Here is a 72,089-nt window from a genome sequence, read left to right as displayed (position 1 = left end):
GTGGGTCACGGTGGGTGGTGGGTCGCAGTGGGTCACGGTGGATGGTGGGTCACATGCTGTTGACTCTCGACCCACTGACCCACCCAGAAAACTTGACCCACTGACCCACCCAGAAAACTTGACCACTTGACCCACTGACCCACCGACCCACTGACCCACTCCATCTCTGACGTAAGACAGCAATACAAAAAGACAAAGTTCTGTGCGCTGGGCCCCAGGGTATGGCTTCGATGTATTTTGTTACGCAGAATCCAAATTTCGAAACCCCAAGACAATCAACCATGTCCATTTTTTTTAATGGGCGAAAAACTTCAGCATATTTTTGTGTGAATTTTGGCGCGTAAGACAGTACAAACGTTTTCGCCCATAAAACAAAATTAACATGGTCGATCGTTTTGGTGTTTCGAAATTTGGATTCTGTGTAACAAAATACGTCGAATCCATACCCTAGGGATCCGGTGCACGGAACTTTTATTTTTGTGTGTGCGGCTGTGAAATTTATAAAATATCATATCATACTCTTTCACGTGGTGAACAATTGAAAACACTATTTGTGCTGAAATAGTGCAAAAACGAACACACCTCTTCTATAAGACCAGCGATACTTATGCTTAGCATTATCATAATAATCATATATACTACGGTAATTCACGAGTCGCGCTGGCTCAGTGGTAGAGCGTTCACCTCTGGTGCATGGGGTCCCGGGTTCAAACCCTGCTCCGCCAAGTGAACCTTCTGGTGGACAAGCACCGTGTGCGTGGGTTTCCTCGGGATTCTCCCGTTTCCTCCCACTTTCTTCATTTCACCATTTTCATTCATTTCTCATCATCACCGTCTCCTTTAGTCTAGTCGGCATATTCGTGGAACGTAAAACTCAAAAATTTCATTTTTTTTTCGGTAGTTCATGATAAGAGGCAACAAGTGTCGATAATTTCAGTTCTTGATATATTAAGTCATGTGGTCGTGCCATGTTTTCCTTAAAAATAATTTTCTTCGTGAAAGTGCTGACTTAATAGTCTTCATCCCGGCGAAATTAAAATACCGCTAATTTTACAGTAATTATGTGACATCTTCAAATAGATAAAAGATAATTGAAATGTGGAACAAGAGCGCCCTAGACAATATCATTTTACATGAGAAACCGTTATCACGACTCACTTATCTGCTTTCGATTTCGTGTCGCCACGTTTGGCCTAATCTTCGTTTCGCCTAATCAATTATCTGACACTTTTATGACAGATAAATGATAAGATTTGTGTCCGCCATTTTAGGCGAAAAAAGAATCCTCGTTTGGCCTAATCCTCGTTATGCCTAAAATGGCGGACAATAAGAAAAAATCGTGGAAATTCAACTAGAGGGAAATTATATAAGAGAAAATTCCCTAGTATATAAAGAATTAAGAAATGCAAAATATATAGATTAATATTATATTAACTATTTTCGAGGAGCTAGGATTACTACCAAAACTCCTTTATGTATTTACTAGGACCATGGATATATACGAATATATATGAGTAGGTGAATAGCAAAACCCGTTAAATTCACATTTTAAAATTTGTGATAAATCGAGAAAAACTGTTTAAACACGTCATAATTGTAAAATGACATAGAAACTAGAGAACATTAAAAAATTAAGAATAATGTTAGTGTTGGTCTGTCGAAAACTATATAATCACACTAGTCTGTGAATTGCGTTATTGAAGAAAATAGTTTGGATTTAACAGGTTTTGCGTATGTAAATGGAATAACAGCTTTTGCATCTGGACGAGCGGCCATTTTTGTTGAGGTTTAAGATACAAAACCTATCAAAAAGAAAGGGAGTCAGAGTCAGAAATCAGTATTATCAACTATACATTGCACAAGATTGGCACAAATGAATATGGATACATAAATGCTACATTAATTTTGTTCTAAATTGAAAACAATGGATCCAAATGTGCAAAAAATTGAATTATGTAACCTCCTCTCCATCATCATCTACTAAATGGAAATCCATATCGTCGTCATCATCTGGTGCATCACCATTTTCTCGGTTTTCTATTCCTCAAAAACCTCTTTGTAAAAGGTAAGCTTTGAGCTGCTTTCAACCGTCAAACCCTTCGTAATTACAAGCGGAGTTAATTATACCTACCCGTACACATTTCTAAACTGAATGACTATATTTTGGAAGAGTTTGTAACCTTTTATGGACTAACATAGGGTGAATATTAATTTGCCAATTATCCCAATATATGAATTTGAAATATAGCAAAACAAAATGTGCAAATGTTGAGTTTGAGCAAAACAGTGGCACAAAGAGAATCAGAAATGGTAAATAAGTGGAAAATTTTCTTAACATGTTGTACCAGAAGCATGTTATAATTTTGAATGATAATTGACACGAGACATTTTAAGAAAGAGGTTCTGCTGAAGCTGAAGAGACCTTTTAGAGAAGAACCTAATCCAGCAATGTTCTGTTCAAAGTAAAGAGTTACCCTGAAATACAAAACAAACGACTTTTAACCATAGATAGTCCACTCATCTTGTCTTTTGGATACATTTCGTTTCCAATTTTTCATGTGTCTTGTACGTTTTCTAGACAATTTTGGTGTTATCTGATAACAAAATTATGATCATCGCTGCTTAGAGTATCGTTTTCTTTCGATTTTGCGTGCATTTGTCTAACAATTATTAAAGAAAAGCAAATAAGTACAGAAAAGATTCACGATCAGTTAGGTTAAGACGTATAGTGTCTCCATTTTCAGTCCAGGGTGCGCGGTGGCTCAGTAGTAGAGCGTTCACCTCCGGTGCTTGGGGTCCCTGGTTCGATCCCAGCTCGCGCCATGTGGACTTTGTGGTGGACAAAAACCGTGCTCGTGGGTTTTCTCGGGGTTCTCCCGTTTCCTCTCACGTTCTTCATTCCACCATTTCATTCATTTCTCATCATCACCGTCTCCTTTAGCCTAACCGGCATAAGCTTGGGACGTAAAACTAAAGATTTCATTTTCTTTTTTTTTTCAATTTTCAGTCCAAAAATAAAACAAATAATGAATGCACACACTTCAAATTCTGCCAAATAAAATTTCGAATGATTTACGAAGAGTTGCAATAAATATTCAGATTAATAAACTAATCCTATACAGTACGAAACCTAAAACTGTTTGAAATATGGAATTAACCGGGTTTGATTCTGCTTTTCTCATTAGGTTATTTGCAGGTTTGGGATTTAACAGTTTATGAAACTGAATATGGAAGAGGGATATAACTGGTTTTGCATCTGTATTTCTCAGTTCTTCACATAGTAGGGAATATATTTTTTCGAAAAATTTCCCTCCAGTTTTATCTCCACGACTTTTTTATAGTCCACCATTTTAGGCAAAACGAGGATTAGGTCAAACGAGTATCCTTATTTCGCCTAAAATGGCGGACATAAAGCTTATCTTTTATCTGTCATAAAAGTGTCAGGTTAGGCGAAACGAGGATTAGGCCAAACGATGCAAGATCTTTCGATTTCGAGTCATTTTGAAAATCGGCATTTATTTTCGCGTTTCTAAACAGCTGAAAACATAAAGCCGCTAGGTGACTTGTGATAACGGTACCTCATGTAAAATAATATTGTCTAGGGCGCTCTTGTTCCATATTTCAATTATCTTTTATCTATTTGAAGATATCACATAATTACTGTAAAATTAGCGGTATTTTAATTTCGCCGGGATGGAGACTCTTAATAATACTATATCTCAGTGGTAGAGCGTGGGATCCATGCTTTAATCCAAGCCAAGTAAGTTTGTGGTGGACAACATAGATTCTCTGGATTTTCTCAGGGTACTGCCGTTTCCTCTTACATTTCTATTCCACCAATTCTTCCATCATCATTTACTTGTCTTAGTCATCCATCATCATCACCATCATCAGGCCCGCAACCAGACACAGAAGTTTGGGGGGCCATGAATAAGATAAGGGGGGCAAGTTATTAAAAATTCTCTTACAAATATCTAAATTGTGATTTTAGTATTAATAATAGCATTTTTATTGAGGTCTGCAGGGGCCATGAAAAGTTTAGGGGTTCAGGCCCGCTGGCCCCCTTCTTGCTGCGGGCCTGATCCTCATCCCTTAGCCTAAAGGGCATGATCGTGAGACGTTAAACTAAAAGATTTCATTTAATTCCATTAGAATAATAACATGGTTTGCTTTATAGTAGACCAATAAAATTTCAAACCAGTTTTTGGGCCGAGGTGGCTCAGTGGTAGAGAGTTCACCTCTGGTGCATGGGGTCCTTTGCTCGACCCCAGCTAGCGCCATATGAAATTTGTGGCAGACAAACACCGTGTGGGGGGGGTTTCTCGGATTTCTTCCGTTTCCTCTCACTTTCTTCATTCCACTATTTCTTTCATTTCTCATCATCACCGTCTCCTCTAGCCTAACCGGCATAACTGTGGGACGTAAAACTTAAAAATTTTATTTCATTTCTTTTTCAAACCAATTTTCTAAAAGTAATGATTCTTGAAGCTCAAAATGAATCATACAAATGCAAATTTGATGTCACAAGTTTCAGTTGTGGTTATAACATATCGTTCATTTTTTTAAATCCTATACATGTATATAACACAAACTAATTTCTACTATGGGATAAGTAAGTATCTAATTGTGACATGTAAAAATGGCTGCCGGAATATCAAAGGGGCGTACACATAGACGGGCGCACTTTTTCCTTCCGAGTCTTACTTCAGTTGTTAGAATATACGGACGGGAAAATATCTTCTCTAGTTGCATTAGAGAAGCTTTATATTTGTTATTATAACTATAATATTCAGTTACTATTTTCTTTCAAACAATGAACAGTTATTATCCATCGAAAGTCAAAAACCTTTTTCAATACAAACTTTTACATCTATCATATTAAACACAAGTTATAGATATATTCAATAGGTAGTTGTATCGGAACACACACAGGAATGACGTTCCGGAAAATATTTGTGAGAAAATGTTGAAACCCAATATGAATCCATATAAATACTGATAAATTCTTAAGTTAAGTTCCGGTAAATATTTTTTTCAACTAAATTCCTCGATGTATACTACAAGGCACAGTTAAATAAGCTTACTATAATAAGGATGTTTCAAAACTACACTGACAACGTTTGGGAGGTGATTGTTGATACCAAAATAAGACAAAAATATAGACCAACCTAAGTGCACAAATGCTTCCTTTCGGAGTTATAGGTTGCCGAAAACATGAAAAAATGAACCTTAAAGGTCCATAGCTCCAATACTATGGGAGCAACCGTAGTAGGTTTGAGACTCTACTGAGGAATTAATATATGCGCTTTCCAAGAATACATGTTTCAGAATCCTGCGGTACTTCCACAACAATTTTTATAGAGGGAGTTTTGCTACGGGCATATAATTTGAAGCATTCGCCAACTACCTCTATAAAAATTGTTGTGGAAGTACCGCAGGATTCTGAAACATGGATATTTGGATAGGGTACGTACTAGTTCCTAAGTGAAGTCTTGGCCCGACTGCGGTAGGTCCCATAGTTTTGGAGCTATGGATTTTTAAAGTTCTTTTCTTCATGTTTTCGGCAGCCTATAACTCCGAAAGAAAGTATTTGTGTATCCAGGTTGGTCTATAGTTTTTGTCTTGTCTTGGTGTCAGGAATCACCTCCCAGACGTTGTTGGTGTTGTTTTGAAACACGCTGTATATATTACTATCCTTAGGCTAGCTAGATACTTCGCATCCCAGACCCTCATATTAGCTCGGCCTACGGCTTCACATCTCTCATACCTCTAGCATGTCTAATCTTATGAGATTTCGAGATATGACCATCTCATTATAACTATTGCAACCTCACTCTTTTTGTTTTCGCCTGCTTTCTTCCCTTTTAAAGAAAACATCTAGAAACGCTGAAACACATCTTTAATTATTATAAATTAACAGCCTAAATGACAATTTCATGTCTCTAGCCTTAAAGAATTTCGAGATATGATCATCTTATTTTAAAAATTGCAACTTTATTTTTCTTCTCTTGTAGGGGAAATATTTAAAAATGATGGTCATCCTGTTATAAGAACTGTAAGCCCATCCCTTTTCTTCCCACTTTTTTCCTTCTTGCGGAAACATAAAAAATACGGCGAAACACGTATCTAAGTGTATATATCAAACTTCATGTCTCTACCCTTCAGAGATATGCACAGTTTACTATAATAATACTTGCCACCCGTATTTCCTCACTTTCGCTACCGATTTTTTTTTTTTTTTAAATCCTTCCTTAGTGATACCTGACATCAGGAATCCTATACACAGTCGAAGTTTCAAGCTCCTAGTTTAAGCGGTTCGACCTGGGCATTGACTAGTCAATCAGTCACTCAGAACCTCTACTTTCACATATGGGCTAGAGAAGATGACCATATCTCTGGATCTCAGAAGCGTATAGATATGAATTTTTATAATATATGGAGTTCCCATTTAAAACAATTAGAAACATGATTCACCGTTTCTGGTATTTCCGCTAGAAAGCAAAAAAAGAGGTGCAAAGAAAAACACCCCATTTCCTTCCTTCACCGTAGAGTTTCCAAAAAATTACCTCCTTAGTGTTACCTTATATCACTAATCTTTTACACTGTCAACATTTGAAGTCGCCTAGCTTACGGTTTGGCCTGGATGTTCATTAGCCAGTTACTCAGAACAACTTCTTTTATATATAGAAATAAAGTATAACGTATGTTTTATCAATTGCGTATACTGACTTTTATTTACAGAATTAGCAATAAAAGTGTTATCACATTGTTAAAGCACATTTGCAATAAAATACTACAACAGTACATGGTACTTAACTTCAGGAACGTAATTTCCATTAAGGCCATAAGGTTAAGCCTATTTTATACATCAACTTCAAAACAATGTTCCTAATCATTCATATATTTTATTTTATTAATATAGATTTAATTTACATGGCGCCGTATCAATATGAGACAAGTAATGGTAGTTTTTAAAAGTATTGGGAACACAACAATGCCGTTTAACCTACCCCATCATAGCCTTTTCTTTATCGGATGAGAATGGACGGAACATACATAACTTCATCATTCTTCTTAGCACACTGAGAAAAAATGTATGTGGCGTACGTAAAATCGTATGTTACATTTGTAAATCTTGTAGAATTTTGGACATAACGTACAGCAAACATATAACTGAAAACGCATGTTTTATAATACTTTCTGTATAAGTGTTCCATCTATACGTACTTTCCGCATGAAACAATATAGGCGGCCAGGATCTCAAGTACAAATGGACGTATCTAACATATAGCTGACGAACGTTGCGGATCGAGGAGAAGGCCTCTAGATATAGAGGTTAGCTGCGAATATACTGAATAAGCAGTCGCGGACAGCCGACTAGGAGTGGTCCTCCAGCTTGGGGGTTTGGGTAGGGCTAACAACCTCATCCTGTAAAGAAAAAGCAATTGTTCAGAAATATTCACAAAAGCCTCGGACAAGGACTGATAACTTGGCACGACCTCAGCAAAAGAAAATGGACATGAGATTTGAAACATGGAATATTAGGAGTCTTTATAGGGCAGGCGCGTTAAAAATCCGCAACGAGTGAGTTAGAGAAATACAGGATGGACGTAGTAGGAGTTCAGGAAGTTAGGTGGGAAGGAAATGGATCTGTGAATTCCGGAAATTTTACGTTCTTTTACGGGGAAGGAAATAAAAATCACCAGTTAGGAACAGGGTTTTTCGTTCATAAACGTATATTACCAGCAACTAAACGGGTTGAATTTGTTACTGACAGACTTTATCTTATTACTCTTAAGGGACGGTGGTGTGATATTATTGTTTTAAATGTACATGCCCCAACTGAAGATAAGGATGACGATATAAAAGACAGTTTTTACGAAGAAGTGGAACGGATATTTGACCAACTCCCGCGATACCATATGAAAATTCTATTAGGGAATTTTAATGCTAGGGTGGGACGAGAGGATATTTTCAAACCGATTATAGGGAACGAAAGTCTGCATAAGGAAAGTAATGACAACGGTGTTAGACTTGTGAACTTTGCAACATCCAAAAACCAAATCGTGAAGAGTACAAAATTCCCACATCACTTGGACATCACCAGACGGGAAAACACATAATCAAATTGATTACGTTTTAGTAGATAGAAGAAGGCAATCTAGCATAATTGATGTCCGGTCGTTTAGAGGGGCTGATTGTGACACTGACCACTACCTGGTAGCAGCGATAATACGAGAGAGGTTATCGTTGAATAAAGGTAATATTCATTGTCCAAAAACGGGGAGATTCAATTTAAAGAAATTAGAAGAGAGCCAGGTAAGAGAGAAATACCAGATTGAAGTTTCTAATAGATTCTCGGCTTTAGAAGATTCGGAGTGCACTAGTGCTGAGGATACCTGGATTGAAATGAGAGATAGCATTAAAATTTCAGAAAAAAAAATGGGACACGCGGAAATAAGTAGGAACAAACCATGGTTCGACCAGGAATACATAAAACTAGCAGAGAAGAGAGAACAGACAAAATTACGCTGGCTACAAAATCCGAATGAAATAACTACACAAAATTTCGCAGATATCAGACGGGGAACTTCCAAAACTTTTAGAACAAAGAAACGCGATTTTCTGAAAGCTAAAATTAAGGAACTTGAAGATAATAGTAAAAATAAAAACATCTGGGACATGTATAAGGGAATCAACGAATTTAAGAAAAGCTATCAACCTCGTGCTTATACGAGTATATTAAAGAAATCTGACGGTACAGTTCTCACTGACACGGATAGCATCTTAAATAGATGGAAAGATTTCTTTGACGATTTGCTTAACACGCAACCAAAAACTAGTGTGCGTGGAGAAAAGAAGATACACACCGCAGAACCGTATACCAGAATCCAACCGAATAGAAGTAGAAACCGCTATAAAGAAATTAAAGAAACACAAATCTCCGGGTGTAGATGAAATTCCGGCTGAGTTAATTTTAGCTGGAGGCGAAAAGTTGAGGAACAAGATATACAAACTCATTCTCCTTACCTGGAACAAGGAATAATTGCCACAAGTGTGGAAAGAATCAATGATTGTTCCAATTCGCAAGAAAGGCGACAAAACTGACTGTAATAATTATCGAGGCATTTCTTTTCTGTCAACATCCTATAAAATCCTTTCAAATATTCTATTAGCAAGACTGACCCCATACGCATATGAAATTATTGGAGACTATCAGTGGGGATTTAGACAAAATCGATCAACTATCGACCAAATATTTACCATTCGCCAAATACTCGAAAAAAGTGGGAATACAATACCCCGGTACATCAACTATTTATTGATTTTAGAAAGGCGTACGACTCGGTTAGGAGTGAAATATTACAGAACGTTTTTACAGAACTTGGAATACCGAGAAAGCTAATTAGATTAATTAAGATATGTTTAAATGAATCCCAAAGTAAAGTCCGGGTAGGAAAATTTTTGTCCACGAGCTTTCACGTCGAAAATGGCCTGAAACAAGGAGATGCTTTGTCGCCATTATTATTTAACTTCGTTCTGGGATACGCTATAATGAAAATCAAAGACAGCAACAGGGCCTACAGTTGAACGGTATTCACCAGGTTATGGCATATGCTGATGACGTAATTTTAATAGGGGATGATAGGAGAACAATAGAAAGAAATGCAGAGATCTTATTAAACGCTTGCAGGGACATGGGTTTAGAAGTAAATGCAGAGAAAACTAAGTACATGGAAGTGCGTCGAAACCGGAAAACAGCAAATTATGGATGCGTTAACATATTAAATAATACTTTTGATAAAGTGGATAGTTTCAAATATCTAGAATCAATATTAACAGAGGAAAATCATATTCACGGAGAAATTAAATGTCGACTAAAACCAAGGAATTCGTGTTACTATTCGGTTCAAAATCTCATGTCGTCGCGAATTCTGTCGAGGATTTGAAGCTTAAAATATACAAAACGATAATCATGCCTGTTGTTCTGTATGGCTGCGAAACATGGTCACTTACTCTGAGGGAAGAACATAGACTGAAGGTATATGAGAACAAGATCCTGAGACGAATATTCAGACCCAAGAGGAACGGGAATGGGGAATGCGGAAACTTCATAACGAGGAACTACATAATGTATATGGTTTACCCAACATTTTTAGGGTCGTCAACCTAGGAATCTTAGGTGAGCGGGTTATGTAGCTAGAATAAAAGAAAGTAGAAACGCTTTCAAAGTCTTGACTGGAAGGCCAATCGGAAAACGATCATTAGGAAGACCTTGGGAGGACAACATTAAGATGGATCTCGCAGAGATAGGAATACAAAGTAGAAATTGGATGCAGTTAGCTAATAAGGGACATCACCCAATTGTCCGGCTCCGATTTCAATGAAATTTTTATTGCTGATAGAGGACATGTATTCATTGCTTGTGATGACAGAAATTTTTGCCATGGTGCATGTTTTCTATTTTTTAATAATTTTTAAAGGTTGTGATGTGGTTAATAGAGATTACTGCAGAAGTGCCTTACTACTCTTTGTAAACGGAGTGTTAATGAAAGAATAACCATGTAAATACGTATAGGACCTAGAGGTAAGTCGTATGGAAGGTATAACCTTGACGTCAGCCATCTTGAAATCCGCCATTTTGAATTAATGTCAAGTTTTTTAAATGGGAATAGGGTAATGTGATACATAATTTTGGGCTAGAATTTAATCAGGAAGACAATGGTGAAATTAGTTTTAAGATGCGCTCATTTGGTGAAAAGTTACAGGCATATTAATTGTACTTATTGCATATTAAGTTATATTTATACTTACTATGTGCGTAAGTTCCTTACCTCCGCTTCTAACCCGCGTATTGATGATAATAAGTGGATAAAGGTTTCAGTAATACATATTATGCCTAGAGGGAAGTGATACGATAAGGGTATCATTGACGGCAGCCATCTTGAAATCCGCCATTTTGAATTAAAGTGAAGTTTTGAAAACTGAATACCATAGCATGTGGCACCAAATTTAATAGTAAATTTTCCCCAAAAGCCAATGGTATGCTTATTTTTGTTCTATAGTTAACCAATATGAATTTGTGATTCTTCTAATGTGCACGAAACGTCCATTATTCAATCTTTCAAACCGGCAACACCCCTAATTTTCACCGCATGTTTTAAGATTCCAACTGGCACTTTGCAATTGTTTCCATGGCTCATGTTTTATAAATTTATTACAATTTTTTAAGAGTTACGATTTGTCAGTTCATGAATAATGTTGGGATAAGCATCCAGCAATCTTTCTGGAGTTCGTGTTACACCAATTTCTTAAAATTTCATTTGTATTTCTTTACATCACATAGGTCCATAGGTTCCTCATGTACTCTGGGTTAAAATAAATAATTACACTGCCTAGGAAATTAATAATTACATGGCAAGTCTTCAAAATTCAGAAAGATTGTTGAATGCTTATCCCAACACTATTCATGAACTGACAAATCGTAACTCTTAAAAAAAAATGTAATAAATTTAGAAAACATGAGCCATGGAAACAATTGCAAAGTGCCAGTTGGAATCTTAAAACATGCGGTGAAAATTAGGAGTGTTGCCAGTTTGAAAGATCGAATAATGAACGTTGCGTGCACATTAGAAGAGTCATAATTTCATACTGGTTAAATATAGAACAAAAATAAACATACCATTGGCTTTTGGGGAAAATTTGCTATTAAAATTTGGTGCCACATGCAATGGTTTTCAGTTTTCAAAACTTCACTTTAATTCAAAATGGCGGATTTCAAGATGGCTGCCGTCAATGATACCCTTATCGTATCACTTCCCTCTAGGCATAATATGTATTACCGAAACCTTTATCCACTTATTATCATTAATACGCGAGTTGGAAGCGGAGGTAAGGGACTTACGCACATAGTAAGTATAAACAATTAATATGTCTGTAACTTTTCACCAAATAAGCACATCTTAAAACTAACTTCACCATTGTCTTCCTGATTAAATTCTAGCCCAAAATTATGTATTATATTACCCTATTCCCATTTAAAAAACTTGACATTAATTCAAAATGGCGGATTTCAAGATGGCTGACGTCAAGGTCATACGTATCATACGACTTCCCCCTAGGCCCTATATGTATCTACATGGTTGTTCTTTCATTAACACTCCTTTCACAAAGGGTAGTAAGGGACTTCTGCAGTAGTCTCTATTAACCACATCACAACCTTTAAAAATTATTAAAAAATAGAAAACATGCACCATGGCAAAAATTTCTGTCATCACAAGTAATGAATACATGTCCTCTATCAGCAATAAAAATTTCATTGAAATCGGAGCCGGACAATTGGGTGATGTCCCTTGTAAGGATAGAAGTCAGTGGAGAGCTTTTGTGAACGCGGCATTGAACCTCCGGGTTCCATAGGCCATAGAGTTAGTTTTATATATATATATATATATATATATATATATATATATATATATATATATATATATATATATATATATATATATATATATATATATATATTTAATATCAGGAATACTGTTAGATATCAGACATCCTGCAACGGCATGATGTAACATCTAAGGGCAGTGATTATGTAGCATATGGATAACGTATGCTCCGTACTGATTTCTGTAGTAAGCAACAGGATTCCATATATTTGTTCAATGTACTGCTGTCCGGAGAACGGATTTTTCTCAGTGCAGAAGAAAATATTTAAAGCAATACAAATTCGAAACGAAGCTACGAAAGCAGACGAAGGTGATTGAGGGTGCCTTTCGAGAAGTTTTCCGAGACAAGAACGACAGGTAAAGTGTAGGGTTTAGGTGAGAAAGGGTTGGATATCATACATTTCAGCAATTTGTTGCACTTGCTCGTCAGAAATTAACAAAAAAAAAAAAAAAAAAAAAAAGTTGAGCGCTGCTAAGTGTAGAAATTCATAACTATTATGAAACTAGATTGTTATTGGTTATCAAGTGATTGATTACAATCACCTGCCGACAATACGAGACGATAGGAGCGATGCAGGTATCAATTAACGTTTGCATGTTAAGAATAAATGCTCCCTGGCATGTGATCAATGTTATTAGATGTAATTGCAGCGATCATGAAACAATCTATATATATAAAAGAGAACGCACAAAATCCTTTGTCCGCTCATCACGCTAATACGGCTGAACCGATTTCTTTCATTTTTGGGGGGTTGTTAGGATTTGGACCCTAGATGGTTTTTATCATATCACTTTAATTTTCAATTACCAGTGTCTTGAGATAATTGACCAATCAGGTGTCAATACGTACAAAAAATCCTTTGTCCGCTCATCACGCTAATACGGCTGAACCGATTTCTTTCATTTTTGGGGGGTTGTTAGGATGTGGACCCTAGATGGTTTTTATCATATCACTTTAATTTTCAATTACCAGTGTCTTGAGATAATTGACCATTCAGGTGTCCATACGTACAAATCCTTTGTTATTAGTTCATCATAGGTATAAAAATAAACGTATTTATATGCAACCCGCATGACCCTGTGACTCGGCGGGTTAACATAACTGACAGGCGCTATAAATCACTTGAAAGCGAAAAAGTAAAAATTATCTAAGTAACAAAGTTTATTGCGTTCCGGGATGACCGCAGCGAAGCGGGGCGGGTTGGGGTGACCGCAGCAAAGCGGGGCGGGTTAACATAAATGACAGGCGATATAATGTTAACATTAGTGCAATCTTCTATGGTTTTTATCATATCACTTGAAAGCGAAAAAGTAAAAATTATCTAAGTAACAAAGTTTATTGCGTTCCGGGGTGACCGCAGCGAAGCGGGGTGAACGCTGCTAGTCTATATATATAAAAGAGAACGTACAAATCCTTTGTCCGCTCATCACGCTAATACGGCTGAACCAATTTCTTTTATTTTTGGGGGGTTATTAGGATTTGGACCCTAGATGGTTTTTATCATATCACTTTAATTTTCAATTACCAGTGTCTTGAGATAATTGAACATTCAGGTGTCCATTACGTACAAATCCTTTGTTAGTTCATCATAGGTATAAAAATAAACGTATGTATATGCAACCCGCATGACCGTGTCACTCGGCGGGTTAACATACATGACAGGCGTTATAATGGTTTTTATCATATCACTTGAAAGCGAAAAAGTAAAAATTATCTAAGTAACAAAGTTTATTGCGTTCGGGGGTGACCGCAGCGAAGCGGGGCGGGTTAACATAAATGACAGGCGATATAATGTTAACATTTACTGCAATCTTCTATGGTTTTTATCATATCACTTGAAAGCGAAAAAGTAAAAATTATCTAAGTAACAAAGTTTATTGCGTTCCGGGGTGACCGCAGCGAAGCGGGGTGAACGCTGCTAGTAACATATAAATATGTTTCTTACTTTCATTTTTAAAGAGCTTTTATTTATCAAAACTCTTTTGTATATTTACCCTTTCTGTATGAGTATCCGTTGGTCCCTCCGAGTGATAAAGACTCTCAAGCAGCGTCATTTCAGATTTTGCTTGAAGGGGGGGGGGGGCAAGAGTACCACGGACATAAGATTTTTACGTTTTGTACTAGTATATTAATAGACAATCGATTAAAGTATATGTATTCCTCAAACTCTTGGGGGGAGGTAATTGTCCCCTCTTGCCCCCCCTTAAATGACGCCCCTGATTTCGGCTATGGTTAGGAATCGAGCTCACTGGCGGAGGTGGTATTCAATTCAGCAATGTTAGAAATCAACCATTTATAGTGTTAAGATTAATCAGTACAAAGGAAGAACGGTAATACATAGCGAGAAGTAGTTTCCTACAGTGAAGTGTACCAAGAAAACGTTTCTTCTGCATCTGTAATTCTCTATTAAATCAGTAAATGATAGAAATCCACAGTAACTTCCGACACCAATATTGATTTATATAGATCAAAAATGATAAGATATAACGGGAAGTTTTTATTTTTTTTGTATTGATTTAACATTTTAAAAATACATTGACCAGCCAAGACATTACGACCACCCGATACTTTTTGAATCAAGTCGTTGAGCTGACGTAAGACGCACGAGACACGAAAGAACTGCCTACCATATGGTAACAGGGATCTCACTCGATCAACCAGTGTGATGCTTGTGTGTAGAATAGGCAAGGACGACATTATATCAGAATTTGATATGGGCCAGATTATGATGACCAGACGGTTGGTAACGGACATCTCTAAAACAGGTGACTAGTTGGATGTTCGCGAGTTGTGTTGGTTAGTGTCTTTCAAAGGTGGGAAAAGGATGGTAAAACCAATACCTAAGGGCAATCACGCCTCATTAAAGATGTTGGACGTCGTATTCTGTCAAGGTTTGTAAAACAGGATAGGGCATAAACTGTGGCACAATTAACAGCAGATTTTAACAAATTTTAAGAGTGGACAAACCACGAGTGTATCTGTGCACACGGTTCATTGTACATTGTTAGATTTGGGCCTCTACAGCTGACATCCTACACGCGTACCAATTTTAACTTTACAGCATCATTGATAACGACCGGAATGAGAAAGTGCTCTTCGCCTTTGGATCGATGAGCAACGGCACAACGTTTCATGGTCCGATGAATCGGTACTACCCTCATCACATCGATGACTGGGTCAAAATATGTCGTCTTCCAGCGGAACAGCTGCTGGAATTGTTCACAGTAGGATTTCGTCAGTTCGGCGGTTGCTCAGTTATGACCTATACAACCTTCACATAGTCATCCATGAGACCATGGGAACTTGTGTCTATCGGTAGGTAATTGCTGGTCTCGTGCATTCATTCATGTAGGCCATATTTCCAGCTGGGAATGGCATCCTTCAGCAGAACAATGCTTCTTTTCACAAGGCAAACTTTGCGCTGCAGAGGCTCTAGGATCACAGTCGTCAATCTCAATTGCTGCAGTGGTCCCCAAAATCACCCGATCTTAACCCAATCGGACACTTTTGGGATGTCCTGGAACATCAGATCCAAGCTCAGCAACCACTTCTGTAGAATTTACAGGAATTAAGTGACTTTGGAGTGCAGACATGTTGTCCCATGCCTCCAGCAACCTTCCAAAGTCTCATTGCTTCCATGCCAAACCGCGTTGCTTTTGTCCTGCGAACCAAAGAGGAACATACCAGATATTAGGTAGGTGATCCATCTCCTCTCAAACCTCTGTATTCAAACCGGAAGTGACAGAAATCAATTACTAAAGATATACCACATTGACTTGATCACTAGTCTTTCGTTGCAAGCGCCGATATCGGATGACGGAATTCCACTCCCTTTCTCTCGCTTAGCAACAGCTTAGCCCTTATTGGCTCAACGCGTTGATGTGTGAGGGTGTGAGCTTTAGTTCGCATTTTTGCCACGGCTCAAGACATTTTGGTAGCACAATACCAGTTTTAACACTAATCGCTATAGAGTGGAAACAATGATAGATAGCGGGAAGCTGGTTTCTGCAATCAATTAAGCGTCCAAAGTATGTATTCCTTCTCCCCTCTAATCTCTCTACTTAAACCGGAAGTGGTTTGTCTACCACCATTTTTGGTCTCAGAAATTATCATGTCATGGGAACCAAACACCTTCACGTGGTGTACATGTGACACTGCTACTTGTTGTAACTTTTTTTTTTTTGAGAGAGAAAGAGAGAGAGATGTATCAATATTGGTTGCCGTGAAGAACAGTTTTACTTTTATTCAAACATTAGTCTAATAGTTGAAAATACGCTTTTTTGAAGTTAACAGAAAATTTATTTAGAATATCTCGGATGCCGTAGTGTCACTGTTAATAAACGGGTTATGGAAAGTATAAAACACAATTTCTATTACATGATTACAACAAAGATTATGTATTCGAAACCAATTAACGGCTTTATTGTTGGTATTTCATATCATTAAACGCGGAACACAACAACAGTAAACAACTTGTAGCACAGAATGAACTTGTGGGGTAAAAATCAGTTCAAGATAAAATCAGCTTCATTGTGTCGTACGGTGTTAACCCAAAGTATCAGGCAGAAAATAAAAAGAAGTTGATACCATTTCATTGTACTAGCTATCTGTTGTTTCCACGCGAATAAACCAATTGATACATAAATACCTGTAATATATCAACACCAACACGATTGACCTGTATTGTTGTTTCGTATACAAGCAAGGATAGGCGATAACGGTGAAGTCCGTAGTAGCTGCATATATTGCGTACGACGGGTTCCCTCAATTCATTCACCCCTCTTTAGCCACATGTCAATGACAGCAAAAGAGAGGGGAAAAAGATTTTTGTATTTTAGTTTACTCTGTAACTTTCCCCCTTATTCAGTTAACACCGCTCTCATGGGTTCTAGATATGGAATATTACATATTGTTGCTTACAATTACTTGACGGTAAAAAAAATAAAACGTTATAAGTAATAGCATTTGAAATGAGCAATACAACTAAAGAAATTTATTATGCTCTACATTCCCTCTTACTTCCAAATGGGAATAAACAAAATTATTTGTATCCTTCCGCTTTTCAGAAGATGAACTAGTTTCCGTTCCCTCTTACTTCCGAACGACGATAAACAAAATCATTTGTTTTGTTTTCACTATTCTAAAGTTGAACTACTCTCTGTTACCTCTTATTTTTAATTTGTGGTGGACAAACACCGTGTGCGTGGGTTTACTCGGGGTTCTCCCGTTTCCTCCCACTTTCTTCATTCCACCATTTTCATTCATTACTCATCACCGTCTCCTTTAGCCTAGCCGGCATAACCGTGGGACGTAAAACTCAAAAATTTTTCTTACTTTTAAACGGCAATAACCAAAACTATATGAAATAAAATGAAATTTTTGAGTTTTACGTCCCACGGTTATGCCGGCTAGGCTAATGGAGACGGTGATTATGAGAAATGAATGAAATGATGGAATGAAGAAAGTGGGAGGAAACGCGAGAACCCCGAGAAAACCCACGCACACGGTGTTTGTCCATCACAAAGTTCACTTGGCGGGAGCAGGGTTTGAACCTGGGACCCCATGCACCAGAGCTGAATAACCAAAACTATTTTTATCCTTCCGCTATTCAGAAAATGAACTACTCTCCGTCCCTTCTTACTTTCGAACGGCGGTAAACAACTGTTTCCTTACGGCTGTCCATGTCCAAATCCGAAATTTTGATGTTAGCGATAAATTATCAGTTATTGTAAGAGAATCATTATGTAGATCACCATTATGTGGAAAGAAGTGTTAAACATTGTATACAAGGTGATGCATATACAATTTCTACATTTGTGATTTGACAAACTGTTATACAATTAGCATGTACAACATACGTGCATTACATTCTATCATTCTTCGTGCTGAATGAATTTAAAAGAAAACCAAGACAACTTAAAAGAAATCATATGTAAATATTCATTGAAATTTGGGTTTACAATTTGTACATTATAAATTATTGATTTAAAGTTGATTACATCACATTATCGATCTCTCCGGCTCATGTACTGATGTCCAAAATATAAAGTCCAATCTTAGTTTTAATATATCTATTGTAACCGGATCTAAGGACTGTATCGAAAAGTAACTATCAACATGTATGATAAACAGGAATAAAAATGGAAGAAGATGTACACAAAAAAAGACAATTTGTTACACTACAATACTTGTTGAATACACAGAGAAAAAAGTATACATTTACAGTTCGTGTCTGATGAATAAACGAAGCTTTCGTTGAACACCACCCAATAGTTTCTGCACAGTATTGGCGGTGCATTTTCTCGTTGCGGCAGACCAATATTTTCTGAATTCAGCCATGTTCCTGACAGCTTTACCACCCTGTTTGACATTTTTCTTCATAAGTGCCCAATACCGTTCAATAGGTCGGAGCTGAGGGCAGTTTGGTGGGTTCACATGTTTTGCAACAAAATGCACTTTGTGTTTCATGTACCAGTTTAGCTTAGATTTAGCGTAGTGGGCCGTCGCCAAATCCGGCCAAAACAATGGGGGCACACTGTGCTTTTTATACAGAGGGAGCAATCGTTTTTGTAGACATTCCTTTTCATATATTTCGGCATTAATAGTTCCCTGTATATAGAAAATTCCAGATCGTAAGCCCCACGAACAAATTGCTTCCCACACGAGCACTTTTGGTCCAAATTTGTCCACGGAAACACATTTGACCGAGTCATCCACATCTTCATCTTTGACTTTTGTATAATATTGAAGGCCAGGAAGTGTTGTAAAGTCCTCCTTCACGTAAGTTTCATCGTCCATCAAAACACATTGTCCTTCCCTGCTCACAATTCGTGCCTACAATTTGCGAGCTCGTGATTGTGCTCTCAATTTCTGCTTAGATGATTGTTTGGCTATTTTTTGCTTTCTGTAGGTTTTCAAATTATTCCTAGTTTTAATTCTTTGAACCATTACGATCGTAGTACCTGCCTTTTTCGCTAAATCGCGAACAGATAATGATGGATTTTGTTTGACTAACCTCACCACTTTGTGGTCCAGTTTTGGGTTACGTGCACCCTTTTTTCGCCCCGATCTCAGCAAATCTGTAAAAGTAAAATAATTACCAAATTTTTCAATAATAGCTTTCACACTTGCATGATGCAGTTTCACTTGTTTTACTATCTGATTGTAGGTGAATTGTAGGTGACTCCTTTTTGGGAACACCATATGTGCACAATTTTGCACTTCACTTTCCTCAGAATTCGTCCCATAGTCTCTGCAACTCCTCACACGGAATTCAACACGCTACAACAGCTAAGTACAACTTGCCAACTAACCCGTAGACTGCGTGCACTCACTTTCAGCTGCCTGGCCCGTGCCTACCAGCGCCACCAATGTTGATAGTTACTTTTCGATACAGTCCTAGATTTGCCACTCCCGGTTTCAATATTAATGGCTGTAAAAGAAACGATATGAGCAGTAAAATACAGTTTTATTATAAGTACAATGTTTATCATTACAAGAAGTAATACCATCTCAGCTCTTTAACCCTCTACTGGAAAACAAAGTAGTAGAAATTTGCTACAACTTCCGCTCTCAATATTGATTCATATGGTACAAAAACAGTAATATATAGCATTATATATTTTGACATTAATTTCCTGTCCCAAGAATAGGTTCAATTTTGGTTCTTAAAGTTTTATTGGAACCGGAAATAATATAAATTTAATACTATTTCTAGTTCACAATTAATCCCCATAGAATAAAACTGGTAATAGATGTTGAGTTATGCGTATAAATATCGCTGTCAGTTTTTAAGTTAAATATTCATATAGCAAAGATAAGAGATAACGAGAAATTAATTTTTAATGCAGATTCATCGTTCGAAGTACAGATTCCATCTTTTACCTTATCAGATAAATCTGTCGCTTCTGGTTAGAATATTGGACCCTCATAGTTTGGAAGTTTACATTGTTTAACAATGTGAAACGAAATATACTTTTTTTTAAACCACATCTTGTGCATACTTATGTACGATCTTATTGAAAGAAAATAGTGGCCGTTTACTTCCCTGCTCAAAAAGCTCTGTATTTATATATACATAATGAATTTACTTTGCACAAAAATCTGTTTTTTCGAACCGAAGTGTTATTAAAATTTCCCATCTACTGTTGCGAGAATGTAGCTTTTAAGGGTGAAGTGGGTGCAAGAGTGGATGGACATAAATATCGGGAGCCCACCATGTTAATTATAGTCGGAGAGATGTTAGGAGGTTGCCATGCCAATTGGTCGAAGAAGGGGTACCATATCATTTATTGATCTCTGTTGTTATAAGCATCTCCTATTAGATCTATATTACAAATTAAAAACAAATCACATTGTATATTACCGGTAACTCTTTGTGGGCCTGAGAAGCTTCAACGCTATCTATTAACGACTGGCTGAACTACGTCCGATCTATGACTAACACGTAGTTACTGCGCTGCGTCGCCTTGTTTCTAACAGGGATATCAGGAGCTTTCTAGACCTAATGTCTATATACAAATATGATTTTAATTACACTGAGTATTGACTGAATTGCTACCCTCCCCCCACACAAATAAGTCTGTCAGCTGCCGAGCTGATTACTGGTATTATTGCAGAGTAAGAACACACTTGAGGTTGCATGTTGGCAGACAGCATATTTTATAATTGGAGGGGGGCAAGATTTATCCGCATTTCAATGGGGCGTAATTATGGGTACCTGAGCAATAGGCGCGACAACAACAGCAAGACAGCAGTACTTGCTGGATGCACCAGTTCCTGTGTAGTGAAGGTGTACAAGAAGTGAAAAGAAAGTGGGGTTACAGTCTTAAAGAGACGGAACTACAAGGGTGTACGGAAATTCAAAACGAGGGATGAGCATAGCGTCAAACATCTCGTGACAGCCAAACGAACCATCAATGTCCGGGAATTACGTGACCAATACAATGGTGAATGCACAACACCTATATCCCATGCAACTATACAGCGTACACTGACACACACGTGAAGTTCCACAGCAGACGACCCGCTCGTCACACACTCTTTACGACTCGTAACTGCCGACTTCATCGCGCTTGGGCACAAGAATACGCTAATTGGACCGTAGGTGATTGGAAAAGGATGTGTTGATACGATAAATCGCGGTTTGCGCTACTTATCTCGGACAGGAGTGTGCATGTGTGGCGCCAACAGCACAAAGCTATTGACCCTTCGTGCACGGTACGTACTGTGCAGGCAGGTGAGGGCGGTTGTATGGTTTGGGAATGCTTCTGTTGGTATGGACTGGGACCGTTGGTGTGCATGAACCACAGTGAGAACTCCGTTGTATATCTGCATGTGTTAGAGGATCACGTTCGCCCTACAATGCAACACCTCTACCCACATGAAGAATGCATTTTCCAGGACGCCAATGCACAGTACCACCAAGCCGGGACTGTACTTGCTTACCTTAAGGAACATTCCACGCAACTGCAGCATATGAATTGACCCCCTACCTCACTGTATCTTAATCCTATAGAACATATATTGGATATTCTGGAACGAGCTCTTCGCAGCATGACCCCTGCACCTACATCTGTGGACTCATGGGTGGGATACCATCAGGAATATATGGTGTCAGATCCCCGTGGAAACATATTAGCAACTACCAGAATCCATGTCACGCCATGTCCAGGCCATTCCATGAGCAAAAGATGGAACAACTAATTATTATATAGGTAGTCGCAATTCAGTGAGCATTCAGTGCATAATTTTGAAATAAAACAGTTCAAGGGAATGAACTGTCTTAGTCTGGTGTTTAATTACAGAATACCGTCACAGGTACTTGCTGTACTTTTAGGTTACCCAACTTTAAATTTACCTTGGAAGTTATTATCAAAAAAGATTCACAAGATACTTGAATTATTTTATGTATTATTCCAGAAAATTTCAGGGAAATTTCAAGAAAAAATAATGTGAAAATTTCAAAGAAATTATTCATTTTGTTTTCGATATTAAATATATTTTTTTTTTTGAAGTGTTACAAGGAGTACTATGCATCGAGCGTTTTCAAGTTACCCGGCAAGCGAGTTCACCCTGAGGTGGTGGCCATGAATTTTGAAACCGAAATTGTACATATATATATACACAAAACCATAAAAGGAAATAAAGAGACAAGGATGTAAGTGCATACTATTCAATAGTGATATTAGTGCCAGTAAGTTGGATGATCTAGTGCAGTATGAAGCAAAGAATAATATAGTACTTATTCTCCTTGTACCATGTCCAATCTTTCTCTTGGAATCGAGCCACAAATCTCTCTCTCTCTCTCACTCACACACACACACACACACACACATAAGCATACATATCTATACAGGCTATACAGAGAGAAAGCTAATAAGCTAGCAAGTACGAAAGCAGGACTAGTTTTATTTGATGCATGAGGTCGTCTTTCAAAAACTATGATAGAAAAAACAATTTAACCCAAACTTTAACATCTAGATTGCATACATCTCCTTCTTCTTCCACACTCGTGCAGGTCATCAACTAGGATTCATGTGAGATCATGAACACTGCGGGAGAGGGAAAGGGAATCAGAAGCACAGAGATTCAAGATAAATAGTAGAATTTATCTTCTAAGTTGTCAAGCTAAAATCTTTCTCAACTCAACGTCTTGGTCTAGTGGCTAACAACAGTCCCTCTAAACATAAGTCATCTTCCTTGCTATGATCTAATAGCTATCGTGTTATATGAGATCTAGGGTCGATTATTAGTGGAGAACTTCGAACGCTCTGCAGTGCAGTGGTTTAATTATCACTTTAAACTGTAAACGGAGAAATCCAAATCTCACTTAGCCTCAACCTCAAGTCACACTTTTGCCCTCAAACTCACTCGATCTTTCACTTTCGGCCTCTAAGTACTCTTCAAATTCACCCTCAGGCGTCTCACATCCCTCAACCTCACTGACCCTCACCAGCCTTCAATCTCACTCAACCTCACCTACATGATCGTGGGATGATAGTTTAAAAAAAATCATTCTCTTTTGATTGAAACAACAAAATTGAGGCGCGAATATAGACGGACATTAACTGATTTTATTTAAGAAGAAGGAGAAAGAGTTTATCAAGTAGCTTCCTATGTAATTTGGCCCCTGAAGAATGGTAAATGTGGGGTGATTGCGCTTAACTAGTAGAGAAAATGTGTACTTCTAGTGTCAAACATAAATATTTTCATACGTAAATTTATTATAACAAATAAAAAAAGATACTTGTAAACTACTATGTATGAATTCTTTGGTTTGTTTCCCTGTTTTCATTTAAAATAACTGTTTTCCTTCTATATCTGAAAGAACTAGCTCAGTATTAAAACTAAGATTGCTTTTTAGCAAATACTGCTTGGGAGAGTCGTATGCTTGCAGACCTTACGTGAAAGGAACAGGTCTTTGTCGATAGATTTGAATCAGTTGAACAGGCAGGGTTGGAAATATTTTCCCCTCTCTCATATGACTTGAAAGATCAAAATTCTTTCTTTCATCATTGTACACTAACCATATAACCACAAGTAAGCTCACTTATCGTTTTCTTTTGTACCAGTTTTCTCGTTCGCAAAGCTAAAAAAATCAATTATACCTGACTCATCTTTTTTACTCTGATGACGTTCTTCTTCTTGCATACACTACTACATAACGGCAAGAAATAAAGCAAGGCCCGAGAAAGGAAATTAATTGTTATTGCTGTAACATGAGATAGACCCATTAACGAGTTGCTCCACTGTCATTGATCAGGAATGCTGATACAACTTAAACATTCCCAACATTTATATAGTTATTAATTGTACTTGGGCAAGATAATTATATTTTATAAGATTACTTAATAAACTTTATATTCTCAAGAGATGTTAATTTAAAGTAAAATAAAAATTGATTTTTTAGAAAACTAAATACTTTTGTTTTCTACAGGTTGTATAATAGCTAGGGGATGACATGAATTTTAAATGACACAGTCAGGGACGTACGCAGGGGGTGGGTCCTGGGGGTCCGGACTTTCCCTTGAAATTTCGACTTTTGTGTAAATTTAGCCTAATTTTAGTGGTAATTTTAGGAATTTTAATATAACATACCCTCATATTGAGTGGATCCCTCCCGAAATAAATTCCTGCGTACGCTACTGGACACAGTACGGTATAGTCACCATTATCCTCTAATATTATGAATTGACTCCAATAACGAACTCGCTATACCTAAATAAATAAATAAAATATTTTTTAAAAAATGGATTCGTTCAAGATTTATCGTGTGAAGTAAGACATGTACGTTTTTTGCAACCTTATAAATTTCACTGTAATAATAGTAATAGCAATAAGCATAAAAGGCATAATAGCAATTTAGACATGGTACCTTGAACATGGTTGTGGTTATTTAAGGGTCCAGCATGAAGCATGAAGCATGAAGCATTTATAAAGCATGAAGCATAATTTAAAATATATAGCACAATTATTGGAAAATTCTGTTTAACTGCAAGTTCAACATACATACTATATTAATATTTTTTAAAAACCAATATTTATAAAGCAAAATCATTGAGAACATAACAATGCAACAATGAAAAGCTAATTTTTATTTCTGTAAACGTTTTCGATGTAATCCTTTGATGTGGAGAAAAAAAAAGGAAATGAAGAAAACTTTCCGCCAACAGTGAATAGTACACAAGAAACCAACACCATATTGTTATGTGTACCTCTTAAACTTGAGCAGTTTCTGTATTTTTTGGTGATATCTTTTACTTTCCCTATCTGTATATATACACCTCTAAGGCGCACACAAGTGAAACAAAAACTGACTCGAGTAAAGCATATCTCCTTACAATAATGCATTAAGTAGAAATTTCATTAAATATGAAAGAAATTGGTTGCATAAAATATTAATAAATAGATCAAGATATTTAGAATACTTAATGTATAGTAAATATTTTACATTATACACGATTAATATAAAACAACGACTGAAATTAACAATAAAGCATAATAAAGCATAATTTGGAAAAGAAATAAAGCATAACTACACAAAAAAAGCATGATGGATTTGGTCTAGGAATTAATTCGTGCGGTTGGTACGCACACATTGAAGCTGTAGTACAAACACAAAATACATAAATACCTTAAGAAAAATATTGTCCATCGCTAGCCACCACTTTCGCCCATCTGTCAGGCAATGTACGGATTCCGTGGCGAAAGAAGTCCTCATCCTTGGAAGCGATCCAGTCAGAGACCCATGTTTCGATATCTTCTGAAGAAGTAAACCGCTGTCCAATCAAATCGTTGTTCATGCAATCGAACAAGTAGTAGTCCGAAGGAGCAACGTCTGGTGAATACGGCGGGTGGGGTAAAACTTCCCATCCGACATTTTCTAAATAGGTTTTGACCGGTTTTGTGACATGCGGGCGAGCGTTATCATGTTGAACAATAAGTTTATCATGTCTGTTCTCCCATTCTGGTCGTGTTCTGGCCAGAGCTTGCTTCAAACGCATTAATTGTCGTCGATAACGTTCTCCATTCATAGTTTCACCCGGTTGCAGCAACTCATAGTACACAACACCTTTCATATCCCACCATATGCACAGCATAACCTTTGCACAGTGAATATCTCGTTTTGGTTGTGATGGACCTGGTTCACCTGGTTTCACCCAGGCCTTTTTTCGTTTAGGGTTCTCGTAATGGATCCACTTCTCATCACCCGTAATAATTCGATGCAGAAACCCCTTTCTACTCTGTCGTTGAAGCAGCAATTCGCAAATGGTTTTTCGTCTTTCAACGTCTCTGTCTTTCAATTCATGTGGAACCCAATGTGACATCTTTTGAATCATTCCCATGGCTTTCAAGCGTTTGGAGACTGTTGTTTGATCAACGCCTAATGCTGCTGCAAGTTGTTCCTGCGTTTGACACGAATCCTGCTCGAGCAATGCTGTCAATTCTTCGTCTTGAAATTTTTTTGGCTGTCCAGCTCGCTCTTGGTCTGCCAAGCCGAAATCACCACTTCTAAACCGTGCAAACCACTTCTAACACGTTCGCTCAGCTAGAGCATGGTCACCATACACTTCCACCAAAATACGATGACTTTCAGTCGCACTTTTCTGCATGTTAAAGTAATGCAGCAGGACACCCCGCAAAAACACTTTATCAGGCACAAATTGCGCCATGTTCACTTAACTACAAACTGGTGTTGTTGACGCTTTAATCCACTGCCCTATACTACGAACGATACGCGATGACAGGGGTTTGCAACACATGTGTGGATACACGGAACTGTGGGACGCTCCGTTCGTTGCGCCATCTCTTGTCCACCCGCACGAATTAATTCCTAGACCAAACATGTTGCTCTAGTAATGACTTACAAAACATAAACACTTTCTAGAAATCAATATAACTTAAAAATGGAAAATGAAATGAAATGAAATATTTAAATTTAACATCCCTTTAGCCGAAGAGAGATGATTAAGTCAAGTGAATGATAATAGAATAAGTGGGGGAATGATAAAGTAGGAGGAAACAAGAGCACGCTGAGAAAACCCTTGAATACGATGTTGTCCACCATCAGCTTAACTTGGCAGGGAATCGAACGACTGATTCCAGAAGTAACCCCTCTACCACTGAGCTGCCATGCTCTCTATAGCATAAAAATGAAGATATGGTTTATGCTTTAATATTTCATATGTAACTTAGTAACAAAGATAGGTAAACTAGTTTTATTACGTGTTTATATACAATGAAAACGTCTATTTATGCAGCTTTTATAACCACAATGCATTTATACGAATATAAATTTATATTTTAAAGAAACAACTATAAAAGTCAATTCTAGAGAATAATAATCTATTTTAAGTTAGTAGACAACTATAATATTACGTTCGTACAATTGCCATTAAATACTATAGTTACAAAATTATAAACATAATTTAGAGAAGAACTACATGATATAGTTTTGCAGTAGCAAAACTGATTTTCTTGCTTTTTTAATGAAAGAACAAAAATACTAAAAATATATTCGTCAAAATAGATTTCTTAATTTCAGAAACCTATTAATTCTAAAAGAAATCGCTGTTCTAACAATGATAATAATAATAATAATAATAATAATAATAATAATAATAATAATAATAATAATAATAATAGTATAAGAAAATAAAATATTTCCTAGTCCTTGAGAAAGATAAGTTGTGATTCATTTAGACGTTGGAAAGTAGTTTAACGGTATCAGATTCTAAATTTATTTAAACACTTTTGTATAATTCTAGCCATTATGTTCAGATATTGAGATATATTGACTGAAATTCAAGAAAAAAACTGTAACTGAGGTAATATATGACACAGTGTTCACATATATAATATTCAGTTTTTAGCAGTTATTCCATAGGAGTATTTACAAAAAATAAACGAACATTAAACACAATATTTTAAGTCTTCCTTCATACTAAGTATGTTTCTTGTTCCGAATTATAATCCAGCAATAGTCTGTTATCCCGTGTACGTGTAACGTGTAACGTGGGTTCCTGTCACCACGGCATGGCGCGTCCTCAGGTTGCGGATCGAGGAGAAGGCCTCTAGATATAGAGGTTAGCTGCGAATATACTGAATAAGCAGTCGCGGACAGACGATTAGGAGTGGTCCTCCAGCTTGGGGGTTTGTGTAAGGCTAACACCCTCATCCTGTAAAAAAAAGGTACTTGTTCAGAAACATTCACAAAAGCCTCGGACAAGGACTGATAACTTGGCACGACCTCGGCAAAAGAAAATGGACATGAGATTTGGAACATGGAATATTAGAAGTCTTTATAGGGCAGGCGCGTTAAAATCTGTTACGAGTGAGTTAGAGAAATACAGAATGGACCTAGTAGGAGTTCAGGAAGTTAGATGGGAAGGAAATGGGTCTGAGAATTCCGGAAATTTTACGTTCTTTTACGGGGAAGGAAATAAAAATCACCAGTTAGGAACAGGGTTTTTCGTTCACAAACGAATATTACCAGCAATTAAACGGGTTGAATTTGTTACTGACAGACTTTCTTTTATTACTCTCAAGGGACGGTGGTGTGATATTATTGTTTTAAATGTACATGCTCCAACTGAAGATAAGGGTGACGATATAAAAGATAGTTTTTACGAAGAAGTGGAACGGATATTTGACCAACTCCCGCGATACCATATGAAGATTCTATTAGGGGATTTCAATGCGAAGGTAGGACGAGAGGATATTTTCAAACCGATCATAGGGAACGAAAGTTTGCATAAGGAAAGTAATGACAACGGTGTTAGACTCGTGAACTTTGCAACATCCAAAAACCTAATCGTAAAAAGTACAAAATTCCCACATCGCGACGTTCATAAATACACTTGGACATCACCAGACGGAAGAACACATAATCAAATTGATCACGTTTTAGTAGATAGAAGAAGGCAATCTAGCATAATTGACGTCCGGTCGTTTAGAGGGGCTGATTGTGACACTGATCACTACCTGGTAGTAGCGATAATACGGGAGAGGTTATCGTTCAATAAAGGTAATATTCAATGTCCGAAAACGGAGAGATTTAATTTAAAGAAATTAGAAGCGAGCCATGTAAGAAAGGAATACCAGATTGAAGTTTCGAATAGATTCTCGGTTTTAGAAGACTCGGAGTGCACTAGTGTTGAGGATACTTGGATTGAAATTAGAGATAGCATTAAAAGTTCAGCAGTAGAAAAATTGGGACACGCGGAAATACGTAGAAACAAACCATGGTTCGACCAAGAATGCATTAAACTAGCAGAGAAGAGAAAACAGGCAAAATTGCGGTGGCTACAAAATCCGAATGAAATAACTACACAAAATTTCGCAGATATCAGGCGGGAAACTTCCAAAACTTTTAGAACAAAGAAACGCGATTTTTTGAAAGCTAAAATTAAGGAACTTGAAGATAATAGTAAAAATAAAAATATTCGGGACATGTATAAGGGGATTAACGAATTTAAGAAAGGCTATCAACCTCGTGCTTATATATTAAAGAAAGCTGACGGAACAGTTCTCACCGATACGGATAGCCTCTTAAATAGATGGAAAGATTTCTTTGACGATTTGCTGAACACGCAGCCAAAAACTAATGCGCGTGGAGAAAAGGAGATACACACCGCAGAACCGTATATTCCAGAACCCAATCGAATAGAAGTAGAAGCCGCTATAAAGAAATTAAAGAAACACAAATCTCCGGGTGTGGATGAAATTCCGGCTGAGTTAATTTTAGCTGGAGGCGAAAAATTGTGGAACAAGATACACAAACTCATTCTCCTTATCTGGAACAAGGAAGAATTGCCACAAGAATGGAAAGAATCAATCATTGTTCCAATTCACAAGAAAGGCGACAAAACTGACTGTAATAATTATCGAGGCATTTCTCTTCTGTCAACATCCTATAAAATCCTTTCAAATATTCTATTAGCAAGACTGACCCCATACGCAGATGAAATTATTGGAGATTATCAGTGCGGATTTAGACGAAATCGATCAACTATTGACCAAATATTTACCATTCGCCAAATACTCGAAAAAAAGTGGGAATACAATACGCCGGTACATCAACTATTTATTGATTTTAGAAAGGCTTACGATTCGGTTAGGAGAGAAACATTGTACAACGTTCTTACAGAACTTGGAATACCGAGAAAGCTAATTGGATTAATTAAGTTATGCTTAAGTGAATCCCAAAGTAAAGTCCGGGTAGGAAAATTTTTGTCCACGAGCTTTCACGTCGAAAATGGCCTGAAACAAGGAGATGCGTTGTCGCCATTATTATTTAACTTTGTGCTGGAATACACTATAAGGAAAATCAAAGATAGCAACCAGGGCCTAGAGTTGAACGGCATTCATCAGGTGATGGCATATGCTGATGATGTAAATTTAATAGGGGATGATAGGAGAACAGTAGAAATAAATGCAGAGATCTTATTAAATGCTTGCAGGGACATGGGTTTAGAAGTAAATGCAGAGAAAACTAAATACATGGAAGTGCGTCGGGACCGTAATACGGCAAATTGTGGAGGCGTTAAAATATTAAATAATACTTTTGATAAAGTGGATACTTTCAAATATTTAGGATCAATATTAACAGACGAAAATCATATTCACGAAGAAATTAAATGCCGACTAAAAGCAGGGAATTCGTGTTACTATTCGATTCAAAATCTCTTGTCGTCGCGAATTCTGTCGAAGAATTTGAAGCTTAAAATATATAAAACGATAATCATGCCTGTTGTTCTGTATGGTTGCGAAACATGGTCACTTACTCTGAGGGAAGAACATAGACTGAAAGTATTTGAGGACAAGATCCTGAGAAGAATATTCGGACCCAAGAGGAACGAGAATGGGGAATGGCGGAAACTTCATAACGAGGAACTACATAGTTTATACGGTTTACCCAACATTGTTAGGGTCGTCAAGTCTAGGAGGCTTAGGTGGGCAGGCCATGTAGCTAGAATGGAAGAAAGTAGAAACGCTTTCAAAGTCTTGACTGGAAGACCCATAGGAAAACGACCATTAGGAAGACCTAGGCGCAGATGGGAGGATAATATTAAGATGGATCTCGCAGAGATAGGAATACAAAGTAGAAACTGGATGCAGTTAGCTAAGGATAGAAGTCAGTGGAGAGCTTTTGTGAACGCGGCATTGAACCTCCGGGTTCCATAGGCCATAGAGTTAGTTAGTTAGTTTTTAATAGTCTGTTATCATTGAGGGCATTCATTTCCCTTCATATCGCTTATTCACAGTACCTATATCCTTGTGAAATCTTTCCCCATGGTCATTCGATACATCACTGTAGTTTTCATGAAATATACTTTTAGAAACAAGTTGAATCCTAAATCTTTATAACCTATAAAAATTTAATTCACAATTTCCTTATATTCGTGTTATCTTCCTTTTCAACGGAATTTTTGTGTTACTTTTCAGAAATACACCCATGCTCGCTTTTCTGGGTCTGCTAAGTAAACTTCAAAACAACTTGCTGAAATTGTCAAATCGAAAGACCAACAAATATATCTTTCACTTTAGCAACGTTTAGAGGAGGAAAATTGTCAACAAGATATGCAAATTACCTGCCTTTTAGCTGAGTGTTCTACAATCAATTAAAAGTCCCAAGAGTATATTAAATCCCCAATCTCTTTACTAAAACTGAAAATATTCTTTTAATGCTACTTATATTCAATTTTGAGAAAATATGACGCTGTAGGAACCAAACTCTTTCAGGTGGTGTACATGTGACAATTTTTGCTCTAGGGTATGGCACAGTATTTTTCAATATTGGGAAGGTGAGAATAGTGATAGTGAAAACGAAATTTAATATTTCAGTTTAACGTCCCACAATTATGCTCATTATGCTAAGAGAGACAAGATTAAGGAAAGTGAATGATGAGCGATGAATTGGTGGAATGAAAATGTGGGAAAAAATAGGAGTATCCCGAAAAACGTCCACTGCAAACTTACTTGGCCGAGGATCAAAGCAGGGACCTTACACTCCAGAGGTAAGCGCTCTACCACTGAACCACTGTGCTCCTGAATAGAGATAATATATAGCCTATATTTTTGTAAACAGTGGTTTAAATTCAGTGGTTTGCAATTTAGCAACCTGTTTGAAGCAAGATGTATTCTATATTTATTTAAATATACTAATTTTGTACGTTCTTTTCAAGTGAGCAATCCTCAAATGTGGAAATCAAAATTATTCAGATTCTACTGTTTTAAATAGACAAAACGTGTTAAATATTAAAATATTGTACTATACACCCAGGTCTATATTTAACATTTTTTCTCGCCCCAGGTCACTAAAAATAGTACAGCCCAGTCAATATCAATAAATATCAGTACAGACCAGTGGTTCTCAACCAAATTTGCATCATGACTTCCATTTTTAAAACATCCTCTTGCTGGCGACCTCTTTATAATTTCTAGTTTGATCGTTAAACAACTCTGCATCTGTTGAAAATGTATAGTAGACTTTTTTTTTTGTTCTGAACAGTACGTATAAAAATAAAAAGATAAGCCTAGCAGAACAAAATTCAAAATAATATTTAAAAATATTTTCCTGTATTGGATTTCAATTATTCTTCTCTCTTCCGCGGCCCCTATGAAACCCTCTCCCGACTCCCCAAGGGGTCGCGAACTCCAGGTTGAGAAACCCTAGTCAAATGAATCATCAATATTTAAGTGGAAGTAAAAAAAAACATATACAATAAAATAATATATAGCTTACAGTCCCAGTTACTAAAATTGTGGTAAGTTTGATTTGGTAAAAAAAAAAAAAGGAAAAAAAAAGAAAATTCAAGAATAATTGCTGCTCCCAAAACTTGCCGCCACGGGTCATGGCTCATATTGACCCATGAATAAATACGGCCCTGTATGCACCTCAGTGAAAATATTTTTCTAACTTTTAAATGATGTACCTTTCTTTTAGATCAAACTTGTATTTAGTGAAAACCCCTCTTGGAGGAAAATAACCAAAAATCCCATACCAGTTGGTTAAATAGAGATTTTACAGTACATTTGTGTGTGTGTGTGTGTGTGTGTGTGTTTGTATGACTTGCTTAAATATTGCTTTCAATTACCATTTCATGACTCAGCACTAGAACTTCCATATGGAGGCCAAAGAAAAAAAAAGGAGATGAAGAACACAGGAACATTTGACTAAATGTTCCTCCCCAACCAAAAATATCTTCCCGTTTGCTGGTGTTGCTATGGTTTATAACAATGGTTACTCTTCATTTCTGCTGGCAGGATTTCTGGTAAATTTCCCCAAAAGTTCGTTTTATTTCCCAACCTCTAGATTCGTCTTTTTGTTCCCCTTCTCCTACTTTTTTTTTTTTTTTTTTTTTTTTTTTTTTTTTTTTTGTACGACGAAAGTTGGAGGGAAGATTGCTGGACCATTGTACGTAAGCCTTACGCTGCCACGGGACGTCAATTGCAGCTGTATTTTGCGCTTCACACTCTGTCTTCTAGTCTCCATTTTTTTTTCTCAGGGGGAGTGGGGAGGTGACATTTTGCTTCACCCTCCCTCTCCCTCTTCCCTTTTGCTTGTGTGCCTTTTTTTTTTTTTTTTTTAGCCGAAAAGCCAAACTCCACCCGAAGCCAGTCAATATGCAGAAAGGAACCAGCGAGGCGTCGCTCTGTTGGTAAAGGGTGTTGATGAACTTATTATCAAGTCTATGGCGTCAACAATACTCCCAACTTCGCTTAACTTTCCACCAAGTTCTTTCGTAATTACGTCACTAGGCCATCGTCATCACTATCATCAGCATCTCCCCATCATCGCTTAAGCGACATATACTAGCCTGGTCAAAGCAACAGCAGGGTTGCCACAGTTTATTCTATTCCTAAGCGAGAGATTGTATAGAAACTAATACTATTAAAAATCGAACAATTCATGTTTCGAATACTCGAATATCTGATATTTCAGAAGAGGAACTGCAGCTTAAGAGTCTTCATCCCGGCGAAATTAAAATACCGCTAATTTTACAGTAATTATGTGATATCTTCAAATAGATAAAAGATAATCGAAATGTGGAACAAGAGCGCCCTAGACAATATTATTTTACATGAGAAACCGTTATCATAACTCACTTATCTGCTTTAGATTTCGAGCCATTTTGAAAATCGGCATTTATTTTCGTCTTTCTAAACAGCTGAAAACGGAAAGTCACTAGGTGACTTGTGACAACGGAACCTCACGCCAAATAATATTGTCTAGGGCGCTCTTGTTCCATATTTCAGTTATCTTTTATCTATTTGAAGATATCACATAATTACTGTAAAATTAGCGGTATTTTAATTTCGCCGGGATGAAGACTCTTAAGGTGGGGATACTAATCGGATGAGCGTCCATTGGGGATCAAACCCACTGATAATTAAGACACAAGGTATCTCGTAAACAAAACTAATATTTGTGAACTTCCGGATCTAAATACATTTCAATACGTGTCATAGTATACGGACTGATTGAAAACAAATTTTAAACTGCAGTTTAAATTATGTTGTGATTCACAGATAAGTTCCGTTTAAAGTTGTTTCAGTGGCGGCTCTTGAAGGAAGATACGATGATGAACATTTTTTTCCCGCTACGAGCTAAGGAAAGAAAGCCTACCTAATGTACTGATTCTTGTCTGTAACTTTCTGATGTTAAATGAAGTTTTCATTTTCATTCCGATGAAGTTTAAATTTTTAACGAGGTAACTTCTCTTAGAGCCACAACTGACATATTATTTTGAGAAATTGGCTGTATGACGAACAAAAAGTCGAAAGTATATCGCAACAGGAATAAATTCACCATTGGATCCATTGAGGATTCCAAAATTCCCAAATATTGTCCCCGCATGTGCCAAAAGGCAGCGCTGTAGCAATGTGTTAATCAATGTTAACACGTGACGACACCACGAATGGTGATTTCTTTTTGCAGTGCAATATGGATGAGACAATAGCATCTATTTTCAATTCTGAAACAAAATGTTAAACGTCACAATGTTAGCATACAGACTCACCGCTATCAAAGAAATTTCGAGTTACCGGAAGTGCTCAGAAACTGGTGTTGGCTATGTTTTGGGATAACAAAAACGTAATTCTCACTCATTTTGTAGCACGAGGCATTAAAGAGACGGCTGCCTGTTACGAACATGTTTCGAAAACTAACCTCATTCTAGTATTGCAACTAAAATGAACCAAGAAAGTTACTGATGCGTACTTTCATCAAAACAATGCATCTGCTCATCGGAAACTATTAACTCAGCATTTTCTTCACAACAACAACTTTGAATTAGCATAACATACTTCCTATTCACCAGGCTTCGCTCCAAGTTGTTTCCGTCAATGAAAGATAGTCTCCGAGGACATTCATTTTCTAGTCGGAATGACATAAGAGTGCTAAGTACTTTTGTTAATATATTAATGTACAATTTATTAAAAACCATGTGCTTCTCAAGCTCAGAGGAGACAATTGCCTCCTTCCCTCCTAAAAAACGCCCCTATGTACGTACAACAAGATATTATAAAACTTGAGGAAGGGCTGTGAAGAATATGCGATGAAAATGAATGTTAGGAAGACAAAAGCCGTGGTGATTGGAACGAAGCAGTCAGTATCAAATATAGAAGTAGGAGGGGAGAAAATTGAACAGGTGACTAGTTGTCAATACCTGCATAGTATTAATAGTAACGATACGAAATGTAAATGTGAAATAAAAGTAAGGATATGACTGGCGAAAGAGGCCTTTAAGAGTAGGAAAAATTATATTTTGTACTACTTTGAATAAAGAGTTGAGAAAAAGACTCATAAAATGCTTCGCGTAAAGTATTGTACTGTATGGATTAGAAACATGGGCATTGCGCAAACATGATGAAAACCGACTGGAAGCTTTCTAAATATGGGTGTGGAGAAGAATGGAGAGAATTGTTGGGTCGAACGGAAAACGAATGAGATGGTGTTAGAAATGGTAGGGAAGAAAATAACAATATTAGATATTTATTAAGAAGAGAAAGAGAAACTGGATGGAACATTGGATAAGAAGAAACTGTTATCATGAGAGATATGCTAGAGGGTATGGTCACAGGAGAGAGAGGAAGAGTGCGAAGGAGACTACAATTAATTTACGATATCAAAACATAAAAATCGTACGTGAAGACGAAGAGGTTAGCGAAGACTGTGGAACATGGAAGCTTCTCAGTTGCAGCAAGTGACCTGCTAATAATGGCAGAATACCTATGATGATAATACGATGTAGGCACAGTACTGCCCTTCATTGTGCAGAAAGACTATATTACCCGATCCCCGGTTATCCGAGATTAGTCCAGTCCACATTAGCTCGGATAATCTGAGCTCTATCATGTATATTCTTCAAGAATAATTTTTAGAATTTAAGAGGCCTCATCCCGGCGAAATTAAAATACCACTAATTTTGCTGTAATTATGTGATATCTTCAAGTAGATAGTAGATAATCGAAATGTGGAACAAGACCACCCTAGACAATATCGTTATACATGAGATACCGTTATCATGACTCACTTATCTGCTTTCGATTTCGAGCTATTTTGAAAATCGGCATTTATTTTCGCGTTTCTAAACGGCTGAAAACTGAAAGCCACTAGGTGACTTGTGATAACGGTACCTCATGCAAAATAATATTGTCTAGGGCGCTCTTGTTCCACATTTCAATTATCTTTTACCTATTTGAAGATATCACATAATTACTGTAAAATTAGCGGTATTTTAATTTCGCCGAGATGAAGCCTCTTAAGTCTTTTCTCTGGTTCTTGTGTAGCTTCGTCTAAGTCTTAATTCAGCCTTGAGCATGGGTGGATTAAGTTAAGATGATGGAGACGCTCACGACAATCGTAATCATCGAAGGGCACGCTAGGTTCGAAAAGATTGAAACCCTTCGTTATAGACTATGGTAAAGTTTCTTTCTTAGGTGGAGACTATTTTTAATAATAAGGATGTTCTATGAGTTATCTTACTCTTGTCTTCTGAGAAAGCAAATTTCTTTCAGTCTCTCTTTTTCTTTTGTTTTAACCCGGGAAAGCCCATACTTACTAGAAAGGGTGTTTTGAATAATTTTCTTGTTTTTTTGCGTCCTTTAGAGACACTAAATCGAGATTATCAGGAAAATAATTTCATACGTGTACCCAGTGCGGAGAAATATGGGTGTCCCCTGTAGGGGACACCGGGCATTAGGAATACAATGGTAGTAATATAGTGAAAAGAATATTGACATAAAAGATACATTTATATTTTATTTACAATAAATGAACACAAATATCACTTATACGTAGAATAACTATACATAATGCAAAATATTAAATACGGATATTCTGGCTATAACACTTCAATAAGCTGCCCAAAAGCAAGGTAAAAGGATAGAATTACCGAATGCAAATTACAATAGGAACATTCAATGTTTACTTTTGGCTGTGAAAGTCATACCAACAACGAACATGTAACCCAATCTCACACTTTTGGCACATGATTCTTGTATGTTTTCGGCACAAACCACACCTCTTTTGTGCGCACTTCTGCTGTACATGATCCTTAGCGTCAGTGTTGAGACGAACGTCATTCGGAACACGTTGATCTAATGGCGCACTACAAGTGACACTCTTCACAGGTGGTTTCCCATAAATACCGCAGTAAATTTGAACAATCATTCTACGAAATTGACAGTAAGTGAGTTTTTCACCTTGAGCGCTTTCTTTTAGCATTAGCCATGCATTATGACAAGCGGCATCAACACCAAACGCGAAGAGAGGAAACCACCATTTTTTTCCTCGGAAAGCAATTCGCATTGAGTGTATATTTTCATCGAATCTGTCTACTCCCCCCATATATTTATTGTATTTTTGAATAAGAGATGGGCTGTCCACAGAGAGTTTTGTTCTCCTTCCAGCAACAACACCAATCCTATCTACTTTCTGAACCGTCAGTACACTATGACAGTTAGACACTACACTCACAATACTATTATCATGCCATTTCACTAAAACCATGTCACTTTTTGCTGCGAAAGAGAACGAACCCCTCTTCTCCTTCTTCAATGCCTTTGTCTCTTGCAACGGACATTTCCGGATACGATTCTCTCGTATTGTACCAGTGCCTCCATTTCCATGCGCTGACAAAGTTTCAATAAGTGGCAATGTTGTGAAAAAGTTATCAAAATAAAAATTGTAAGGTCCAAGGCCTTGGGGTAACCGAGACTCCATATCCAAAACAACACTTGGACCTAGACCAAGATCCTCTTGATACGCTAGCTTGCTATACTGAGCTCCCTGATAGGGTTCAAAAGCAACCAAATATCCTGTTCGAGTGGCAGCTGACCACAGTTTATAACCAAATCTCAGAGGTTTACCGTGTATGTGTTGCTTGGCACCATGGCGGCCGAAATATGGAACCATAGTTTCATCAATTGAGATGTGACTTGAAGCATTATTTTGAAAATTCTTTAAGAAATATTGATTTATAAGATCGAAATATTGTCTAACTTTGGCAAACCTGTCATTAGAAGGTAAGTTTAGATTATCGCACACATGTAAATACTGATGAATCTCCAGAAATCTATTTCTGCGCATACTATTTGCCACCATGGCATTATGAGTGTCCGACTTTACTTCCCAAAACATACGGATATATTTGGGTGTCAAATATCCTGTAAGCAGCAATATAGCTAAGTAAACCTTTACTTCATCTTCTGTGACATTCAGAGTATGATTTCTCTGGAGAGCATATAAGTTCGACTTCTCAACTATTAGTTTTATTATATCATCAGAGAAAAAAAGTTCAAAAACTTCTACAGGATTCAGGACACAATCAGTTCTCGTTGTGACTTCGTCAGTGTCTCCTCTACCAAAATTACCATGAAAAGCATCTATATTACCTGCCCATTCTTCCCATGATGTGCTTTTTTTACGCCTTTTACTTTTTAGAAACACTAGATGGACCAGGTTCTGCATCTTCTTCAAAATCTTCATTAGTAGGATTAACTTCAACATCGCATCTCAGCAGTCTACCAGGAAGATGATTGAGGTCGGTTTCTGCTTCATCGTTGCTTTCCTCATCCGTGACGTCACCATCAATTGGGGGGATCAGCGTTACGTCCTCTATGTCATTTTCAGCTGTAAGGATTTCTACAATTTCATGGAGCTTGAGGCTGAAAAGAAAATTAGCTTCACGTAAATCATCACACAAAACAGAACCTACTTACATATAGATAACGTAATCAAACAGATTGGGCTAGATAGATTTGATTAGGTTGGGTTTTGTTATGTAAACTTCAACAATACAATGCAATTTTTATAATTGTTGCTTAATATTTTACTTTACTTACAACAATCATTATTATTGTTATGCAGTAGTTAGATAAATTATTCAAGAACCGTTCTCCAAGGTCTTCGCCTTAGAGGAAAACTGGACGTAAATCAAAGTTAGTATATAATAAGCAATGTACCACGTATCTACTTTGTATACAGTGTCAGAAATATACGATTTAATATATTCAAACTATGTTCCCAAATTCGGAAAATATACAAAGAAACATATTATGTACGTACAGTGCCCAGTGTCCCCTACAGGGGACACCTTCTTTGTTTTGCGAAATTATAAGTACTTTTATTCACTTGTGACCAAACCTTACATTTTATATGTAAACATGAATGTTTCAAGATAATAAATCAATAGTTAAAGAAAAGATAGTTACCTCTTTCCTTTTTTTGCAGCCATTTTCATGCAGTGAAGTGTGCAAACAGCCACTCACCCCACAGAATGCGTAATTCTCTACTTCATATCTCCGCCGCTGGGTGGATCTGAAATCGCACAGTAGTGCCAGGCAATCTTCAGACTAGATACTTTCCAAAACTCCAAACATAACCGATATACTTCCTCTAGGTGAAACAAAGGAGACATTTAAACTGCTGTCCCCTGTAGGGGACACCGGGCTTTCCCGGGTTAAGCACGTATTAATACAAGTATATTTATATTCCTAAAACAACAATAACTAAAATTTAATTAACTTTATATTGGTAATTATATATACTCTATATAATTGAATTTTATTGTATATAAATTATGCAGCCACATAAAAAATACCGGACCCCAAGCTATGGATCCGATGTATTTTGTTAAACAGACTTCAAACTTTGAAACCCCAGAACGATTGATTATGTCTATCGGACCCCAGGCTATGGATTCGATGTATTTTGTTACACAGACTCCAAACTTTGAAACCCCAGAACGATTAATTGTTTCTATCGGACCCCAAGCTAGGGATTCGATGTATTTTGTTACAGACTCCAAACTTTGAAACCCCAGAACGATTGATTGTGTCTAGCGGACCCCAGGCTATGGATTCGATGTATTTTGTTACACAGACTCCAAACTTTGAAACCCCAGAACGATTGATTGTGTCTATCGGACCCCAGGCTATGGATTCGATGTATTTTGTTACACAGACTCCAAACTTTGAAACCCCAGAACGATTGATTGTGTCTATCGGACCCCAGGCTATGGATTCGATGTATTTTGTTACACAGACTCCAAACTTTGAAACCCCAGAACGATTGATTGTGCCTATCGGACCCCAGGCTATGGATTCGATGTATTTTGTTACACAGACTCCAAACTTTGAAACCCCAGAACGATTGATTGTGTTTATCTTTTTTATGGTCTAAAAACTTCAGTGATTTTGGATGGAGAGAATATATAAGTTTTGCGCCCATTAAACAAAATTGACGCGGTCAATTGTCTTGGTGTATCAACATTTGGATTCAGCGTTAAAAAAAATCGAATCCATACCATAGGATTCGATGCACCGAATGTTTTTTTTTTCTTTTTTGTATGGCTGTGTTACCTGTATTCTTCCTATCGAAATTTGGAAAATACATGGAACCCATACCTTGGGGTCAGAACGTTTTCTTTCTTTCTTTCTTTTTCTGGTGTGTGTGTGTGTGTGTGTGTGTGGCTGTGTTATGAACCTGTATAATCTTAACCTTATTTTTTCTGCTTTTTTGTGCTGTCTATACTATGAGAACAGATCTTTAGAACCAGAGTTTGAGAAAGGTTGGATTATGATAAATGTCCAATGAATTTCCAGGAAAATTTAGTTTACTGGCAACCGTCAATTCAAAGAAATATTAGGCACAACAGGAAAAACAAGTTGAAAAATAAAGAATGTCAATAATGGTTTGAATTAAGTAAGTCCTCGTATTGATTTTTCATCCCTTTTCACAGGCCAACTCACACATCCATCCATACATACGTATATACAAGCTTGCTACTGAAGAAAAATGAAATCTGTGTGTATAGGGGAAGTTGGGGCATTTCGACTCTCATTTCTTCTTTCGCGCTATTAGAACCGAAAAAGAGGAAATATGGGGCGGTTCGTTTGACTTCGCTGGCGCTTAAGACACGTGGCTTCGTTTTTCTCTTCCCCTTTTTCCGTCGCCAAGGGTTGAAATAGGGGTTGAAGAGTGGGTGGTAGTAAAAGTAAAAATACACCCTAGTAGCAATCAACCCCAGCCAGTTCCGATATAAACGACAATGATTCACACGCTGAGACTGTCGTCATTCTGCAGAAAAAAAGAAGAGTCTGTACGAAATATTTAAATACGACGGAGATGAAACAAAAAGGGGAGGTAGTTGTAAGGGTAAAATTGAACATGCTATCCAACTCAACACTGTACAAACTCTTCCGAGTAATGTAGTACGAAACAAAAGAACAGATAATGAAAATTTGAGGAATCTGAGTAAAGGAACGAGAACATGCACAAAGACAGAATGACGTATGATGAGTTTAACAACACGTAAAAACCACGCTGTCGTACGTACAGAGTTATCACTTATTTCACGTACAATTAAGCAAAAGAGTGCTTCAACATTTGATTCGATTACATTTGTCAATAAAGCGTTTTACCCCTTGCTCAATTTCATTAAGCAATATTGCAGGGTGCATACGGAATGACTAATCGTACTAAGAATTCTGTACTGTTCACTCAGCAGCTTTCGATTTTTTTTTAATTAAGACATCACACGGAAGTCCATTAACGTTATGAGATGCACTAGTCTTTCATTTATTTTCTCACATTTTTCATTCCTTTTTTTTTCCTTTTCAAAAAAGTAAAATACAGGGTAGGATGTTAGTCATACTTCCGGAGTGAAATGAATATGAAAATACAATGCCTTAATTGTCGTAACAAAACAAAGGAAGCAGATGTAACGAGAAAATAGAAAACTATAATGCTCTGAAAAAATAACTATTTACACTATTGCCCTTTTTCGTGGTCATGTGGCTAACTTGTGTGGTTTCTGTGTTCGTGGTTGAGAGTTCGATTCCTGCTGGGTCTCAAAAATCATATAAAAACCTGAGTAGTAGTTTGGATTAGAGATGGAGTGGGTCAGTAGGTCGTGACTCAAGTGGATCAAAATTTATGAGTGAGTCAACAGAATATGACCCACTGCTACCCAACACCCACGTGACTCACTACGACCCACTGACCCACTCTGCTCTGAACACTGGTGAATTTGTTTGCGTTTTACTTTCAAGGCCTCCATTTTTCTTCCTTTTCATTTGTTTCTGTTTATTACCTGAGATGGTAGATTAGAGTGATCATGACAAGTGGGGGGTCAAAGTGGGTCACGGTGGGTAGGAGTGGATCATGGTGGGCGGTGGGTCTGTGGGTCGTGGATCAACTTTTCATTGATTCACGCTATCTCTGGTTTGGAATCTTTTCCACTAACAGGTAGCAGTAACAGACACGGTAGTCGACCTGAATACTGGTAAATTTACTTTTTTCATTTATTTCTATTTATTATCTGAGATACTAGGTTAGAGTGGGTCGTAGATCTATGAATCTGTGGGTCGTGGGCCAACTTTTCATTGACATACGCCATTTCTTGTTTCAATTCTTTTTAGTAGCAGGTTCCAAGCTTTTTTTTTCTTCCTAAAGAGACTTTAAACTCTATAATCAAACAGTTTATTTGTTCAAGTTTAGCGGTTTTCCTTTCAGCACAAAGACTATCCGGGATATAGACCTATATTTTAGGGTGAAACTCGAACCAATGCATTCAAGATTTAGGTTCGCTCATAGGTAATCGAATCCATGATCATTGCTCAAATACAACTCACGCCACCCAAGGCAATCAATCATTTTTTTTTTAAATTATCCAGATATTTATAATTTCAAAAATTATTTTGATAATTTTTTCAATATTCTGATACAAATTTAAACAATTATTTGTTATTCTAAGAATGTTTTGAAAAATTGATTATTTGAAAAATTTGAATAATAAAAGTAAATATTTGTTATTTAAAAAAACGATCATTTGAAAAATTTGAGTAATAGAAATAACTATTTTTTTATTTAAAAATGATAATTTGAAAACTGAGTAATAGAAATAACTGTTTGTTGTTTAGAAATGATAATTTGAGAAACTGAGTAATAGAAATAATTGTTTGTTATTTCAAAAATGATTGATTATTTGAAAAATTTAAGGAATAGAAATAATTGTTTGTTATTTTAAAATGATTATTTGAAAATTTTGAGTAATAGAATTAACTATTTACTATTTAACAATAATTATTTGAAAAATTTGAGTAATAGAATTAACTATTTGTTATTTAGAAATGATTATTTGAAAAATTTAAGTATAGGAATGACTGTTTGATATTTTAAAATGATTACTTGAAAAACTTGAGTAATAGAATTAACCATTTGTTTGTTAAAAATGATTATTTGAAATAATTGAGTAATTGAATTAATTATTTATTTGGAGAAATGATTATTTGAAAATTTTGAGTAATAGAAATAACTGTTTGTTATTTAAAAATGATTATTTGAGACTTTGAGTAATAGAATTAACTATTTATTACTCAAAATTGATTATATGAAAAAAATGAAAAATAAAAATAACTGTTTTTTTAATGATTATCTGAAAAAAATAAGTAATAGAAATAACTGTTTTTTATTTAAAAAAAATTATTTTAAAAATTTGAGTAATATAAATAACTGTTTGTCATTTCAGTTCGATATTGTGATAGTTATTTATACTATTGTTCAACACTAGAATAGTTATCCAATCAATTATTTCAAATTCTAAAAAAATTGTTCAATATTTCAACAATTATTCGATTTTTTTTTGTAAATATACGAATTACTTGAATAATTTATCATCATTTGGATAAATTATGTGAGCAATCTTTAGTTAGTCTAATAAAATTACTCGAACAATTTTTGATTAATCTAATAAATATTAAGACAATTGTTCGTTACCTGACTGATCTATTCAATAATCCTTTATTATTTTAGTAATAATTCAAACAAGTGTCTTTTTTTTTTTTTTTGAACAATTGTGAATTGATAAATAATAGAAGATCCTTCGTCAAAAAAGACCTTCGTCATTGCCAGTGAACAATAGTGACTAAGTCATAGCCGTTTCCACTGCACATATGCCATGATGTAGTACTACGCCATAGCCAGTTAAAGGGTTAAACACGAATCTAAGAAATAAACACTCCTCCCACTAGAAATTTCCGTGTTCTGTGAAGAATATTTTATTTTCAGAGTTGGAAACATGGACTCTACAGAAACAGGGTGAAGAACAATTGTACAGACTAAAAATGTGGTTATAGAGAAGAATGAACAAATATATTTATGTAAAACAGAAAAGTAAAGAGAAAGTATAAGAATTACTAGGGGAAGGAAAGTCAATATTGGAAGTGCTTAAAACGATGATGAAACGAATTATTGCTACCATATTATATCTTTATTCCTTATTGCACAATATTTTAAATACTTTCCCTAAAAAAATTAGTCCCCTCCACTGACAATACACTACTTCTAACGTTTCATCTGGAAGGCACTTTCTAGATGATGCGCAGGTCTCTCGTCGCATTGTCCTGAATCTCGTTTATGGTTTGAAAACGACGTCCTTTCAGAGTGGTTTTACGTTTGTTAATATGAGAAAGTCTACTGGAACTATGTCCTAAGGATAAGGTGGATGGGCACAACGGGAGTCTGATGTTTTGCCAGATAACTGCGGATGAAGTACGACGAATGAGCTGGTGTATTAGCATGGTATATCATCCAAATATTTTTTTTCCACAATCCAGGCCTCTTTGTGCGCACAAACGCACTAACATGTCCTAGTACAACCGTTTGTTTAAACATCTGACCACGTGGTAGAAATTCAATGAATTTCCGGTCAAAAATCACAATCAGCATCAACTTAATCTTTGCCCTGAGTCGTTTTTAGCGTTATATTAACAGCTTGACTAACGTGTGATGCTAACTGAAGTAGTTAGAAACACATTCGTGAAATTACCAATGGAAGAAACCCAGCCATCACTTATTCGCAGCGTTGTCCAAACACAAAAGAAGAAATCAACATGAGAGAGACCAATTCTCTCCTACGTTGATTTCTCGTGTTGTGTTTGGACAACCCAGCGGAGAAGTCCTGGCTGGCCTTCATCGATAAAAATTGTCGTTAACTTCACGAATGTTTTTCTAAATACTTCAGTTAGCGTCACACGTTAGTCAAGCTCTTAACACAATGATAAAAACGACTGTGCATAGAGCCAATCGTGACTAAGAAATAATGTAAGGGCAGGAATCGAACGGATGAATATTTGAGCTATAACAATGGACATCATTCATCCAATATAAAATACATCCCATTAAACCTCAATGCAACTCTATCCATCACGATTCTGGAACTCACTAAAAGAATAATAAACACTTCTGACCAGACTAAATACATTTATTTATTAAAAACTAAACTACAGTGTGAGGGTTTCAACAACTTAACGTTGTCTTCATCAGACACTAACTCATGTTGATTGTAAATTAGTGTAACTGTAAGCTAGACATAACTGTATGTTAGTGTCTGATGAAGACAACATTAAGTTGTTGAAACCGTTACATTGTAGTTTAGTTTTTAATAAATAAGTGTATTTACTCTGGTCAGAAGTGTTTATTATTCCTAAACCTAAATCAATAATACTGTGGAGCTGATACTGGTTGAGCTACTTCCGACTCTGTCCGGGTCTGAACTGTGATACACAATATTCTAGTGATTAGGACAAAAACCGTCACCTAAGTGACGCAAGTGACCCAGCAACATGTGACTCGTTTAGGGATGCGCACGAGACAAGATTTGTGGCTGTCTCGTCTCGAAATTGTGATGTAAATGTGATGTCTCGACTTGAAAATGTATATTTCTCTATTGGAAGAGTCGTGTCTCGACTCGAATTTTGACAGGAAAATCCTGTCTCGACTCGTCTCGTGCACATCTCTAGACTCATTTCACCACTCAATTAAAAAGGAGATACAATAACAGGTTAGGACGACCATTAAGAAGACTAAGGAACAAGATAGAATATATGGTGCAAGAGGAAAAAGGAAGCGATAGAAAGAATAAAATTGATCCCACGTATGTATTAAAATAACAGCTGCTACATCAAGACGAGCAGGTTAAGTAAGGAGATGGAAGGTTCTTGTTTTACGGTGAGCGACATGCCTATGGCTCAATACCTATAACGATAATAAAAGGTTTTGGAGGCAAACAATAAATGGAATAGCTGGTAACTCATTGTTTGTACAAATCAATTTTGTATAAATAACTCAAACCACAGGGAACGAAAAAAAAGCAATTAATTTCCTGTTAAAACAACTATTTATTTTTCATTTCACACTTTGCTGGAATATATATACACACGAAAACGCATTTTCACCCTCCAGTTATGTACTTGCGTACACTCTATACTTTTGCAATTTTAAATAACCGTAATTGTTACTCTACCAAAAAAATCTTTGTTTACAGGAGAGCAATGTTATTTAAAGTTGGGTGACTGTTTTTTTTTTTTTTTTTTTTTACATGCAAATCACACTAGTTTGTATTCAGAATTCCTGTAGAATTTACATATATCTATTTTGGATATGTGGTTTTCTAAGTGATATTGCATCATGGAAGTTCATTAGCTTAAATATATGTGTACTTCCTTGTTGACTGGAACTACGAAGGACGATCAGGTACTAAAGTTACAATGCCTGTATTTCTGGAGTTCCATCTGTTATTGAGAAATCTGGAGTGTGTGATAATTGTAATACATAAAGTTGGCAACTGTGCAGAGTTTCAGTCACCCATCACCTACGGCGCTAGTTGTAGGTGAACACAAATGGCGACTCGTTTGGGAAACTGGTCTCGCGAAGAAGCCAGCTCAGTTATTGGATTTCTGTGCGAGAAAAGTAACCGCGGCTGAAATTCGCCAGCCGCTGGTAGAGGTTTACAGAGAAACTGTAATGTCTCGTCAGCGCATCGCAGAATGGTGTCAAAAGTTTTGAGGCTGGTAGAGAAAACGTCATCGACAGGAAGCGGAGTGCCCGACTCCACACGCTCTTGAAACAGTTTCGATGAAACATCATCGACCACCTTCCATACAGCCCGGACCTCGCTCCAAGTGACTTTCACCTGTTCCTGCACTTGAATAAGCACCCAGGAGACATCGCTTCGCTCCACATAATGAGGTGAAACACTTTGTGACAACCTGGATGAACACACAAGAACAGAATTTTTACCTGGAGAGAATCATCAAACTCATCCCGCGACGCGACAAGTGTCTCGACCGATGTGGGGAGTATGAATATACTATCTATTGACTGTATTGATTGAATGACATAATATATACACGTTTCAGTGCAGACTTTGTAACATTACTTTCCGATCACTTCTTGTTGTAATACAATAACATGCACAGTAAAACCAGCAAAATATTTTTTTTCTTTTAAGTTCCTTGACCGATTTCAATTCTAAGAAACATATGGTTAATTCACTTTCTTATTCTTGAACATTTGTTTCTTTGTTTATTTGTTAAAGTTTAGCATATCTTTTGAACATCAAACTCTATATGAGACGTGAACTACAGTGAAAGATGAATCTGAACGAATATTGAGTTAAATATTCTCCGACCAGTCACGGAACGAACCACAAACTTTGGAACCCGTGACTCGGAACCAGCCATACCTGTGATACACTAGATCCGACGACCCGGCAAAACTTGGTATGAGCCGGAGATGATGAAATATCGTCATAGAATATTGTGTGTATGAGGCTGGTAATGTAATTTTAACAAATATGATTCACTCTAGATCTCCTCATTAAACCGATAATTTTCTTTCTCCTTTGTCCTATGCGTCTGCATGTGTTAAAACATTACACTGAAAGATAACTACAAGATGTATCAGAGTGTGAAGGCATAAGAGTCATAGAAAAAGGGAATGATAGTAAATTTCTACCAGTTCCGGTTGCAATACAATAATAAATTAGGAAACGAAACTTATTTGTACGGTTCTGAATCAATATATAAAAAATACTGCTTCTCGCTATCTATTACTATTGTATCGTCATAGTTATCAATGTTGCGACCATAAATAGTAGATTTCCAGTACTTCGGGTTTGAATTAGGAATTAGATTTCTGGGCTGTCGGCAGCTAAGGCCATTATAGCCCGTCACGTATATGAGGGATGATGCCCCTCGGCGAGCACACTATCCAAGGAAAGGGAAGGAAGGAAGCAACCTGGGACCATTGGGTTAGGTACCATCCCGGCATTCGCATGGTGTGAGTGAGGGAACCCCAGGAGAAGCCTCACTCAAGATGGCTGGCCTGAAAAAGCTGTTAAACTTCTTCGACCGAGTGTCCCCACCGGGAATCAAACCCGGGACCGCTCGCACCAAAGGCGAGAGCCACTTCGGATTTGAACAGGGAGATAAAAATTAATATGAAAGTTATTTCTCGGCCACTGAATACATACATAAAAACCATTTAGTCACTATCTCTTATCATTTTTGCTCTATGGAGATCCATATTATAAAAGCAAATAGTAAATTTCTGTCACTTCCCGTTTGAGTAGAGATATAAGGGTCGAGATGAGTTGAGTTGATTTTGAGTTTAACGTCAGTCAGGAGCGAGGCTATATGAGACAGGGAATACTGATTAACTTGGAATCCGAACCACATGAGCTCCCGCTGGGAATCGAATATGGGTCTCCCATTCCAAAGGCGCGTACACTTACGGCTTAGCCATGAAAGAACCCCAAGGATCGAGATGAATGGAATACTAAATCGATTCCAGAGAAAATGCTTCTTACTATCTATTATAGATTTATAGCTATCAACGTTGAAACCGAAAATGATTGGTTGCTACAACTTTCGGTGTCAATAGAGGTTTAAATGGAGGAGATGAGACCTATTTTTGGAACCGCTTTTCCATATTTCTTGTCAATTTTGCTCTGAGACATGTTGACAAATAAATGGACTGAAGGACGGACGTACCCATTCTATAACATTTCTTATACCTAGGCAAAACGTAGTTTGGATGTATTTTTTCTTTTTAAATTATGAAGTATACTTTTTTTTTTAAATAAGGAGTAGGATCTTATTGATGATAGGATAAGCTAGATCAAGTTTTATTAAATATAAAGTGCTTTTGGCTAAACAAAAGCCTTCGCGCCTTTTCTGCATTTCGCAATGCTAGATAAAGTATTTTTAAAATATAAAATGCTTTTGATTAAACAAAAACTTATATGCTTTTTTCCGTTTGGCAAAGCTGGATAAAGTATCTTTAAAAATATAAAGTGCTTTTGGCTAAACTAAAACCTACGCGTTTTTTGTTTGTTTCGCAATGCCTTTTACCCGTTTGGCTAAAGAAGATAAAGTATTTTTAAATATAAAGTGCTTTTGGCTAAACATAAACCTACCCGCTTTTTTCCGTTTCGCAATGCTAAATAAAGTATTTTTAAATATAAAATGCTTGAGTTAAACGAAAACCTATAATCTTTTTTTTCCCCTTCATCATACTATAAGTTTTTCTACATCATACGATACTATGATGATGACGTAGGATAATAGTTGAACTAACAAATAGACTAAGTCTGTTTCTTAAAATTTGTTCTATTTTTCTATTTTTGTTCTATATTTCTATTTTTGTTCTATATTTCTAACTTCTCATTAAAAAGTAAAAAGGAAAGAAGTATCTTCATTTACATCCTAACAATTCATTCTTGTGTATACATTAACAGTGTTTTGTCCGAAAATGAATAAAGAATACATCTTTGTCTTTGATAAATTTTGTTCTGAATATATGGGTAAATATTTGCAAAATAAAGATAAATGGGATTTTACCGTTTTTGCGGTTGTTTGGTTTTCGAAAACAGCAGGAAGTATTGCAGGAAATATTGTGAAGTTAAGACGTCAACAAAGAGAAATAGCGGAAAACAAACAAAGAAAGAAAGAAACCAGAGAAGAAAGCAATGAATAAGAAAAAAAAGAGGATAGAAGCTATTGTGGAAAGTCACACAGGACCATGACATGTCCTTCCCTTGGTGGTTACTTGGACTAGCACAAAGCTTAGACAAAAACTAACAAACAAATATATATCAGAATTTGTCACCACAAAACCCATTTTACACAAGAATCTGAAACATTTGTCAGCTGAGGAAAGGACATATTTATTTACTTATTTACATAGTGCACTTATTTCATTGTAAAAAGAAAAAAATCTAAACCTAGTCTGTAATATGTCACAGAACATTTCATGTTTAGTATATTTTATCGCTCAAACTTTTCAACGTGTAATTCTATATTATAAAATTGAAAGTGAATATGTTTGTCTCTCTTAATCTCTTGAACCACATGATCGATCTCGATCAAATTTTCAACACATATGTGGTTCTAACCTGGGAATCTTTTTATCTATTCAGTTTGACGGTAGAGCTTAGGGGAGGGGGAGGGGGGTAAATATAAAAATAAATAAAACTTAATAACTCTTTAACCAAACGACCAATTCAATCAAATTTTTAACATACATGAGGTTTAGGCCTCGCATGTTTTCTACCATTTCACTTTGACGGAGTAACGTTGGGAGAGGGAGGAGGGAGAGATATACAAAAATCAAGATATATATATATAAATGAAAGTAAAAGTGGAGTTAATAACTTTTGAACGTTTTCCCTGATCTCAATCAAATTTTTATCATAGATAAGGTTCGGGCCTGGGATGGATTTTATAATTTCAGTTTGACAGTGAAACTTAGGGGAGAGGGAAGGAGGACAGATATATATATATATATAAATGAAAGTGACTGTCTTTGTAACTTCACCACTTCAACCATTCGACCGATTTCAATCAAATTTTCAACATAGAAGAGGTTCGACCCTGCGATGGTTTTTATCACTTCACTTTGATTGTGCAACTTAGGGAAGAGGGATACATGTATATATATATATATATATATATAAATTGATCAAAATGACAGATATTAGTGTCGAATTCATAGTTTTCAGGGTCGCTGAGACGAACAGTGACACTTCCGATGCCGTTTAAACCTAAATTCACCTCTTTATGTCCTAAATGAAACGTATAGTCCCCCCTTGCTAAGAAAGGGTATTCTGCTAGTTATAAATATTGTTTAAACGTTGTTATAACACTCCTTCGTGAACTTCTCGTGACACAGGGATTTTGGTAACTTCTTGATAAAATTAACAAAGAAAATCATGCTAACATAAGATTTGTACATGAATTTAGAAAATGAGACGTGGAAACTTTTTCGAGACGAGACTAGGAAAGCTTTCTCGAGAATGAAGATGAGATGAAAAAGAGTTGATCGAGAACCGAGGGAAGACGATATCAGTACAAAAATTTACCAGACGAGATGAGAAAACCTTTTATACCTCGTCTCGTCTCTTCTCACTACACCTAGATACATAATTGTGGCCAGTCTTGTAGAATATGTTTTTTCGTTTGCCTACCAACAGGTGTCACAACTAAAACGATGAAACATAGAGTCATAAAGAGACAAATAGTTTCTTTATGTGGATTCAACATTTCAAGGATAGGTACCATTTCGGCCATTATTCCTCTATGAAACAAAAAGTAGCAGTGTCACGTGAAAGAGTTTGATTTTGCACAGTCCCGTATCCACGGGGGGCTAGGGGGGCCGGCCCCCCCTAAACTTTGGCTGGCCCCCCAAAAAAAAGTTTCACGGTAGGCTTGCAAATGAACTATAATATGGTGATGAAATACAATATGATTGGGGGCCCCCTAACTTTTACCGCCCCCCCCTAAATTCTTGGGCTGGCTACGGGCCTGTTTGTACATCAAGATATTTTCTTAATTTGAAACTAGAAGTGGTAGTAATTTTCTTTCCATCCAGTAGGAAGAGATTAGGATCGAGATAATATATATATCCTCCTAACAGTTAACAAATTGCAGAAAACTTTTCTCGCTATCTCTTATCGTTTTTGATGTATAACACCGAAGTTAAAACCGGAAGTGGTTGATTTCTCCCACTTCCGGTTTCACTACATTGTTAATGATTGAGATTAGAAATATTCCTCAGACGCTTAATCGATTGCAGAAAACAGCTTCTTGCTCTTTGTTGCCATGTTTTGGTGTATAGTGAATAACGTAAAAATTAGAAATGGTGTTTTTTTTACCATTTCCGAGCTGATAGGGGTAGAGTGCTTACCTCTGGTGTGTGGAATCCCTGGTTCGATCCTCGACTAATTTGGTTTGAGGTGGAAACATCGTATGCATGGATTTTCTTGGGGGTACGCCCGTTTCCTCCTACATGCCCATTCCACTGATTCTTCCATCATCATTCACGTGCCCGATTTCGATTTAACCTCCATCGCCCCCCCCAACAACGAAATCGATTCCTATTTTTTTTTTAATTTTCTACATTCTGTCCAAATTCGGTGATGGTTCGTCAGTTAGTTCTTGTTTCTTTTTATTTTTTTGTTGTTGTTGTTTCCCGAACAGATAAATAGGGTAAATATATGAAGTACTTTTGATAAACCTAACTAAAGTCGTTAAAAAGTGGCAGATTTAAGCAATTCCGGTTTCAGTATTAATCCATATTTAGTAAAATTTATAAGAAATAGCAAGAAACGTTAATATATACAGGGTATCCCAAAAGTAATGGTAAAAAATGAAACCACAGATTCCTGGCATCAAAACAAGTAAAAAAGTTTATATAACATATAGTCTGGAAATTAACAGGGGCGGAGATAGACAGCTTCGAGTGTGGGGGGGAAAGGAATTTCACACCTGGCTACCGGAACAATAATCGAAGCTAGGAAAACGGGTCATCAGAAATACATAAATAACATACCGGCTTGTCCTATTCAATGTTTGGCATAAGTGTGCATGGGATTCACCATACATTGTCTGGGGATTAACGGAATGACTTTCCGGAACGGGCAATGTAACGGTGCAATGAAGATAGACAAAATACAGTACGAAGTTGTGATACATGGATGACAACAAAATGGTGGTCAAAGCAAAGCGTGCCTAGCATGGTTGTATTAACCGCAGGGACAATATGGGAATTAAAGAATGTTTTACTGGGGGAATGAAGTGTACGTCCGAGAAAATTAACATGTGGAAATTCAAAACTTATGGAAAATATCCAGTTCTACAGAAAGGGATTTCCCTCTTATTCCCCTGGTAATTCTTACACTCCTCAGGGTAAATGGAGTATGGTATACTCACAGATATAATGGGAGCGGCTGTAGTTGCTTACAATACAGACGTTCGGTGAATCCCTACCTGAAGTATGAAGAATCCTTAGCGTAGTTATCTAGCGTGCATTTAAGAGGTCAAGCCGATATGATTTTTATGTATTTCTGAACCCATTTCCTACCTCCTATCATTATTCCGGTAGGCAGGTGTGAAATTCCTTTTCACCACTTTCGGAACTGTCTAACTTCGCCACTGTCCATTTGCAGACTATATACCATATATATATATATTGCTTGTTTTGGTGCCAGAAATCTGTGCTTTCAACTTTTAGGGACACCCTATATATATATAAATTAAACGTTTCAATAATATCCGTTAAATACTGTAGCGAAAAATTGCACGATACCTATATTTATTTCCATATCTAGAAGTTTCTGTTTCGTCTGTCTCGATATGTAACTTGTTTCAATATCAGAAAACGGGATCAGTGTTGTCGTTATTAGGATCACCATTATTAGGATCACCGTTCCCCGTGGATATTAACGTTCTGACTCCATTAACAAACTCCACCGAGATAATCATTCTATTTATTGCAAAAAAAAAAATATATATATAATTAAAAAATTCTGTATGTTTCATTTCCTATGATATCAGTCCATTAAAGTTAATATTATACTTATATCACATTGACTTGACATCTAGTCTTCTGTTTCAAGCGCTCCTATCGACTGAAGGAATTCCACTCCCTTTCGCTAGGACTCTCTCGCTAAGCAACAGCTGAACCGTTATAGGCTCAACGCGTGAGGGTGTCGAGGGTGTGGGCTTTAGTTCGCAGTTTTGCCAGGGTGAAGACATTTTGGCAGCACTATAGTAGAGTTAACCACTTCAGATATCAGCACTAGTTTATACAGGGTAGGGTGACCGGACGTATATTTTCAATAGGATATTTTTTTTTTTTCAGAAAAATTGTCCGGTGTCCCTAGAAAAGTGGATGCCCCGGAGACAAGATTTTCTATTGGACATTTTTGTGAGATAATTACAGAACGGCTTTTGCTCATCCAAATATTGTTCTGCAACATGCACATCCCGTTTCAATCCAAGAGGAATCCCCTAGATATTTCTATAATTCCTAAAGTTTCTGCTGTGACAGGCACATCCCACTGAAATCCAAGGGGAACCTTATAAATATTTTCATTACCTTTAAAATCTCTATTGTGACCGATACATTTCATTGGTATTGAAGTAAAATTCCATGAAGAATATTACCATTATGCTTAAAACTATTGTGACTGGACCATTTCATTAAAGTCCAAGGGAATTCCCGTGGACATTTGCCGTTATCCGTAAAGTTTTTACAATGACTTGCACATACCTTTGAAATCCAATGGCAATCCCGTGAAGGATACTTCAAATATCCTAAAAGATTTTGATGTGACTACCAGACATGACTTTCTAATTTAGAAACAAAAAACACCCTATTGTACTACATGGTTTTAAAAGTTGGTTGCTAACTTCAACAGATGAATCGTTCTCGCTCTCTAGGACACAAAAAGAGATAAACTTACGAGTGAATGGAAAAGTTAAATAGCGCACACTATAATTGCATAATATGTACTTCGATATCGAATATAATGTAGTTAACTCCATTGAGGAGTATAACAACTACCTGACGATACAACTCTAAACACTATGAGCAGACTAAGGACTTCTAGTAGAGGGATGTGTGGTTAGCTGGATTTCTAGACCGGATCTTGCTTTCTCTTATTTTAAATACAGTAGTACTTCAGTTTTCATACGTTGATGAGTCATCACTCAAACAAATTGTACCTCCAATGGAAATTCAACCTAGAACAATATACAGGGTTTTCATAAAGTCTCCACGGATTTAATTCGCTTAAAATTTACATAAAAATGCTCATATTGAAATCAAATAAAGTGCAAACGGTAGCGGAAGGATTAAATTTTTACCAGTAAACTGCACCAGCTCAGTTCATTCACCGCCACACCTCCAACTGGACCGTCTAGGAATCGACTTCTGTGGGATGTTGATGATGCTTTCCCTTACCCTGCTCACTGCTGCAGGCGATGTTGGCGGCCTCCCACTTCGAGGACGGTCCAGGACGCTTCCTGTCTCCAAGAACTTAGCATGCCACTTTCGGATTGCACTCTCAGTCGGTGCCGGCTTTTTGAACTCTTTGGTGAACTTTCGACACACCAGAATTGGTGATTTTAGCTCTGCGTACCACAGAACACATTGCGCTTTCTCTTTCACCGACACCATCTTTGATACGGTAAAAAAAATAGTCTTCTCAGAGGAGTTTTTCATTTATTTCTTTCTTTAAAAGACACACACACCAATACAGCTTACAACTTACTTTTAACAGTCAACATTGAAACAACAATGAAAACAACAATGGATGGAATTTGGTAAGAAACTGACCCTTGTCCTCCCTCTCTCAACGTGTTCAGAGTTGCCGCTTATATAACAGTGTTGCCAACTAAAAATATAATCCTTTCGCTACCGTTTGCACTTTATTTCATTTCATTATGAGCATTTTTATGAAAATTATAAGCAAATTAAATCTGTCCAGACTTTATGAAAACCCTGTACACTCATCATGTATTTGCACGACAATATCTGAACGTAAAGTCAATGAAGTTTTGCTGTCGTCTTTTTCGTTTCTGGTACCAGTCGACTTTCTTCTGACTTCTATAATTCTTTGTAGGTTTGGTATATTGGAGTTCAAAGTTTCTTTTCACCACTGAGACTATATGAAGCGGGATTTACATTTTGAAAATAGATCCGAACTACTATTAGGGTTTGCATTCGAGGCACATAACCCAACCTGGAATTGAACCCAGTATCACGCACAGAGAACAAGCTCGTGAACCAATCAGCTGCGAAGGGATACTGTAATGTCATCGTATCATCATAATTAGCACCTTCGCTATCGAAGCTCGAAAATGAAATCAAATCTTTCAATTTAACGTCCCACGGTTCTTTCTTTTAAGCTAAGGGAAACGCAAGTGAATGATCACGGAAGAAATCTTTCAATTTAACATCTGACGATTTTTTCTTTTAAGCTAAGGGAAACGCAAGTGAATGATCACGGAAGAAATCTTTCAATTTAACATCTGACGATTCTTTCTTTTAAGCTAAGGGAAACGCAAGTGAACGACCACGGAAGAAATCTTTTAGATTAACATCTGACGATTCTTTCTTTTAAGCTAAGGGAAACGCAAGTGAATGATCACGGAAGAAATCTTTTAGTTTAACATCTGACGATTCTTTCTTTTAAGCTAAGGGAAACGCAAGTGAATGATCACGGAAGAAATCTTTCAATTTAACATCTGACGATACTTTCTTTTAAACTAAGGGAAACGCAAGTGAATGATCACGGAAGAAATCTTTTAGTTTAACATCTGACGATACTTTCTTTTAAACTAAGGGAAACGCAAGTGAATGATCACGGAAGAAATCTTTCAATTTAACATCTGACGATACTTTCTTTTAAACTAAGGGAAACGCAAGTGAATGATCACGGAAGAAATCTTTCAATTTAACATCTGACGATTCTTTCTTTTAAGCTAAGGGAAACGCAAGAGAATGATCACGGAAGAAATCTTTCAATTTAACATCTGACGATTCTTTCTTTTAAGCTAAGGAAAACGCAAAGGAATGATCACGGAAGAAATCTTTCAGTTTAACATCTGACGATTCTTTCTTTTAAGCTAAGGGAAACGCAAGTGAATGATCACGGAAGAAATCTTTCAGTTTAACATATGACGATTCTTTCTTTTAAGCTAAGGGAAACGCAAGTGAATGATCACGGAAGAAATCTTTCAGTTTAACATCTGACGATTCTTTCTTTTAAGCTAAGGGAAACGCAAGTGAATGATCACGGAAGAAATCTTTCAATTTAACATCTGATGATTCTTTCCTTTAAGCTAAGGGAAACGCAAGTGAATGATCACGGAAGAAATCTTTTAGTTTAACATCTGACGATTCTTTCTTTTAAGCTAAGGGAAACGCAAGTGAATGATCACGGAAGAAATCTTTCAATTTAACATCTTACGATTCTTTCTTCTAAGCTAAGGGAAACGCAAGTGAATGATCACGGAAGAAATCTTTCAATTTAACATCTGACGATTCTTTCTTCTAAGCTAAGGGAAACGCAAGTGAATCATCACGGAAGAAATGTTTCAGTTTAACATCTGACGATTCTTTCTTTTAAGCTAAGGGAAACGCAAGTGAATGATCACGGAAGAAATCTTTCAATTTAACATCTGATGATTCTTTCCTTTAAGCTAAGGGAAACGCAAGTGAATGATCACGGAAGAAATCTTTTAGTTTAACATCTGACGATTCTTTCTTTTAAGCTAAGGGAAACGCAAGTGAATGATCACGGAAGAAATCTTTCAGTTTAACATCTGACGATTCTTTCTTTTAAGCTAAGGGAAACGCAAGTGAATGATCACGGAAGAAATCTTTTAGTTTAACATCTGACGATTCTTTCTTTTAAGCTAAGGGAAACGCAAGTGAATGATCACGGAAGAAATCTTTCAGTTTAACATATGACGATTCTTTCTTTTAAGCTAAGGGAAACGCAAGTGAATGATCACGGAAGAAATCTTTCAGTGTAACGTCTAACGATTATGTCCTCGAGGCTAAGGGACATGGTGAATTAAGCAAGTAAATGATGATGTAAGAATTGGTGGAATGAGAAAGTGGGAGGAAACGGAGATATCTCAAGAAAACCAACGGACTCCAAATTTACATGTTGTCAAAACGCTTGGCCTAGAATCGAACCAGAGATATCCCATCCCAGGTAAGAGCCCTACCACTAAGCCACCGTGCTCGCTACATTATGATGGAAGAATTACAGGAATGAGAATGTGGAAGGAAATGGATCTCGAGGATACCCACAGACAGGATATTGTCCACCACAAACTTATTTGGCCCAGAATCGAACCTTGAACACCGCACCCCAAAGGTAATCGCTCTACCACTAAGCCAACATACTTCCTACATGATGATGGAAGAGGTAGAGGAATGGGAATGTGGGAGGAAACGGAAGTACGCTGAGAAAACCCACGGACAATATGTTTTCCGACATAAACTTACTTAGCCGGGGATCAAACCAGTGACCCCACCACTAGAGATAAGCCCTTTACCTTTGAGCCACCATACCTCCCTTTTTGAAGCTTGAGATTAGTTTGATTTTCAGTGGTAGCTCATATAAACCAGATTAAAGGTTAAGCTGTAGCTCCACGCATCAAAGAGCCTTACTGCTGATAAATATTAAACTATATCTCTCCTTGCTGGTCAAGTAAGTAGCAGGTATGCCTTTCTAGTGCGAGATACTCTGGTTCGATTCCAGTCCGGAGCAATGAAGCGCACTACATCGACCCAGACTTTACTTTCTTATATAGCGTCGGTACGGAAAAAACAATCTATTAATCAATGTTAAACTATAGTCTATCTCACCATCGTCAGAAAATTGTGTTAGACATACATGGTGTTTCAAAGCAACACCGACAACGTTTGGGAGGTGATTCCTAACACCAAGATAAGACAAAAAGTATAGACGAACCTGGGTGCACAAATGCTTTCTTTTGGAGTTATAGGCTGCTGAAAACATGAAAAAATGAACTTTAAAGATCCATAACGCCAAAAATATGGGAACTACTGCAACCGAGTCACGACTTTACTTACGAACTAATATATGCGCTATCCAAAAATACATGCTTCAGAATCTTAAGACAACAATTTTTATAGAGACAGCGGGCATATAATTTGAAGTACACACCAAGTACCTCTATAAAATTTGTTGCGGAGGTACCGCCAGATTATGAAACATGGATATTTGGATAGGGTACATACTAGTTTCCAAGTGAACTCTTGACTCGTTCCCAATAGGGATGCGCACGAGACGAGTCAAGACAGGATTTTCCTGACAAAATTCGAGTCGAGACACAGCTCTTCCAATTGAGAAATATACATTTTTCGAGTCGAGACATCACTTTTACAGCACATTTTTGAGACGAGACAGCCATAAACCTTGTCTCGTGCGCATCCCTGGTTCCCAAGTAAACTCTTGACCCAACTACGGTAGGTCTCATAATTTCTGAGCTATGGACCTTTAAAGTTCATGGTTTCATATTTTCAGCGCCTTATAACTCCGGAAGGAAGCACTTGTGCACCTAGAATGGTCTGTACTTTTTGTCTGATCTTGGTGTCAGCAATCACCTCCCAAACGTTGTGGGTGTTGTTTTGAAACACCCTGTGTATATAGTCTGTTCAAGTAAGATTCTTGATACTAAATTCAGCTTTACCCATTTTCTCACATGCATCTAACACACTGCCAGTTTGCTTTTGGAAGTGATGTTTTCAGACACCAACTTCTATAACAAGAACAAGAGAGAGAAGCGGAAGTTTCGGTAACAGAAGAGGAAGCAGAAGAGTCTAACAAAGACTAGAACTATGCAGCATGAAAAAAAAAATTGTCTCTAATAAAATTAACGTTGAAACTTTGGTATTGCCATCTTCTGCATCGTCGAACAACTTAATAGAAGACTTTATAGACTTTAGATATGTAATAAGACTGTGACATCTCTAACATTTAATCTCACTTTCCCCTTTCATACACCTCAGAGTGTATTTCAATGTGTGCGTATCTCCCATGCTTTAAAAGAAGTTTCATTTCCCCGTTAATTTCCTCAGTTGTCACTGTGTATTTATTGGAGTGTGTTATTACATGCACACAAGAGTTTAGTTGACGGATATTCATAAGAAGCTCTTAGTTCAGTACATAAAGCGTTAGGGAATCCAGCTTTTTAGTGAAACAGTCTTCGAAACTTTGTTAAAGTTTAAAACTTTTACTAAAGAAAACACTGAAAATTAAAATTTCGAACTAGTAAAAGTTCTGTTTTTTTTTCTTCTTTTATAACGAATTGGAGATTTCAAGATTGGAGGACAGATCATTAACAAGACCAGGTATACAAATGATACGGTTATTATAGCTAGAAACGATGAAAGATTACAGGAGATGATTGACAAAATAGTTGACACTGGAAGGCTATATGGAATCAAAATCAGCGTCGAAAAGTCGAAAGTCATGAGAATATCCCGGCGTAAACACGCCCTTACAGATCAGAGTAGAACAAAGAGAACTTGGAGAGGTGATAATTTTAAGTATCTGGGAAGTATTTTGACGAGAGACGCTTACTGCACCAAGAGGGTAACCTTTATATTTACTTCCTCTGTCATTTATCTCCCCTGTACCCTAATTACAAAAAGAGCTATAACCCAACCATTTTCAGATTCGGAATCACCATCTTGGGTTTACACGGTCATTTATAATGACATAATTTGTCAGTAGGTGGCAATCAATTGCTTTTAATATCATGATTTATCAGTAAGTAATACCCGAGTGTTTTTAACATCATGTTTTGTCAGCAAATGGCACTCGAGTGATTTTAATATCATTATTTGTCAGCAAGGGCGCCCATGTTGTGGTTTCCAAGGGGCGGGGGCAAGTATAAGCGATATTTCAAATATAGTGTCAAATTTTGCTGTAACTATTCTAAAAATTCAATTGAGTTTTCGATATTCCGAAGTACAATTTCTTCAAGGGGGGGGAAAGCGCCCCACCTTACTCCCCCTAATGAGCGCCCTTGTTTGTCAGTGTCCGAATTTTCAATTCTGGGTTAAATTTTAGATTTTCAAGAGATGGGTATCATTTTAAAGCTGTTACTTAGTGGCGAGTCTAGAAGGTAAAAACTGGGGGGCAGCTTGTCTCCAGACTATGATACTAGGGCCTACGTAGTATATATCGTGAGTTAACTATAAATTTTCAAGAATATATAAATAATAGCTCAAATTTTTGTCACACAAAATTTGGGGGAGGCTAGACCCCCCGGTCTCGGACTAGATGCGCTGCTGCTCATACTCTCCTGCCCCAAAAACATATCTGACAAGGGAATCAGTTAATATTTGTGGTACTTAGGCCCCTTTTTATGTCAGGAGTTTATCTCGGTGTTGAGGTGTAAATTCAAGGATCTCTGGGTTAGATCCTCAAGACGCGAAAGTGTTCTATGGAATTGTGTCAGTTGGTCACCCCTCACTGTCGCTACACGAATTATGTATTACTGGTTCGGTACACTACCGCACGAGATTAACCTCTACAACATCGAGTAGTTGACCCCTGGTTGTATTTAATATCATTATTTGTTAATAAGTCGCTCATGGTTATTTTAAACTAGCAGCGTTCACCCCGCTTCGCTGCGGTCACCCCGGAACGCAATAAACTTTGTTACTTAGATAATTTTTACTTTTTCGCTTTCAAGTGATATGATAAAAACCATAGAAGATTGCACTAATGTTAACATTATATCGCCTGTCATTTATGTTAACCCGCCCCGCTTCGCTGCGGTCACCCCAACCCGCCCCGCTTCGCTGCGGTCATCCCGGAACGCAATAAACTTTGTTACTTAGATAATTTTTACTTTTTCGCTTTCAAGTGATTTATAGCGCCTGTCAGTTATGTTAACCCGCCGAGTCACAGGGTCATGCGGGTTGCATATAAATACGTTTATTTTTATACCTATGATGAACTAATAACAAAGGATTTGTACGTATGGACACCTGAATGGTCAATTATCTCAAGACACTGGTAATTGAAAATTAAAGTGATATGATAAAAACCATCTAGGGTCCACATCCTAACAACCCCCCAAAAATGAAAGAAATCGGTTCAGCCGTATTAGCGTGATGAGCGGACAAAGGATTTTTTGTACGTATTGACACCTGATTGGTCAATTATCTCAAGACACTGGTAATTGAAAATTAAAGTGATATGATAAAAACCATCTAGGGTCCAAATCCTAACAACCCCCCAAAAATGAAAGAAATCGGTTCAGCCGTATTAGCGTGATGAGCGGACAAAGGATTTTGTGCGTTCTCTTTTATATATATAGATATCATGATTTGTCGAGGCAACCTAGTTGTTTTAAATATCATAATTTTTCATTGTCACCTGGTTGTTTTTAATATCATTAGTTGCTAGTAAGTTTCACTCGGTTGTTTTAAAGATAATGATTTGCCAGTAACTATACCACCTGGCAAGGGCGCCCATCAGGAGGGGCAAGGAGGGGCGCTTACCCCCCCTAAGAGGAATATTGAAAACCCAATAGAATTTTTACATTAGTTACAGCAAAATTTGAAATTATATTTGAAACGTCGCTTATACTTGCCTCCCGCCTTGGAAACCACAACATGGGCGCCCTTGCCACCTCGTTGCTTTTATTACTTGCAATGAAAATGTAGTATATACAGGGGTAAAAGTGAGGGGAAACGCGGCTGGACGCTGTCCCCTCACTTCCTCCAAAAATTATGTACGGCGTTCCTCCAGTTCCTAATAACAATGGACAAAGATAGGCAGGGCGACGGTGTGACGACATGCAGGTACCTACCGTCCCCCTACCTTTTCAGATCCACTTTCACCCCTGAGTACGTGAGAACAATCTTCTGTCTCATTCATGAACCTGATAGATTATACAATATTGAAAAATCGTATACCCAAGTATTGCTAATTGATGGATACTTTCAGCACCAATTCTAAAGAGATTCTCAGCTTAGAATGGAATTTTAACATGGGTATAGCGAGGAAGAATGTCTTATGTGGTTTAGATTATCCAGAAAATCAAGGTCAAAATTTGGACTTTCATAGCAAATGGAAACTTATTTTTAAAAGTGGTAGAAGTCCGATTCCTCCGCAATGAAATTTCTGGCTACGGGCCTGAATGTTAAACTATTATTCAGGTTTGTAGCTGCAAGCACTTTTACTAGGAATCGAGCATGAAATCGCACGCATAGACGGCACACACGTTTGTAAGAAGTTTCTAAATAACCTTGATTATAAATATTCCCAATAGGTGCTAGCTTAGTATGCTTCTTTAAATTTTTGAAATTTAAACTTTACAACAAAGTAATAAAGGAAATCTGTGATAGAAGTTTCTGAGTACCCGTATATGTGTTCCAAGTTAGAATATTCAATACGGAAGAGTATAAAATATATTTCGTTTTTAGTTTATCTTAAAGCTCTTCTAACCACTAATAGAGGATGTAGCAGAAGATATATTACATCATCAAGAAGTAGAATAAAACTTGAATCTTGAATATAGGATGGGTGAATTCTTATTTGACAAATGTTGATACTTTTACTTCTCAATATGAATGTAATTCAGCTATTGTGCTTACATTCAGAAAGAAAGATTGGAATGGGGTTGCTCGTTAACGTTGTTGCATATCAGCGTTACCTTTGTGCTGTAGACCAGTATTTCTCATTTGGTGGTCCGCGGACCCGTACAGATCCTGGAAAAAATAGGTCAGTGGCATTATTTACATATGAAATGTACCTGTATGTTGTATTGTTTTAACATAAATACTGGTTTGTTTTAATATTGATACTGGCCTTGCAACTGCTGCTGTTGCGCAAATACCAAAATTTAAAAAGTTTTGGTGGGGTAACTACCATTTATATGTGGTAGTGATGGGCAGTTTGGATCTTTTCCCCGGAATCGATTCCTTTCAATCCATTCCAAACAAGGATTCATTCATCCCTACCGATTCTTACTTCGGTAACTTGTATAATTCCGAATTCTTTGGTCTTCCAATTTGATTCCTCCTTACAGGGATTCGATTCTTAGCCAAGGATTCATCCTTAGGCAGAATCGAATCCTTTGGTTCCAATGAGTCGAATAATACACAGAGTTCCCGTACAGTTTTCAAATTATGATTTTTCCTCTCAGCCAAACTAGTCAAAACATTTTTACCAACCGAAGAGGGAAGAAATAAGCAGAAACTGATAAAATTAGGGTTTATTTAAAAGTATTTATTATTGTATATACATACAGACAGAGCATTTACTAAATTAATTAATACATTGTTTAGTTCACATCACACATTACGAATCTATTACACCATATTTCCCACCACAGATTACTCACTACTGACAATGTTATTTACTATATAAACAACAGATTAAATTTTCCTTCATTCACTACCATGTTTCATAACAGAAACGCATAAGGAAGCATTGCAAGAAGTTTAATTCGTTCCTTTTCTAGCTTTTGCTTATCTTCAAAGAAGGAACACAATAACAACAACCACACACACACACACAAAAGGAAGGCTTAGTTGTTCCTAGACATGCGCAATAGGTTCATTATTCCCTTCTCTGTGATACAATGCCTCCCTATTCTGAAATTTTTCTTTTGTCCGATTTCATCCATATAAATCCATCAACTGGATCTACTAATCTCTTGTTTGTTTGCGTTCTTTGGTTATACATCAAACCCAATACAATGACCCAATTTGTCAGTTGGGGGCCGTGGTGGCCCAGTGGTAGAGCGTTCACCACTGGTGCGTGGGGTCCCGGGTTCGATCCCAGCTCCCGCCATGTGAACTTTGTGGTGGACAAATATTGTGTGCGTGGGTTTTCTCGGGGTTCTCCCGTTTCCCCCCATTTTCTTCATTCCACCATTTCATTCATTTCTCATAATCACCGTCTCCTTTAGCCTAACTGGCATAAGCGTGGGACGTAAAACTTAAAAATTTCATTTCATTTCCTTTTCAATCCGTCAGCTTCATTGAATGAAACCTTCTTTTGATTCCATCCAAATTCAAACCAGTTCCTTTGAGAGATTTGATTCAACCAATTTGATGAGATTTGATTCAATCAACAGAAGAATGGAAAATTTGAAGTAGCATGTTCCGTAAAGAATATCTGTATTATCGTTAGGAAAAGACAAACATCAAGACATGTAATCTGTAAAGATGTAGTATATTCCATAAAAAGTATCTGTATTACCGTTAGGTAAAGACGAACAACAAGAGAGAAAATTTACGAGTTATGAGTGTACAAGTAGTGTGTTCCATAAAGAGTAACTGTATTATAGTTAGGGAAAGACAAACAAGAAAAGATAAAATCTGCGAGTTATCAGTGTAGAAATAGTATGTTCCATAAAATATATCTGTATTACCGTTAGGAAAAGACAAACATCAAGACATGTAATCTGTAAAGATGTAGTATATTCCATAAAAAGTATCTGTATTACCGTTAGGTAAAGACGAACAAAAAGAGAGAAAATTTACGAGTTATGAGTGTAGATGTAGTATGTTCCATAAAGAGTAACTGTATTATAGTTAGGGAAAGACAAACAAGAAAAGATAAAATCTGTGAGTTATCAGTGTAGAAATAGTATGTTCTGCAAAAGATATCTCTATTACCGTTAGGGAAAGACAAACAACAAGAGATAAAATCTGCGAGTTATCAGTGTATTTTACAATACAGTATGTAAATAAATAATTTCATCCAACAAAGTTAAAAGTGTCAATTATTATTTAAGAACAAATGACATTATTCTTAGCACCAGAAAAGATGTAGTTTTTCTTTAGATTATCTCGAAAATCGCTTGAAAATTTACCCTTAATCATGTCATTTGGTTCTGCTCTTTGCGGTCTAGCGACTGATTACGTTTTATAATTGGACATCGTTTTAGTTAAACAGATTTCTTTTTTTAAAAAAAAACATGTAATTGTTAACATAATTTAAGCTTATATTTTATCAATCATACTCTGCTGTCGTCTTGGGGCCGCGGTGGCTGAGTGGTAGAACGTCCACCTATGGTGCATGGGGTCCTTGGTTCGGTCCCTGCTCACACCAAGTGAACTTTGCGGTGGACAAACACCGTGCTCGTGGGTTTTCTCGGGGTTTTCCCGCTTCCTTCCACTTTCTTCATTCCACCATTTCATCCATTACTCATGATCACCGTCTCCTTTAGCTCAGCCGGCATAAACGTGGAGCGTAAAACTCAGAAATTTCATTTCATTTCTGCTGTCGTGTTTCTAGTTTCATAATGAAGAGCGGGAATATTTCAAAACGAGTTTCACCTCAATAAGTGGCATGGGTTTTTTGCACAGTTAAGGTTTAAGTCTACAAATTATTTGCTTTTGCCTTCATTTTCTCGATAACTACATCCGAGCTTTTACATTCCTCTGAATATGATCCATTAATTAGTATATCATCTTTGAAATATATATATATATTTTTAAATTGAAACCTATAATATTCAAGACTTTTGGTTGTAGTTGTTTTCCTTAAAATGATCTGGAATTTTAATGGATTTATTTTATTGATTTCTTATTCAAATCTATTCAAATGTTCCTTACTTCGTGAAAATTAAATTTCGTCAAACTTAATTTTAACATGATTTAAATTACGTACTCACTAAGCAAAATAATAAGTTTACTGTAAAAATTATTAACTTGTAACAGTTTCGCCAACTATCCACTTTGCCTTCATCAGACACTACCATTTAAATGTTTGTTATTATCGTAATAACTACCGTAATGTTATTACTTATTTACAATGGTACTTGCATTTTTTAACATCTTTATTTGTATTTATGGGCAAAATGTACTTTTAAAATATGCACAAGCTGTTCAAGAAAGGAAGAAGAATATGAAAGAAAAGTAATTTCTTTTCTGTTGTTATGTGATGATATTTTGTTATGATAGTGATTCGACAATGTGAGTTTAGTTGTCATAGCAACGAAAAATATATAACACATAAGAAAGGATCCATCTCGCGAAAACTACATGTATAATTTTTAAGGTGTGTAACTGTTTAATTTGTTATGTACTATAATAAAAAGCTGATATCGTGATACAGTGTTTATACGAATTTTGATAAATCAGTAAACCTTGTTTATATAAATATATGAATTGTGGACCTTACGTTATGAATTGGTATCATCCGCTCCAGGATTATGTTACACGGTATATATTTCATCTCAAGCTATATCGGAGATATGATAAATACTGGTAAAGTTTTCAATACTGTTTAAAATGACGTATTTTTGGAAAATGTTTAAAATGATGTAACTGATATCAATCTTTAAAAACACAGTTACCTTGAACACAAAGTAGGAGTGCTGGGGTATTGCGCATCCAACCTGAAGGAAGTCCTACCGGCGCAGAGGAATAAAGAGAACAACGAACGAAATACAAGCTGTCAAACATAGTAATCTAAAGCTATCGAGATAGAGCTCATATTCCATTACATCAACGAAAGGCTTCAGAAAATAATTGCACTTCAAAACTACCAAAAGTGAATATCAGATATCGGGAAGCAAACAAGGACAGAAACTCAGTTACGTAATGCGAAAGATAACTCGTCATACATTAAGAGGGCAGACTACTAAATATTTTTGAGAAACTAATATTTTTTCTTTTGCCAGTTTTTCGTAAGTGGAAAGAGGTAATAAAATGTAACTTACTACAATAATAGATAAAGTTATTCTACACCCGAAAATACGAATCGGAAGAATTTTCAGTGTTGCCATCCATAGAAATTACAGTGTGACCAGAATTTGAATTACTCAAAAATCTAGGTAAAAGCAGCGACTAGAAAAATGAACTCAACGGTAATTGATGACTTATCATGCTGTCTACCTTTCTTGTTTACTACCTCTTTAAAAAATGTTTCTACTTATTTTGTAATAACTTATTTATTTTGTAATAATTTATGTAAGTTTTATAAAATAAATAGAAATGTTATTTAAAAAGTAGTAAACAAGAAAGGTAGACAGCATGATAAGTCATCAATTACCGTTGAGTTCATTTTTCTAGTCGCTGCCTTTTCCTAGATTTTTGAGTAATTCAAATTCTGGTCACACTGTAATTTCTATGGATGGCAACACTGAAAATTCTTCCGATTCGTATTTTCGGGTATAGAATAACATTATCTATTATTGTAGTAAGTTACATTTTATTACCTCTTTCCACTTACGAAAAATGGGCAAAAGAAAAATTATTAGTTTTTCAAAAATATTTAATAGTCTGTCGCCTTAACGTTAATAAATTCCTCGATCATCGTCTTTTCCAACCGAGTAAAGTGAGACCCGTATATATATACCCCATGGGAAAATCGCGGTCGAAAATCAAGAGGCCACCATCGATAGTGGTGGGTCGTCGATAGGGAGTCGGCGACAGAACTCCCTTCAGGTTGTATGCGCAACACTCCAACACTCCTACTTTGTATTCACGGTAATTGTGTCTTTAAAGATTTATATCACTTACACCATTTTAAACATTTTCAACAAATACGCCATTTTAAACAGTGTTGAAAATTTTACCAGTATTTATCATATCTCCAGTATAGCTTGAGATGAAATAAGTAATAACATTACGGTAGTTATTACCAGGGCCCGGATCTTGTTGACAAGTCAACTTTTTTCTGTTACGCATAGGACGAGGCAAGTTGAAATAAAAACGTTATTCATGAACTCTAGGTTCTAAAAATATATCTTTTTAGGGTCAACATTTGGTCACTTTTTGCCGTTTTGAAGTTTCAGGTCATTTTTCAATATTTCAAGGTAACTTTTAGGTCACTTATGGTCTTTTTATTCTTTTTCTTCTACATAAGGAAATCTTAAAATGAACACTGTTTACGGATTTGAGGAACACGAAGTTAAATGATCTCTTTTTCTCCTTTCTGACTATTGGGGTGGAAAACTGCATTCCTAACAAGCTAATGGGTACTAAGCTGTAGCTGGTTGATGAGGGGTGGGGGTTGGTAGGTGGTAAAACAGATGGATTAGGGTTGTAGACCACATAAGATATGATGAGGTGAATAACTAAAAATAAATTGGAAGGCGTTCAATGATTTTAAACTTTTTTATATACGGTATATTATTCTGTGTATACAGTCTACACTTGTAAACTTTGATTCCTAGTTTCAAACTTGTACTTAACTTGTACTTCCTAGATTCAACTCGCGAGTGAATTGACACTTTCATTATTTACAATACAGTACAATGGACTGATCATTTAACACAACGTTTGATCAATGGGCTGCAGCCCTAACTGAAACAAAACTTTTGAATATGACAGAAATATTTAAAACCCAATAGATATTCAAAAAAATGTCCATGTTTAACGAAGTAAACGTTTTAAAAAATTCAAGTTTAAAGTCAATTTTTATAAATTTTAGGGTCATTTTACAGGAATTTTAGTGTCATTTGATAGGTCACTTTTTAGAAGAGTTTAGGTCAACAAGATCCGGCCCTGGTTATTACGATAATAACAAACATTTAAATGATAGTGTCTGATGAATCTAAAGTGAATAGTTGTAGAAACTAGAAACTGTTACACGTTAATAATTTTTATAATAAACTTATTATTTTGCTTAGTGAGTACGTAGTTTAAATCATATTAAAATTAAATTTGACGAAATTTAATTTTCACGAAGTAAGGAACATTTTTTTTTTTTCGGAGTCCATAGTTTTCGGAGTCGTTGATATGAACAATGACACATCCGATGCCATTTAAATCCAATTTCAGGCCACAACTTAGGAGAGGGGATCGAAAATGACTGATATTAGTTTGAGTCCATTGTTTTCGGGGTTGCTGAGATGAATAGTGACACTTCCGGTGCTGTATAAATTCAAATTCAGCTCACAATAGTAGAAAATATTTAATTTTTAAGACAAAACCATCATATATCAGAGAGCGCTTTAATAATAGTAAGAAAAAAAAGTGACTGATTAACGGAACATGGTATTAATTTTTCATATTTTAACTCAGCGAAGCGGGTTAAAGACGCTAGTATGAACTATCGAAGAGTAAAGTCTATTTTTTATATATATATATAAAAATCGACATCATCGACATCTTCGATACTTTCAATAAAGCATGACAAATAATAATTTAAAAAAAAATGTCAAGGTAAAATTTTAAAAGTTAAAAATACGTAGCATACAAGCAGATTTTAATCCTAGATGGCTCAGAAATTCTCTACCTATTTGCGAACCAACAAATATCATCAATAAATTGTGAGCAGCTGCTCCAAGATGATTTGTCGCTCTTTAAACTTCACTGACTAGTCGAAATGTCACCTTCCAGGACTTACCTTTCTTCACGGTTTATTAAAGTGGTCTATTGACAATCTTATACCTGCAGGAGTCATTCTTGCAAGATTGGTCCCGTAATGTGTCCAAGCTTTCTTAAGCCATATATCCTGATTAAGAATGTCGGGAGCTTTTTGAAATCCAGGACAAAAATATTTGGAACTGAAACAACTGCGGTCCGTGACAAATTAGCAACAATCAAGTCAGAAGAGACAGAGAAATCAAAAGGACACTTTTTCAGGGTCAAAAAGTCCAGGTGTTTTGTCTTCCCCCCTCCTTTTCGTTCGTTTCTTCTTAAATGTACGTTCTCCCTACCCTACGTATGGAGAATAAATACCATTCTTTAAAAAAATCGCTTTATTAGCAATTCGTTTTAGATGGTAGGTTTCATTTACTATGTTTCTTTCTCAGTACTTTTTGTCGTATCTTACACGCGTCTCCATCTGTCCATCTATAAAAGTTTCATCTGCAACATACGTCTTCTACACAGTGTTGGAAATGTTCTCAATCAGAACGGTAGTATAAAATCATCCAGTTTAGCAGATTTATTTAGTGCAAGTCTGATAATAATAGCAAATCTTATGGTCGAATAACTACTATTTTAATTTTTGAGGTAGAAGATCTGAGTTAATTTCCCGGCAAGAGCTCAGTGGTTCGAATTAGAGATGGAGTGGGTCAATAGGCCGTGACCTACTGCGACCCACCTTGACCCACTCTGACCCACCGACCCCCATGACTCATTCTCACCGACCTACTCTGCTCAGTGCATTGTGGGCCGTGGTGGTTCAGTGGTAGAGCGTTCATCTCTGGCGCTTGGGGTCCCGGGTTCGATCCCGGCCCCCACCAAGGGAACTTTGTGGTGGACAAACACCGTGCGCGCGGGTTTCCTCTCACATTCTTCATTCCACCATTTCATTCACTTGTCATCATCACCGTCTCCTTTAGCTTAGCCGGCATAACCGTGGGACGTAAAACTCAACGATTTCATTTTTTCTGCTCAATGCATTGCAGACAGTATCTACTGAACACTGGTGAATTTGTCTACGTTTTACTTTCAAGGCCTGCATTTTTCTTCCATTTTCATTTTCATTTCTTATTTACCTGAGATGAATGTGTAAAAAAAAAAAAAAAAAAAAAATCCATTTTTGGATATTGATATTTCCAATTGTACGTAATAATAGCAATGGGACTTGGCTTTCAAGACAGATTCGAATTTTACAGGTTTTTCCCCTTTATGTTGGCCTACTTTAATTTGAAACTTTCAGTTTTCATCCTATGTTCAATGGAGAAGTATCTGTAATTCAACAAAAATCTTTGAGTTTTACGTCCCACGGTTATGCCGGTTAGGCTAAAGGAGACGGTGACAATGAGTAATGAATGAAATGATAGAATGAAGAAAGTGGGAGGAAACGGGAGAACCCCGAGAAAACCTACGCACACGGTGTTTGTCCACTACAAAGTTCACTTTGTAATTCAACAATGAAATAATTAGGCCTATATATATATATATGATAATTAAATTGAAAGTCATCGTATTATGGCCCATGACAAGCGCTGCAAGGTCAGATCCACTGGTATTGTAACAGAGCGGTTCTTGAGCGATTGACCTAGAAATTCAAACTCAGATTAGT

Source organism: Thermobia domestica, chromosome 1 (assembly GCF_964235325.1).
Source record: "Thermobia domestica chromosome 1, izTheDome1.hap1.1, whole genome shotgun sequence".
Taxonomy (NCBI): Eukaryota; Metazoa; Arthropoda; class Insecta; order Zygentoma; family Lepismatidae; genus Thermobia; species Thermobia domestica.
This window is presented reverse-complemented; position numbering follows the sequence as displayed.